This window comes from Aythya marila, assembly GCF_965140915.1.
Source record: "Aythya marila genome assembly, chromosome: 21".
In the NCBI taxonomy this organism is placed as follows: domain Eukaryota; kingdom Metazoa; phylum Chordata; class Aves; order Anseriformes; family Anatidae; genus Aythya; species Aythya marila.
This window is the reverse complement of record NC_139062.1, coordinates 1,690,085-1,759,157: the sequence shown is the minus strand read 5'-3', so window position 1 is coordinate 1,759,157 and position 69,073 is coordinate 1,690,085. Positions and strand designations below refer to the sequence as shown.

At 54.5% G+C, this 69,073-nt stretch overlaps 2 protein-coding genes across 2 annotated transcripts in view; one reads left to right on the top strand and one right to left on the bottom strand.

Moving 5' to 3' along the window:
* The window catches only part of KCNAB2 (potassium voltage-gated channel subfamily A regulatory beta subunit 2), a gene marked incomplete at its 5' end in the record, with an annotated part of 11,197 nt that extends 8,484 nt beyond the window's left edge, over nt 1-2,713 (bottom strand). The window contains one exon of the mRNA XM_082777168.1: nt 2,502-2,713. Within this exon, the coding sequence (XP_082633294.1) occupies nt 2,502-2,713 (212 nt within the window). The remainder of the gene's footprint in view (nt 1-2,501) is intronic.
* Nucleotides 2,714-17,662: 14,949 nt separating this feature from the next.
* NPHP4 (nephrocystin 4) lies at nt 17,663-49,460 on the top strand. Its single transcript, XM_082777209.1, has 29 exons — nt 17,663-17,673; nt 18,995-19,185; nt 20,210-20,362; nt 22,128-22,300; nt 22,599-22,663; nt 24,009-24,164; nt 25,894-26,030; nt 26,654-26,811; nt 26,896-27,016; nt 30,478-30,660; nt 31,525-31,654; nt 34,876-34,922; nt 36,009-36,277; nt 36,420-36,611; nt 37,255-37,442; nt 38,615-38,775; nt 39,392-39,572; nt 41,431-41,559; nt 41,665-41,864; nt 41,940-42,166; nt 42,374-42,563; nt 42,849-42,929; nt 43,034-43,190; nt 43,594-43,679; nt 44,653-44,738; nt 45,165-45,336; nt 46,788-46,967; nt 48,425-48,568; nt 48,829-49,460. Exons 2-29 carry the CDS (start codon nt 19,015-19,017, stop codon nt 48,967-48,969), a joined length of 4,278 nt encoding a protein of 1,425 aa, XP_082633335.1. The 5' UTR covers nt 17,663-17,673; nt 18,995-19,014; the 3' UTR covers nt 48,970-49,460.
* Nucleotides 49,461-69,073: the final 19,613 nt, after the last annotated feature.

Below are 69,073 nucleotides of genomic sequence, written 5' to 3'. Positions count from 1 at the left end.
GCTGCACAGCTCTCCTCTGAACCACAAATCACGGCTGGAAAAGTCAGGCATTTATTTTAAAATAGGAAGAGTGGGGAAAGATGAAACAGCTGAGCCCAGCTGAAAGCACCGAGACCTAACCACAGTCACTGCTCTACTTCTGCAACCAGGCAAAACCGAAATAAACCTGGGGCTGCCGCGAGCCAGAAGGCACAAGAGAAAGAACAAAAAGGGAAGGTGGATGCGGCTCCTCTGAGAGACAACAATTGCTGATGAAACCACAGATCATTGAGCAATAGGAGTTGGCTGAACGCACAGGGGCATGCCGGCAGCAAAAGCACACGGGCAGTGCCCAGCCTGGTCCCAAAACTGTGTCAGCAGCCCCCGTGCACGCACGGTGACAACGAGCAGCGGCCCAGGAAAAGGCACGCGAGGGGCAAGGCAGGGAGAAACTGCAGGGGGAGCACCCCAAGGGGGGAGCACGGTGCCCGGCTCTGCCCCGATGTGGGGCACTGCCCCCGGGACCACCACTCCTCGCCGTGGGCTCACGAGGGGCGAAGCGAGCAGAGCAGGTGCCTGCAGGCACGAGGCACCCCTGCACGACACTGAGAATTTGGCTGGCACAAAGAAGCGGAGAATATTCTTTCGGGAACGCATCCAGGCTGGCAGACGTCTTTCCTGCCTTTGCCACAGTGATTGATAGCGCATTTTAAAAAATCACAAAGGTTCAAACAACAAGCATTAAAATAAATAAAGTGTAGGTGAGCTGCTGCAGCCCGCCCGCGCGCGGCTGCCGGAGCCGAGTCGCGTAGCAACTGCGAGGGCCCGCGGCCCCCCGCGCCCCCCAGTTCCCCCCGGCCCTGCCCGATGCTGGGGGGCACAGGGATGGAGCAGAGCCTCAGGACGGCGATGCCGTTTATTAATTTCAGGCTGGGATTAATCAGGATGCTTTCTTTCTGCGCTGCTGCATTATTGTCCAACATCTGGAAGGCACGGGCTGCTCCCACGCCACGCAGCAGATGCTCCACGTCTCCAAACCCGTTTTATTTTTAGCCTGCTTAGCAGAGGGCAGCGGCGATCGCCACGGGCTGTCAGCACGGTGAACGCCAGGGATGTGGGGCTGCGATGCACACAGGAGCACAGCCATGGCTCGCCCGACCCGTGTCACACCGCACGGGCACCGGGACCGCTCCGGGAGCCCCCCTGAGTGCAGCCCCTTGGCACAGGGGCAATGGGAGTGCCTCCGTTCACGGCTTCCCTGCGCAGAAGTTTATGGATTGGTCGCCAAACCGAGACACGTGCAGCTACCTGGGGAGGCCACGCAGGGGAATTTCAGGGAACGGGCGTCCCCCCGCATGGTGGGTGGCTTTTATGGCACCTGTTTGCAAGGAGCCTTTGAATGGAGGAGAGCGGGGGTGTTTGGAGAGCTCGGTGGCCCCGGTGCAGGTGTAGTGCCACCATCACCGTCACCTCCCAAGGCTCTCGGAGGGACCCTGGCTCTGGCAGCCACCCGAGCAGGTCACTGCCTGGCACAGGGGTGGCCCAGGGAGCTGGAAGCACGTCTGCCTGCTCGGAGAGGAACCGGGCAGGGGGAGAGCGGTGCACAGGATGCGTTGTGTCTGTGGTTTCACCGCTGAGACCTGGCTGTGGCAGTGCCTATGTCCACTCTCTGCACCCCAGGGTGGTGCTGAGCCCACCCTGCCCAGCGCCGAGCTGAGCCCCCCCCCAGCGGGCACTCCAAGCCCCAGGCAGTGCACGCAGCCATGCCATGGAGGGGAACGTGGCTAATTAGGAAGATAACAGAGGGCGACGGCTGATCTCATGCCAGCGGTGCGCCTGCCTGATGTGTTTTGCATCCCAGCACCGTTCGCATCTGGGCTGGAGCGGGCGCACGCTGCAGGGATCAGCTGGGGCTCGGGGGGAGCTCAGCTCCGTGGGGATCCCCTGCCCGAGCGCGTTAACCCAGGCTGTGCTGGCAGGGCACGCCGTGCACACTCCGTGCTTCATTTCCAGACCCGCACACACGGACAGGGTCCGGACACTTCTCACAGCTCAGCACACGCTCCCTGGGGCTGCGAGTGAACTGGCAGCGCTGCAAAGCCCCCGATGCCTTCACAGCCCACGAACAAGCGTGTGCCACCAAGTCTCCAACTTCCCCAGCTCAGCCGCTGCCCGCTCCCACAGGCTCAGCAGGCACCACGGGTCCTCCTAAACCCCAAACTGCATTTTTGGGCTACTTTTTTTCCCTTCCCATTCCACTGCTTTTGCATGAGGTTGGACCAAAACCGTGCTGAGAGGGGAAAGACAGCAAACTGCGAGGGAGGAAACGAAGGCGAGCGATGCACACCCGGCGCAGACCAGACCAGCACTTGTAGCTCCGAGAAACCTGGAGCAGGAAGATGGGAACAATACACCCCCATCCCCGAGCCTCCCTCCCGCACAAATCACAGCGAGGGGGTACCAAACGCACCCGAACCAGCAGTGCACCTCCCCGGGCGAGCAGCGGCGCGTCCTTCTCCTACCTGTATTTCATCCCCGGCTGCTTCACGCTGGATTCGCTGGAGGACGGGGCGTTCTGCACCGAGAGCTGCCCCAGGCTCCGGGCGACCATGGCCACTGCCCGGAATTTGCTGCGCGTGCCGAGGCTGGGGCTGCTGGCATTCTGCCGGTTCAGCCGGTCCTCCGCGCTCCGGCTCTTTATGCTGTGCTCGGAGCACACAAAGGAGACCTGCATGGTGCCCCGCGGTGCGGGCTGGAAGGCTCCTTTCCCTCCCCGGGGCTCAGCCGCTGCTCCCGGGCGCGCTGCGGAGAGTCAGGGGTGAGGATAACGGAGAGGGCTTCCCCCAGGAGCGCGCAGGTCCCGGAGGAGAGGGCAGCCAGCAGATGCCGCGTGCTCGCTCTCAGCGCCGCTGCTCGCCTGTCCAGAGGGTTAAAAGCAAACTTGGGGACGTCGCGGTGCTGTCCTCTGCCTCCAGCCCCCTCCCGGACACGCAGACCCCGGGGTCTCCGCCGAGCGTCGCCGATGCTGCCGGTGGGTCCGTGCCGTGGGGAGCGTCCCTACGCCCCGGCTGCGTGGGGGAGAGGGCTGCGTGCCCCCCGTGGGGCCGGTGTCCTGGGCACCTCGTGGCCAGGGCTCTGCGCTGCGCTGTGGCCCCCCGGCATCGCCCGCCGGGCGCCCCTCGCCTCCCGCGACCCTCCCGCGGCCGCGGAGGCGGCAGGGAGCAGCGGCAGCAGCCTAAATTTAGACGGCAAACTCTGCGAAGCAGGGCCCTCCTCCTAACGTCTGCGAAGCATCACTCAGCCAACATGACGGCTGCGGGGCTGGATCGAGAGACCCGGCTTATATCAGCTCCGGGCCATCAATATTTGATGAGTTTTAGGAAGCAAACAAACCCCGTCAGAGCAGGTGGGGAGGCAGAAACATGACCACTTCCAGCCGCTCCGTGCCGGGAAGGCGCACACCCCCCCTTTATTTCTGAAGGGCTGCTGGAAAGCCTCTTGAATTATCTGCCTGCACCTCGTCCCTCTGAATCTCCGTGGAGGAGTGCTGACCACCGTGCCTTCCCAGCTCCTGGCCAGCACAGAGACCCAGGGGGCTGCCCCCTGCTGCCACCAGGGCCAAAATCCTGGGGTCCCAGTGGGCAGCCCCCACCCCTGCCTCCACCCTGCAGGTGCTGCTCCCCCAGAGCAGCTGCAGGACGTGGGATTTGGGGTGCAACAGGCGGCGACAGGGAAGGGAGCCCCTGGCCGTGAAGGGGTCTGTTTGCATCCTTCAGCCGTGCAGTAACAGAGCAGTGCCTCTGCTCCTAAGCTGATCCAAGTCAGATTTAAAATCCCTCTCAGGAGTGTTTGCACATTAAAAAGAACATTATTACCGGGTAAACGCGCAGCCCGCGGAGATGCCCCCAGCTCTCCTGCTTCCTCCTGGGGCAAAAGCCTCGCTGGGCTTGCAGCTGGTGCTGTGACCCGCGCGACTCTTCCCTGACACTTCCCCACAGAAGAGCTCAATCAATCAAACCGAAACCCAATTCCAGCATCTGCTGCCGAAGGAAGGACACGAGTGGCTGTGCTGCCCGGGGGGGGGGACACGCGGCCGTGCCCCAGCAGGCAGCTCCCACGGCTGGGAAATCGTGGCCAGAGCAGGAGGGGAAGCACCGAGGCAGCCAGCAGACAGCCTGGCAGCGCAGTGCCACGCGCTCATTTCTGGAGCAGGAGGAAAACGGCTTGGGGCTGGGGCCGGGCTTACGGGGGCGTGCAGGGGGATTACATAAATCAGCCTCCGATGCACCGAGACAACTTGTGATCTGCTCGGGCTTTCCTCTGCCTCAAAGCTCCTCGGCGCAGGCGGCGGGGTTGGGTAATCCGCGGGTGGCAGCGTCAGCAGCCCCCGGCCCCGGTGGGGGAATCCTGCTGAGCTCCCCACCAGGACTCCTGCTGCTCTCCTGTGGCTGACCCAGGTGGGCACCTTCCCCGTGGGCACGAGTATCGTGGGCACTTCTGCATCCCCCAGCTGCCGGGGGAGCTCTGTGCCCCCACCAGCCCTGTGCTAATCTGCCCGCAGCACTGAGCCCAGATTAATGCTGCTGCCAGAAGCTTTTGCCCACAGCCACCAGCACAAGGGACGGCCACGGGTCTGCAGGAGCAGCCCCAGCAGCTCCCCCGAGCTGTCCCCTGGGCCGTGGATGGCCCCGAGCGAGGAGGTGCCCGAGGGCCGTGCCTGCTGGTGCACTCCATCAATAAATAACTGCTGCATGAATATTAAATGGGCTGCTGCGACGTGTAAATGCTACCTCCGCTTTTTGTTAAGCGGCCAGGACACCTCCTCGCCTTTGCTGCCCTCTCCTCTGCAGGGGTGTGAAGGCTGGGGGCCGTGCTGGGAAGCTGCAGGTGCTCGGCGCATCCCCCCTCTGGCGACGGTGCCGTAATGAGAGGGACAGGAGCGAGCTGAAACACTGATACCCGCTCACCGCCCCGCGCCCTGGACCTACATGCAAAATTAATGCAGTGCCAGCTGTCCCTGGGCTCGCAGGCAGCTTTCCGGCTCAGCAGGACATTTTCTCAGCTTTATCCTACCCCCCCCCCGCGTCGGTGTTTAATTTTGCAGTCGGTGAGGCTGGGGGAGCACAGGGCACCCGGAGGCACACATTAAATCCTCCTGCAAACACTGCGAAAGGCCAGGGCCGCGCGGTTGTGCAAAATACATTTGCACTTCCGAACTTCCCACCGACACTGAAGGAAGAGCAAAAAATAAGCCGGGAAGCTTCACGAGCACCATCGAGCGAGTGAGGCAGCAAGGTGCAGACTGACTCCAGCCGCCCCTGCACGCACCACACCAGCTCTCCTTCCCTCGAGGGACTGGAGAGGATCGCACTGGCATCGAGAGAGAAACCACTGCCACGTTTGGCTGGGCAGGAAGCACCGGGCGGCACCGCACCGAGCGCTGGCACCGCCGGGATTTCGGTGCCCGTCCGGCACCCCTGCTGCTGCACGACGCTTCGCCCGGGCGGCCGCGGCCCCTTACCTGTACTTCATGCCGGTGGCGCGGGCCGTGCAGCCGTCCAGCGAGAGCCCGTGCGTCCGCAGGAACTCCTCCAGCGTCTTGGCCTGCGCCGCCGCGCGGACGTCCCGCAGCCGCCGCAGCTCCAGCGCGTCCGCCCGCCGCGGCTGCTGCAGCCCCCAGTCCGGGTGGTGCCGGCTGGCCACGCTGCGCAGGCTCTCGCTGTACGTCATGGACAGCATCCTGCTGCCCGAGCGCGGGGGCTGCTGCGGGCCGGCCGGGCGGCGAGGGCTCAGGGGTGCTTCGGAGAGAGCCGGGCAGCCGCCCCGACCTCCCGCAGCACCGCGGCGCCCCGGGGTCCCGGCCTCGTGCCCGGCCTCGTGGGGACCCGCGGCAGGTCTGCCCCTCGTGCAGCCCGGGGAGGGGACAAGGGGTTTAAGCGGAACAGAAGTCTGCAGAGGAAAGGCAACGAGCAAAAGAAATGGCAAACGCGGCGCAGCAGCAGGGAGGGGAATGGAAGGGGGGCTGCCAGGCCTGGTGCATGGTGCTATGGGGCTGCACGGGGTGCTCACGGGGGGCTCAGCACCACCACGCTGCCCTCCTGGCGTGGCATGGGATGGCACAGCATGGGTACAAGCACTGCACGATGCAGAGGGGTCCTGGGGCTCCTGCTGTGATGGTGCTGAGCTGGGTGCCGTGCTGCAGCCTGCCACGTGCCCACCTTGAGGCACGGCTCTGCTTCTGCGGCGGGCACCGACCGGGCTGCGACTGGTTTGCCTTTCCCTAAGGAACACCCAGCAAAGGGACACGGGTGGCTCCTGGAACTGGCTGGGGTGGGACGAGCGCTGCTGCAGCTCCTGGCAGAAGCTGGTGCCTGCACATGGGGCCACGCTCGCTGGCCAGCGAGGACGCACGGCCACACGGGGCTCCCGTGGAGCAGGAGTCCTGCAGAAGGGGTGCCCGTGGTGCTCGCAGCAGGCTGCTGCAGCCCGTGCTGCCAGCCAACGCCTTCCCTGCAGCAGCAGCGCGGCGCCGAGCGCGGCCGGAGGCGCCCAGCTCCCCGCGGCACCACCTGCGACCTCGCTGGTGGCGGCACCGAGGAGGTGGCATTGATTTCCCTGCTGCTCTCTGGAACACGCACTGCACTCAGGGCCTGAGCGAGCTGCGTGTCTGGGGGGTTCCAATGGCACCTGGCTGTGCCCCCTCCCCACTGCTGGCGTTGTTTTTTTTTAATTTTTTCCCTGAGTTTTTTTATGGCAGCACAGCTTGAAACAGCGTGCGCTCTTCCAATGAAGTGTGACCTCAAGAAAAAAAGCAGAAAAAGAGGAAAAAAAGAAAAAGAAGAGCGTTAACTTGCAAGGAATTACTGAAAACCCTGGGGAGCTTGAGCGATAAACAATGTGCTTGAAAATACCGTAGCACTCCTCCTGCTCAGGAAAATCACGCAGCAAGAGTACTGACAGTGCAGGGAAATACGAAAAGAGGATCCCCTCTCCTGAGGCCAGGCAGGGCTATGACAAAACAAACCCTGAACACCTTGCAAACACCAGCACAGAGCCCTTCCCTGCAGCTCAGGGCTTTCACCCCGCGGTGCCGGCAGCTCCCCGGCCCCAAGGGCTCCCCTCGCTCCACAGCAGCCGGGAAAATCAAAGGAGCGCCCAGCGCTGCTGCACACTTCTCGGGCTTCATCTCGCTGCAATTAAATTAAGGCGGCGGATGAAGTCGGTGGGGGTGAGGCGAGCTGCTCCGAGGAGCGAGGTGGTAATTAACTGCGTGCCCTGTTTTGACACCTCTCTGATTTTTGGCTGAGCGACATCACCAGGCGGCAAGGCAGAGCACGAAAGCGCTGGGTGCGTCCGCGGGCAACTTATTAGCAAAAACTTTGTGCTAACGGAGGGGCGAGAAGCAGTGCCCCAGCGGGGGGCTGGAAAAGCTGCCAAAGCCCAGGCAGCGACACGCCAAAGCAGGAGCTGTTCTGCGGAGGATTGCAGGCAGGACCCCCAAGCACCCCCCGTCCCCAGCCCATGGGGACCCCAGCACCCAGAGCTGAATGCGCCGCAGGGCGCTCTGAGGGCGCAGCGAGCGGTGCCAAAAGGCAACAGAACAAACACACCACCACAAACGAAAATACCCCCAACCAAACGAGCCCTGTGTTACCTTGGGCAGGAAATCCCTGCAGCCCCCGGCAGGCCCCGCTGTGTGGCTGGGGGCACACAGACCCCTGCCCAGACAGACGCACCCCTCGCACCCCGGGAGCTGCCTCCTCTGCACCCACGGAGCCACCGGGTGCCACCGGGCCCCCAGCGCGTCCGGCCCCGCGCCGCCCGGCAGCTCGGACTCACCCGGCTTCTGGGGATCCTGCTCATTAAAATGACAAGCTCTGTGTTGTTAGGGTTCCCTTGGACAGCTATAAGACATGCACAGCTGTGTTTTTTTTTTTTTCATTAGGGGAGTGTCGACGCTTAGCATCCAAAGCAATTGGTGAATACAGGTCCCTCCAGAGTCAAGTTTTTTAGCAGCGCTCCATTAGCCCTATTAGGGTATTTTCTTCCTAGCGAACGGGAGCTCAATTATTCATGACTTCTTCTCTAAAAGCCTGTGGATGCGCAGCTGCTTTATGAACACTGGCATCGTTTCCCCCGCCCGCAGCCGCCCCTCGCCGGTGGCTGCAGCGAGGCGCCTGGCAGCGACAGGTTGCGCCCGCCAGGACGCGCGTGGCGGCGGCACCCGGGGTGCCGAGGGGCCCCTCGGCGTGGTGGCAGGGCTGCCAAGGGACGTCGGGTCCAACGCACAAACCCCTCTGGGCAGAGACGCTTCTCCTAAAGGGAGATCTGCTCCAGACCCTGTCACCCTCTCCTCCATCCACACGTTGTGCTGGGGGAGGGATTGGGAGGCCACGGCGCATCGCCCCCCGCGCCACCGCGGGCTGTCCTGGCCCGGCACCGCTGTGTACGGTGTCCCTGGAAGCACTGAAGTGGCTCCCAGCGCCCTGCTGGCACCGTGTGCCGTGGAAAAGTGCCTTTTTAATTTTAGACAGTAAAAGGATGGAGGAAAAAAAACATGTGTTGTCTTATGTATCAGTTAATGACATTTCTCTAAATGGAAGGAGCAGATGAAAGGGCTGGACGGGTTCCTGGAGCAGCCCTTGGGAAAAGCTAACAGGCTCAGGCTGTTCTCCGCACAGCACCAGCACAGCCAGGCTGGTCAAGGGCGAGGAGACGACGGCGCATCCCGGCCCCAAGCTGGCCCCCCCGTTGCCAGGCCCGAGCCCTGCTAGGCGGCGGCGTGCCGGTGCCCTCGGTGCGCGGTGCCGCTCCCCAGCGCCCCGGGCAGCACCCAGCACACGCAGGGATCAGGGACCCGACGGACAGCACGAGTCTGAGTGCAGGAAGCATTGGGGCAGTGCTCTCAGATACACGGCTCGGTTTTGTGTGGGGTGGGAGCTGGGCTCGATGATCCTCGTGGGTCCCTTCCAGCTCGGGATGCTCTGTGACTCCAGGATTTAAGCGATGGCCGGGCCCATCGGCAGGCACACAGGGGAACGTCCCGAGGGGTTCCCGCAGCCCCACATGGATGTGGGGCAGCCACAGGCGAGGGGCTGCCCTGCTGCCGGACATTTCTACTTCCCGGGGGCTTTTTTAGGGAGAAAGAAAGGACTCGGTTACCTGTAGAACTGGAGCTGGCGCTTGGGGCTCCCATACCTCGCGCTTCCGACAGCAAGGAGGAGAGAGAAGAAACATGCCACAAACCACATTAGAAAGGTGGAGGGCCCGGCGGGTCCGCGCGGCCAAACCGGGACCGGTGGCGGCAGGAAGGGGTTGGTGCTGCCCCCCTGTGCTGCACCCACCCTTGGGTGCCCAAAGCACCGGGTACCGGCACGCTACCGGATGGCAACCGGAGGAATCCGCTCTTAAAATGAGGCCCTGGTGCCCCGGGGCTGCCCGTGGTTTGGCAGTCCTGGGAGCGTTTTTCCACCAAACACACAACTGGCTGCGGGATCGCTGGGTCCTGCCGAGCCCCTGGGGCTGCCCGGGTCGCTGCTCACCTGTAGATCATCCCGGGGGAGCCCGTCTGCCTCAGCGAGAGTCGTGCCGGGGAGTCAGTGGTCGATTCCGGATACATGGAGCCAGCCTCGCGTCCCAAGCCCCGCTCTCTGCCTTACCCTCTGCAAAAAAAAAAAAAAAAAAAAAAAAAAAAAAGAGGAAGAAAAGCTGAACCAGAGCGTGCGAATGACGGCGTTTCCTGTCGCTGGAGCCTGCGAGCCGGATGAGCGTGCGGCAGGGGCACGGCGTGGTCCCTGCCACCCCATGAGCCCCGCCGAGACCCCAGCACCACAACCCGCTGCTGGCCGCTGCTCACCCCGTGTCCCCGCATCTCCCCCAGCCCCGTCCCACCCTGCCCTGCCCAGTGCCACCGGCTGCCCTTACTGGGTCGTTTTCCCCCAAATTCAGGGGCTGGTGGCTTCCAAAAGCTGGCACTCGCGGAGAGGCTGGGAGAACACGACCCAGGGCGTGGGGTTCATGGAGCAAGGCTGGGGGCTGCGTGCCTGGGCAGGGAGCAGGGTGCTGTGCGAGCCTGCACTGCTGGCGTGCTGCTGGGTGCTGAGCAGGGCTGCCTGCTGCCTGCACTGCTGCCTGCACTGCTGCCTGCAGGAGGCAATCAGGACACGCCACGGGGCGAGCCAGCTCCAGGGCTGCAGAGCTGCACTGGGGAGGCCCAGCCCTGCGCGGCAGCAGTCTTACACCACAGCAGGAAGCAGTGAAGAAATTCAGGGCCTGAAAAATTAAACATTTTGCTGACAGGGAAAAAAAAAAAAAAAAAAATCAACCCTGAAACAACTCCGCGAGGCTCCCTCTGCAGTGCGTGCGTTATTCCCAAGCACAACAAGAAAAGAAAATGATCCGGGCTTTTCCCGCAGTCTGCTCGCTACTGCATGAGGGGGGTGCAGGAGCTCCGAGAGAAGGGGGGGCGGATTTTGGTCTTTTAAATTTAAACGACCTTTCTGCAGGCCACGAAACCGAACCTTTACCCCGCAGGCAGCGCGCTGCTCTGCGCCCTGGGTTTGGAGCGCGCCACGTCCCCGCTGCTCCCCCCCCAGCAGGTGCAGGGCCTGGCGCACGGCGCGCTCGCCTCCCGGCACGCACCCCGCGCGCATCCCTGCACGGCGCGCACGCAGCCCCTGCACGGTGGCGCAGCCCCTGCAGCCCTCGTGGCCCAATGGCAGCGGCTGCGGCAGCCGGGGCCCGTCCCCACCGAGCCGCTCGCCAGCACGGCGGGAGCGCCGCGGCCGCGCTGCAGCCCTGCGCCAACGGCACCCCTGGCGCAGCAGGAGCTGGGAGCGTGGCTCGCGGCAGCTCGGTGAGGACGGGATGGTTTTTCTCGTGGCAGGAGGCAGCTGCCCTCCTGCTGCTGCTCCCTGCGGCACGGCGGCTCGGGCACCGCGGTGTGGTGTGAGCCCGGAGGGATGCTGCGGAGCGTGGTCCCCAGCGGGCGTGCGGCACCCCGGTGCTGCTCGTGGGGCCTGCAGCACCAGAGCCTTGCCCCAAAGCACCGCGGGCAGCCCACAGGGAAAAGAGCGAGCACCAAAAGCAAAGCTGGAAGCATCGCCAGGGGGTGAGAGTCCTCACAAAGGGGCTCCGGGAAGGGCAAAGCGGGCAGGAGCGGCGGTTCTGCTCCCGGAGAACACAAACCCTGTACACACAGCACCTCCCGCTGTTCGGCAGCGCAGGGCCAGCCGCAGCCAGCCCAGGCACTGGTCCTCCCGCACAGCACCTCCTGCTCGCCCCACCAAAGTCACCGGGAAGCAAGGCGATGAGGCCGAGGGGAGCTGCACCAAGGGGCCCCCGCTCTGACCCACAGCCGGGGCAGCGGCACCGCTTCTGTGTCTGCATGAGCACAGAGCACAGAGAGGCCAAAAACAGACCCAAAACTATTGCACAGCTTAGGAGCGGCTCTTTTCAGGCTTTCTGGATAATTCTGGTGAGCCAACCCCACTGCCTCTCAGCTGGGGCCCCCAGCCCCTCCCTTGGTGCCAGGCGCCCCCCAGCCCTGCTGGAGGAGCTCAGTGGGGCAGCACCACCGATGCCAAAGGCTGCGCTCCCACCACAGCACCGTGGCAGCGCTGAGCTGTGACCGTGCTCATTGGGGAACCGCTGGCAGCCCTAAAATTTGGAAAGGGACATGAGGCCCACGAGGCATCTTCTGCCCAGGTGGTGCACGGTGCCCCGGGGGCCTGCCCCAGCTGCAAAGCAGAGCGGCGTGCCATGAGGGGCATGCACCATGGGGCAACACGGCAGGGCACGGCATGGCACGGCATGGCATGGCACAGCCCAGGGCAGCACCAATCCCCAGGTCAGGCAGCTCTGCCTGCCCACCAGCGCATCCCTCCAGGTGCTCGGAGCCAGAGGCGCTGCCCAAAGCCCCGTCCCTCCGGTGCCAGCACTGTCCCTGCAGGGAGCTCGGGACATCTCCTGCAGGTTCAGCTTCAGCGGGGCAAAACTCAGAACAAATTTCTGCAGGGTGATGTGTGGAAAGAGAAGAAAAAGAGTTTTCTTCTGTGCGGGATGCGCCTGGGGCCTGGGCATGAGGGATGCCCTGAACGCTTTCTGCCACCCAGCTCCCGTCTCCGTCTCCATCCCCATCCCCAGCCCGTGCCAGCAGGATGGGTCAGGAGAGTGCAGCCGCTGAGATGCTGCAAGGATTTAGGGCCAAGGTGGCCCAGGGTTGAGGCTCTGATGGGCCAGCCGGGTGCATGGTTTGAAGGAGGCTTTAAGTCTCGTTCATTAGAGCGTTAATTGCCGAGAGGTAACTGCATGGCTTTACCCTGGCCCTGACCAGGTGTGGTGTGGACATGGGAACGCGCTGACTGAAGTCAAACTGCCCTGCAATGAGCCGTGATGCTGAAACACCAAAGTGAGGGCCTGCGCCTACCTCTTGGCCAAAGGGTCTCCTTCGGGCAGAGCCACCACGTGAAGCCCGAGCACCCCAGCCAGCCCCGAGCATGGCCCCCTGAGCACCCCCAGCTCCAAAGCCGGTGGCAGCCCGGCGCATGGGGCAGGCAGAAACCCGGCACCTCTTCTTCCACCCAGACCTTCCCTGGTGGCAAAGCCAGCACGGGGCATCCCGCGACACCCTGCCTATCCACGGCCCTGATCTTGGTGGGGCACCACCGGGAGCCCCCCAGGCACAGATGCTTGGATTGATGCTTCCCCCTTCCCAGGCCCTTCCCTGCTGCAGCTGCCACTGCTTTGGCTGGGGCACGGCAGTCCCCAGGCTGAGCACCCCGAGCATGGGGTGGAAGGAGGGCTGCGGGACCCCCGCCATGCCCAGGACCCCGCACAGCTCCCAGCCCTTTTGTGGGGGTGCAGTGCAACCACACAGAGCCTCTCCCCACTCAAGGTGCCTGTCCTGGGATTTGTTTTTTTTCTCTTTCTCTTTTTTATTTTTTTTTTCAGGGTTTGGTAAACAGCGTCCTCAGCGAATTCCCCCCCCCCACAACGCGCTACGGAAAAGATGACTTCAGGACGATTAGTCATATTGCCCTACTGTGACTTGCAAATGCTTTGCTAGACCCAGCGCCTGCTGCCATCACCTCCTTCCTCATGCCCTGCACGTCCCCTGGCACTGCCAGGTCCCCGCGCCCCCCTGCAGGGCTGTGTGGGGCAGGACCCCCCCCTGCCCACACAGGACCCTGCAGAGCCCTGCAGGCTCCTTGCAGCATTCGGGTGCGTTTATAACCCGTTCATTTAATTACCAACAAAGCCACCCGGCAGGGGTCTAGCTGCAACACGTGAGGTCCCCTGCAATTTCACCGTGTGCTCTGAAGCACGGGCACCCGGCGCTTGCTGGGCGCCCGGAATCGATGACAAACCCCAAAACCACAATGTGACACCCCCAGGGGGGGCTTCTTTCTTTTCGCATTCCCGGCGGCAAGCAGCAAGGTAACGCCGCCCGGCGCGCACCCGAGCACCCGCAAGCCCCCGGCCGCGCTCCTGCTGCACTGCGCCCCCGGGAGAGGCAGCCCCAGCCCGGCGCAATGGCACAGCGAAGGGCACCGGCACCCCGGAGCCGCGCACCTACCTCCGCTCCGCGGTCTGCAGGCACACAAAGCCAGCCTTCCCCTTCTCCCTTCCTCCCCCCTCCCCCCCTCCCCGAAAGTTTTTCGTCCTCGGCGGCGAAGATGTGCAGTTTGGGAGGAAAAAAGAGAAAAAAAAAAAAAAAAAAAAAAAAAAAAGGAGACGCAAATCAGCTGACGGCAGAGAGCAGCCTGGCAGAGATGGAGGCTCTGCAGATTTTGGAGAGCGGTGCCAGGTGCCGGTCCAGAGCGGCCGCGAGCACTCACGCGCGCTGGAGGCGGGCGCGACGGGGGGTTATTTTTTTTACCCCATTCCCCTCGGTTTCTCCCCCCAAAAAGCAGCCCTGGGAGCAGAGCCTCGTGCCCGCGGAAGCGCGCGGCGGGAGGCGGGGGAGCCCCAGCCAAGCGCGGCTGCAGCAAAGGCGTCCTCACCGCGCTCACATCCTGACTCGGCAAGTTTTGCGCCGCACCGTGCCGACGAGACGAGCCCTGGGCTCCCGTGCCCGCCGGATGCCGCCGGTGCCGGTGCCGGTGCCGGTGCCTCAACCGTGGCGCTGCCGCCGCTGCGGCCCCAGCCCCGCGCCCCCCGGGAGCGCAGGCGTGCGCAGAGCGAGCCCCGGCCGCGGCACAAAGGCAGGCTCGGTGCCGGGGCTGCTTGAGAGGGAGGGGAGCGGGATGTCTCCGCCACAGGATGCTTTTCAGTCCCGCCGGAGGCTTTTCTTAAGGAATAGAAGAAGAGGGAAGCGTCGTGCGGAGCAGGAGAGGGGCTGTGCGAGGCCAGGGTGCTGCTGGCCCCATGGGATGGGGGAGGTGGGGTCCCTTCTGGCCTCCGGAGCTGCGAATATCCAAGGATAACAGCAGAGAATCAGGGGAGCTCTGTGCCAGGCAGCAAGCAGGACTTGCACCAACCGAGGCAGTGGCCAGTTTGTGTCCCACCACTGCTTTGGAGCTGAGAACAGCAGCAGCACACAGAAACCCGGGATGCCATCAGCACCACAGCCGATGGGGAGTGGGACGGCGTGCCTGGCTGTGATGGGCAGGGGTCCCCAGCGATGCCCAGGGGTGCAGAGCTGCATTTCGGGAGTGCTGTGGTGCTGGGTTGCCTTCCAGCTTGTGCCCCACATGGCTCTGGGTGACCCTGGGCAGTCGGGCAGTGGCTGGTACCACACCACTTCATCCCGAGCTGTTGGATACCCTGGGCACCCAGCCTTCCTCCTTGGCACTGATAAATAATTTGTGTGTTTGTCTCTGCAGAGACACCGAGAGCTCCTGGTGTACGTTAAGAGACATAATAACAACCCGTCTGGCAGTGGTTGCCACCTTTTAATTGACTTTTGCTTTTTTGGCATCTTGGAAGGTTCCTCCCCAAAACACGCAGCTTGGAGGCCAAGGAGACACCCGAGGAATTAGAGCAGGCTTGTCCCCAGTGCTGGAACACGGGAGTGACCAGAGCTGATCCTGCTGGAGGCTTGGTTTAACACGAGAAACAGGGGCCAAGTAAACAAAAAGGGTCAGGATTTGAGAAGCAGGCAGGTCACACAGTAGGTTATTTTTGTTTAAATCATGAAAACTGGGTGCTCCCTGGCACCCCCAGCGAGTGCTGACCACCGTGACTTGCGGGGCGTGTGGTGCCGAGTGCCGCAGCACAGCTGCGCTCCCAGCACCCAGGCGGATCTGGGATTGCAGCTCAGGAAAAATGGGGAAAGACATCTGCCTCAGGAGTCCCAAAATAGCCAGGAATTGAGCCTGCATGCAAATTTTGTTCTGACTGTAACCACACTTGCCTGATGAAAAACCAAGCAAGTTTTGCGCGCAGACGCAGGCGCGCTCCTGCCGGTGGCGGGGCCACTTCCCAGTGCACCAGGACTAACAGGACCAACACATGCAGGGGCAGCTCCAGAAGACTGTCCTCTTCTGCAAAACCAGCTCACGAGTGTGCTGGCCAGCACAAAAACACTTGGAAAAAAAAGAAAAAAGAAAAAAAAAAAAAGACAAGCCAGGATTTATTGAGAGTGCCGAGCACTGCAAGCACCCCTTGCCGAGCTGCAGGATTTCGGGCATCAGGGTGCGGGACACGGGGCAGGAACCCAGCCCAGCCCTTCCACGAGAGCTTTGCAGCACCAGCCTGGCAGCTCTGCTTCTCCAGCAAGCTGTGTTCACCTGCACCAGGAGTTGTTCTGCTCCCTGTGCCACGTGCCTGGCCCACGAATCTGCAGACCAAGAGCGAGGAGATGGTGACGGTGCCTGGGGCACCTCGGCCCTGCTCCCTGCCTTATGAGGTTAAAAAAATAAATGTAAAAACCACTGCTCTCCTGTACCTTCTGCGAGCGGCTGCAAGCAGAGGCTTTTCTTGCGAACCAGCAGGAGAAGCATTGCATCCATGTATATGCAATTATTACATAATGCATGTACTCATTGCATACATGAATTTTCTGTATGTTGGCCACCCCGTCTCTCTTGGCACTCACCCATGACAGGGAAATGTGGCTCGCAGCAGCGCAAGGTTTAGAAGCAACCTGCGATTTTGAAAGCCTGGCTTGATGCACTCGCATGCACAGCGCCAGGGGCAGTCCTGATTTCTTGAGGTTGACGTACGCGCTCCTCTCTTCTGCCAAAAGGCTTTTACCAGGACGGGAGCCCCAAAAACCCTGCATGAAGCGTCCCAAAGCATCCAGGTTACACTCAATGGCAAAGACACCCGGCAAACCCCAGGGGCAAGCACAGCAGTGGGGATAAAGGTTCCTCTGTGCACGTCCCCTCACCTACATCATGGGGACACCTGCCTGGGAGCTCAGTCCTGCTGCTGCAGCTGGCCCCTGTGCCACAAAAGAGAGGATGTTCAGGGAGATATTTGGGAAATATTTGGGAAATATTTGTGCTTTTTGTTTGTTTTGCTTGCTTCTTCAGCAGCAGTGACCTGGGCTTCAATGTCTCTGCCCCCCTGCAGCACCAGGGAGCCACAAGGGAACGCGTGGGGGCTGCGGGAGCGCCCTGCCGGGCCCGGGGCCTTCAGGAGGGTTTCGGGGGCAGCTCCGTTGGGTGCGTGCAGCCCCCGGGGGTGCTGGCGCCGGGAACCGGGAACGCGCCCTGCTGGGGGCTGGCACCGACTTCACGGCTGGGTGGTATCGGGGTGAGGGCGGGCACGGCACGGTACGGCACGGCACGGTACGGTACGGAATGGTACGGAACGGTACGGTATGGCACGGTACGGAACGGTAGGGCACAGAATGGCCCGGTACGGCTCCGGCACGGCACGGTACGGTTCAGGCACAGCACGGCACGGCTCGGCTTGGCACGGAAATGTACGGCACGGCATGGCACGGCACGGCACGGCTCGGTTCAGGCACTGTACAGGCATGGCACGGCTCGGTACGGCTCGGTACCGTACGGCACGGCTCGGGCACGGCTCGGCTCGGTTCATCTCGGCGCCCTCGTGGGGGGCAGGCCCCGCCCCGCCGCCGCTGATTGGCTGCGCCGCCTGCTCCTCCGGCCGCATGCAAATCGCGGCCGCCCCGCGCGGCGCCCATTGGCTACAAAAGGCGCGGCCCCGCCCCCGGCCCCTACCGGGCCGCCGGTAGCCGCCGGCCCCGCGCCGCTCCCGGGACCCCCGCGAGCCCCGCGCCCGCCGCCCCCAGCCCCGCAGCCCCCGCGCCCAGACCCCGCCGCCAGCCCCGGTGTCCCCCAGCCCCCCCCAGCCCCCCCCAGCCCCGCGTCCCTCAGCTCCGGTCCCGGTCCCGGCCCGTTCCCCGCTCCCCGCTCCCGTCCCCGCTCACCGGCGCGGGCGCTGCGGCCGGAGCGAGCGGCGCGGAGCGGAGCCGGGACCGAGCGGAGCCGAGCGGCGCCTCCCCCGCGGGGCGGCGCCCATCGCCCCAGTAACCCGACGCCGAGCGGGGCCCGACCACCCCCGGCACGGGGGGAGCCGCCGCCGCCGCCTCCCGCCCGGCCCCGGCCGCTCCGTTCCCCCCCCCCCCTACCCCTACACCACCGCCCGGTGTTGGGATCGCGGCCTCTGCCCGGTACCGGGGGGTCGGGAGGCTCCGGGTTGCGGTGGGGAGGAGGGAGGGGGGCGGCGGCACCCCCCGGCCCCGCGGTGGTGGCGCCCGGGAAGATGGCGGCGGGGCCGGTGGGTGCCCGGGGGGTGCTCGGGGGGTGCCCGGTGGGGCCCTGGGGTGGCGGGGGGAGGGCACGGGCAGAGACCGGCACCGGGAGGGGCTGCGGGGGGCGTGCGGGGTGCAGGGCGTGGGTGTGAGTGTGTGTATAGGGGTGTAAGGACACGGGGTGTGTGTAAGTACATAGTATGGGGGTGTGGGGTGCACGGGGTGGGTGTAAATACGTGGTGTAGGGGTGTAAGTGCACGGCACAGGGGTGTAAGTATGTGGTGTAGGGGTGTAAGTATGTGGTATGGGGGTGTGGGGTGCACGGGGTGGGTGTAAGTATGTGGTATAGGGGTGTAGGTATGTGGTATAGGGATGTGAGTACACGACACGGGTGTAAGTACACCAGGTGTGTGTAAATACATGGTATGGGGGTGTAAGTACATGGTATAGGGGTGTGGGGTACACAGCGTGTGTAAGTGTGTGGTATAGGGGTGTAGGTACGTGATACAGGGGTGTAAGGACACGGCATGGGGGTGTTTGGGGCACAGGGGTGTGTGTAAGTGCATGGCATCTGTGGGGAACACAGGTGTGTAAGTGCACAGCACGGTGTGTAATTACATGGCAGGTATGTGTAAGGACACGGCGTGGTGCCTGCGATAGATGGCACAGGCGTGTAAGTGCATAGCATCGTGCGTGTGGTACAAGGCACAGTGTGTAATAGGTAGCCTAGGTGTGTGTAAGCACACGGCGTAGTGTGTGATACGCAGCACAGGTGTGTGTGATGCACGGTGTGGGGTTTAAGGACATGGTGTTGTGGCAGTGATACGCGCGTGGTAAGTACACGGTGTGGTGTGTAAGTACCTGGCACATGTGTGTATTTGCACACTGAGCTCTATGGTCCCACCTCTGCACTTCCAGTGCCGTGCATGCATGTGCTACGTGTGCTCTGTGTGCTGGGGCATCCAGCCCTGGTGTTTTCCCCTGCTCCTGCTCTGCTCCAACCCTACTTTTCCATCCCCTGCCATGGGGCAGAGCCCCTGGCCTGGGTGCGTGGCAGCGTGGGGCAGGGGGAGCCCTGTGGGGCTGCAGGGCCGCCAGCAGCAGCAGCTCCCCGTACCCTTGGGTGACCTTCGGTGGCTCCTCACAGTCGTGCTTTTTGGCTTCCAAAGGGAAGGCCACCGTGTCCACAATCTGAGGGTGGCGGAGAGCCCAGGAATTTTATAAAACACGCAGGATTGGGAGCGTACATCTGTGCTGCTCTGCCACTTACGAGTGTTTTTCCGTATGCCAGCTTTCGTGTGCCATCTTCTGCGCGTGCGCTCCCCTGAACCAGGCTTTCTTTTCCAGATGAACGTTCTCTGTAGCAGATGCCTAGAGGAAGAGGTGACCTTCTGAGCATCAAGATGAGCGAGTGGGAAAGGATTTTTCTGCAAAACCTCGCTGTTCCTCCCCACTCACAGCGGAGGCGGAATATCCCGAAGGAGTCAACGGCTTTTCAGTGCGTCCTGAAGTACATCGAGGGGACTGTTGTTACGCAGGTAAAGGAGTGCTCTGCTGGTGGCCTTGGGCTGGCTGAAAAAAACAAAAGAGCACACACACCCCAAAGCCTTTGCAGAAAAATGCCACGTTGGTTCAAAATCCTCCTGCGTACCCATTAGAAAAATGGGACGCTGCTGCAAACTTGCGAGGGTGGAAATTCTCCAGATGAGATTCGCAGTAGTGGGGCTTGGGCAGGAGTTGCTGCTGTGCCCCCGGATAGGCAGAGGCAGCCTGGTCTTGCCTGGTTCGTTCTTGATTGCCCGATCCTGTGCTTGCTGAAGAGGCAAGGCCATGCACAAATTCATGTTCCGAGGTTGTTTTTTTTTTTTTATAAAGATTTTAAAGGTAGGAACCAAGCTCAGAACTGAAAAACATTCTCATTTTCAGTACCGCTGCTCACAATATTGAGAATCAGAAATGACAGGCACAAAATGTGTCACTCCAACTTGGCCACGAAAGTCACTTAGTGCTTTACCGTCAGCGTTTGCCTGCTGAGCCTTTGGTTTCTGCTCATCGTGGTGCCAACAGGAGGATTGCACTTGCTGTGTTTTCAGGCCACAGCTCAGAGAGATTGAGATTACAACAAAATTACTGTTTTTGGCAGGGGAGCTAACTGTAAATCTCCCAGTAATGTGAACTGGGGCCGTATCTAAATTCCATGTGTTTTTATGAGTGTTACAATTTTACATGTAGGTTTTTAATGCAGGTAAACATTTTTACATTAAAATCTCTGGGTCACATTTTAGAAATACTTTATCACTTTGAGATGTTTAATACTGTGTCCAGCTTTTGCTTGGCCTTTTTTAATATCTTGCTTTAAAAAAGATGGCCCAGCTGGCTCTAGAACAGCAGTTTCTGCATGCAGGCAGAACGATGGCAGTTTGTGAAGGCACACTTTGGCCCCACACGTGCTTCTTCAGCATCGTTTAGGAAGCAGGAGCTAGCTGTGCTTTTGTGCAGGGTGTTTTGCCTGTGTCTGGGGGCAGGGAGGACACTGCTCCTGTTCTTCTCCGTGTGTTGCAGCAAGCGGCAGGCAGCTCAGTGGCCGTGGAGTTCCAGCTGCGCCTGTCCCTGTTCGATGTCACCTATCACCACTTCTTTGGCAAGACGTGGCGGAGCAGCACCAGGACCCCACGCAGTGCCCCGCAGCAGCGCCCCAGGGTGGTGTTCAACGAGGTAGGGGGCGAGCACCCGTTCCTGGGCGGGCTGGGCTGCAGGAGAGGTGTTCAGCAGGGATTTAACCTGAGCCGTTTGTCTTTGCACCAGGGTGGAGCAGGAGAGCGTGCTGTTTTAAAATAGCATGAGCATTTTAAAATAGCATCTCCCAAGTGTTCACGGGCTCTGGTTCATTGTCTGTCTTATGCTGTGCTTATTTTCCCTGCTGAGCTTTTTCTGCAGCAGTTTATTTTACCACTGTTCTCTACATATGCATTTACTATAGGAAACAGCAACAAGAACCCCTTTTCCTTCTGGTGCTTCGTAATCTTTTGGCTAGGTACATCTCAGATGCTGTCCATTAAGGCGCAGTTATTAATCTTTTATGAACAATTTATTATTTTAGGAAGGTTCTGGCCTCCTGTGAGCTCAGGCTGGGCAGTGCCGTGGTAGCAGCCGGTGGCTCGTGCTGCTGCCTGCTGTGCCGCTGTGCCAGCAGCAGAGTGCAGTGTTTGTTCAGACATGGGAAGGGACTGAGCAGCAGCACCAGCAGCAGCTCTTTTTTCATTACCTGTTATTAAACCTGCACAAAGCCATGCTTTTATCTGTCAGGATTATCAGCAAAACACAGCGTCTCCTGTCCTGCCTGCTACCCTGAGACAAAACCTTGCACAGGCCCTCGGGTGTGCAGCTGGCAGCACTGCTCCTGTTGCTGCTCTGCACAGCCAGGGGGGAGGCTGCAGATCCCAGCAGCACGGACATCGATTGCAGCTGAGATTTCATCTCCTTGGTCAGGACACTGTCTAATTATAACCTTTATTTCCACTTCAATCAATGCATTGCGCCGAGGATGAAGTTTAGCATAGATTAGAGCCGTGCTCCTTGATTTATTTAAATCGGGGATGGCATCTGAGGGACACTGGCATATGCATTTCTTCCTGGGGTGTTTGAATCATCACTCGACCCGTGCTTTTTGAATAGAGATGGAGGAAACTAAGGCACGGAGTGCTGCAAGGAGAGAGAACCAGTGCAGTGTTCCACGTGCTGCACAGCCTGTGCTTTGAGCACCATCCCCGTGACCACAGCGTCACCAGGGGAGCGAGCTCAGCAGCAGGTCTCTGGGCAGGGCAAGTGTGTCCCCACGAGGATGGCAAACACGAGGTTACCTCTGCTGGGAGGAGGATTTGTGCTGCCTTGGTGTAGGGCTCAGCAGAGAAGAAAGCGTTATTGAGCCTGTTAGCTTTTAAGGAGACAACTGTAAACTTATTTTAACAGTGGATTCACTTGAACGGCTTTTTTTCGTTGCAAGTTATGGCATCAGTCTCCTGCAGCCTGGCCACTTGTCAGCTGCTGGTGGTCATTGTTTCAGCATTTTGCAATAAAAGATAATAGAATAACGATTTATTTCTCGGGGATGATGTGATAATGTCTCTCTCTGTTATCCCTACCTGACAGTCTGTGATTACAGCAAATGTTTTCTCTGGGACACCGCGATAATGAGTTTTTAATAGAAAGATTAACCCCGCTGTAAATCCTGTCCCTGGGAGGTGACCTGTGTCCTGTCCCCTTCACCCCTGCCCTGTGCTGTGCTACTGGGGCTCGGGGGCTCCTGCAGCCCATGACACACCCAGCCTGATGCTTTAACTGGACCTGGCACCATGCACATCCTGCAAAACAGGCATCGTCGTCTCCTCCTCCCTGTTCTCTCTGCAGTGCTCGCTGTGTGACATGTCCTTGCCAGCAGCTCTGAGATGCCTTCTCTCCTTCCTCCCTGTCTCTCCTCCAGGCCGTTTACTTCCACACCTCGCTGAACCACCCCAGCATCACGGCTGTGGTGGAGGTGGTGGCGACAGCCCAGACACTGGAGGGGCTCTCCCAGGATCTGTCGTGTGGCTTTGGGCTCATCCCCCTGTTCGACAGCAGGTGGGATCCCACGGACCTGGCCGCCAAGGACAGAGTGTAGGTACTGCCAGCCCCAGGGCGTGCCTGCACAGTGGGGCGTGATTGCTTCTGGGGGGGAGAAAAGGTGGTCCTGGGGCTGCAGAGACTAACCTAGCTTTTAGAAAACAGTGTTTTGTTATTAGAAAATCAATGGTGGGGTTATTAAGTGATGCATATCTTTCTTGTACTGTTTTTATCATGTTAGAGAGTAGGAACTTCGGCTTCTTTTTTTTTTTGAGCAGAAGAGTTGCAGGAAATGTGCTTCAGGATGAGTTTATGGAATGCTTCACGTTTGGTTCATGCTCTTTGGTTTCAGACTCAAGCTGTACCACGGGACACCGCGTGCCTTACTGCACCCACTTTTCCAGGACCCTGTAGAAAGTAAGCAGCAGCGAGATACTAGCATCACTCCTTTCGTTGCAGTTTTTGTTATCCAAATAGGTATCGTGTTTGTTTGCTGGAGGCCAAAGGTGCACGGTCTGTGCCCTCGCAGTGCTAAGCAGAAGCGTGCCTTCTCCTTTCAAGCACTGGAGTTGCACGGTGGGTTTCAGTACCATGGTAAAAAAAAAAATTAAGAACATGAGTCAGATCTGATGAAAAAATAACTGTTTGTTTGAATATATGGTTATTACTTGGGCTCACTTTGAGAAGTGATCCCTATTGCGCAGTGAAAGCAAAGGAAATTTTGTACTGTTTTGGCACGCTTCAGGGGAAATGGGTATAGAGGGGAAATGCTTTTCTAAGCAATGCAGTAGAAAGAAAATGTAAGGCTTGTGGGTTTCTGTTCCAAAAAGATGTGTTGGATTTGGAAGCTGATAGCTGCATTGTCCCAGGTGAGGCTCCCCAATGAAAGTCACCTTGTGCGAGATGCCTCTCTGTGTCTAGCAAAGCGGGGAGGTGTCCTTGTGCTGGAAATACACACGTGCCTGCTGGTGCTGAGGCTGAGATGCACTGACGAGTGACGGGGACAAATTCTGTGCTTACCCTGTACTGATGGTTATTAAAGATGTTTGAAAAATGGTGAATGTTACGCCTGCCCCTGACAGCCCATCGGAAAGCTTTCTGCTGTCGATACATTGCTTTTTGCCTGGAGAAGGCATCTTGGGTCTGGTGCTGTTGGAGAGGAATAATCTGCCTCTGAGTGATGTTCCTTCCCAAGCACTCAGGGTGTCAGCACAGTTGCTAGAAATAGTGTGTGTTCCTTCTAGCCAGAAAGGAAGAGCACCTCTGTTTTTTCCATTTGATGTGAAAATGGTTTAACTTCTTAAATCTGAGAAAATATTCATGTTTCTTAGCTGGAAAGCAGAGAAGTGTCTTAAGGCTCTTCCAAAAACCCTGGGGCTGTGCCATGTTGATGTGCAGTGCTGGTGGACAACATGTGCTTCCCAGCAACTCGGGAGTGAGTGGGTTGTGGCCAGAGGATGTGCTGTGCTGCCTGGGAACATGCACTGCCCATCAGAGCTCATGTTGGTTTGGTTTTCCCCATCTTTTACTCTTGCTGCCACAGACTGCCGTAAATTCCCTGGCACAGGGTCATTTAGGGGAACAGGGAGTCCGTGTTCAGGAATGTGGTGTATTGTCAGCAGGAAAAACATTGACTTGTCAAATTCAGGTTTTGCTTTGTTCATGAAACGTGCCTTTATTGATAATTTTTTCAACTGACAGCAGCACTGTAAAGCTCTCTTCCCGTTGATTTTGTCATTTCATAATGTTTTCTCCTATTTAGAGAACAAGTACATGACGATAATGGAGAACAGCCACCTGCAGTACACCCTGAAGCCCCACCCGCCCCTGGAGACGATATTTCACCTCCTGCCTGAAAACCTTCTGGTGTCTGGGCTGCAGAAAATCCCTGGCTTGCTCCCTGCACACGGAGACACGAGTAAGGGCCCCTTGAGTCCCTCTGCTGCGGGTATCAAACTGCAGCGTGACACAGCGCTGCTCGGGGCTGCTCCTGCAGTCCTGCTCGTGCACCTCTGCCTCCCTGGCTGTGAAATTGGGCCCCTGTGAGTGGCTCCAGTGTGTGCCTGTCGGAGCCAGGCTTCTGCTCCCTGCTGGCCTTCTCCTCTCACCCTGCTCTACTTGCAGGCAGCATTGATTCGTTTTAATTGTACAAACCAAACCTGCTGGCAGCCGGAGCAGGCAGGCATCTGTACCTCGCTGCTGCAGCATCCTGAGTTGTGCAGCAGTGATGTGCAAAAGTTATCGGGGGAAAAAAGTGACAAAGAAAGAAGAAAGGTTTGCAGTGAGCTTGGTTTGTGACTTATCTGATTTCAAAGCCACACTGGATATTTTCTGCTTGAGCCCCAGTGGTGCCTGCTGATGTCCCTTCAGCGTGGTGCTGTGCATGTGCTGGCAGTGCTGGCTGCCTGCTGTGGGTGCCCAGCCCAGGGCTGGTTGTGTTCTGAGTCCCCAGGGTCACCAGCCAAGCCGGGTGGGTTGCAGGTGCCTATGGGAGGCTTTCCCCCTGCTGCAGGCTCAGTTTGTGTATTGGTGAAGGATCCACAGGTCCTACTGCTCTTCTTTGGCTTTACGATCTCTCTTCTATGCTCAGGGTGTTAAAAACAGCCCCCAGAACACCAACGTGACCTGTGGGGCTCATTCTCTCTGCTTTCTACGTGGACAGAAATGTCACGGACTTCTCTGGAACTCCCCTGTGGTGGAGAAGCAATCGTGGCATTTGTATCCAGTCCTGAAATATGTCTGCGTGGCTTCATTCTGCTCTCTTCTCTGTTAATTGCTTTGCTCCTGGGAAAATGCAAGGGATAAATAATGGTTGGTTTAATTAGAGTCATTCAGAAGGAGTCTTAGGAGAAGCCCGTGCAGCTTGTTTAAGATTGTCCTTGTTCGTGGTGGTGCTCTGGGTAGTTAGAGAGCTGGCAGGTCCAGAGGGATGAGCTTCTCCCACACGCAGCCCTCATAAATCTTGCCTTATGGATGCCAGCCTTGCAGTTCGGGTTGATCTGACTGAAATGACGTGATCTGGAAACTCAAAGAACAGAAAGACAGTACCATCAGTTTGGCAGAGGAATTATTCTCCAATTTACTGCATGGAAAACCCTGCTGTTAACCAGTTCTTGGGTTGCTTCAATTAAGGTTAAAGCCGTGCATAGTACAGCGAGGTCTCCGAAGCAGGTGGGTCCCTGGTGCTGCTGAGGGCCCTGCACGAGGCTGAACCTGGGGATGGCTGGAGGAGCCCTTGACCTCAGACTGGCAGCAGGATGAAACCCAGCAGCTCTGGCACCTGCTACACATCCCTGTGTCCCGTGGCAGGGGTCTGTGTGCACGGAGCCGTGTGTAGGTGCAGAGCAGCGATCCCACCTCATGGCTGGCAAAAGAAAACCTCTGGCACTGAAATCCCACCCAGCTCTCCTGGCTTGTGCTTGCACATCAAAATGGGGCTTCACTGGCTAGGGATGCTACCTGTTCTGTTCATTTTTTTTTGTTGAAAAGCCAGGGCTGTGCGGGTTCCTGCTGTGGGGTGCTGGGGGCACACTGCTGTCCTGCGCCTGTCCTGGTGCTGTTTGCTGCTCAGGTTTGGTCTGAGGCCTCCGAGCCAGCACTGCCCCTGGCTCTGCAGCGTTACCCACGGCCGGCCTCTTGTCTTGCAGGTGACTGCTTTCTGAAACCGCGGCTCATGAAGTCGGTCACCTGCTACCTGGACAAGCTCTCCATCAGGCTGTACCCTTCTTTGGAGAAATTCGAGGAGGAGCTGCTGGAGTTACTGAACAGTGACCGCTTGCTTAAGGTAGTGCCAGTATAATTACCCTGGGAGAAAGTACAGCAAATGAGCAATATGCCACTGCTGTGTTTTCAGCTAGAGAGGAAGCATTCGGACAAATTGCACTGGAGTGTTTGTTTTGCTTAGAATGTCCATTTTTTTTCTGCTGTGAAAGCCTTTTTCTTTATCTTGTAGATTCTTTTGGATTAGTAGTACACAGGTGCTTTGTGTAGGTTTTATGTTGAATATCCAGACACTAATCAGCAGAATTTAGCTCAGCTCTGCTACGAAGAAGGCAAAGAAAAGATTTGATGCTCATTCTCATGAGCTTCCTTCTGCATCGCAGTGCTGTGAGCAGGGAGGCCTCCTGCCAAGGCCTGCTTATTTGTCAGGCCTGCGCTGGCTGCTGTAAAGATGGAACATGTTAATACCTAGAACTCACTGTGGGGCAGGTGCATTTCAGTCTGACCATACGTTTTGTGCAGTTTTGGGTGCTGAGTGCCCCTGTGGCATCATGCACCGGGCCATGCAGAGCCCCTCTTGGGGCTGGTTTCCCATGGCGATACGGGAGGTCTGTTCCTTGGGACCCGCTGTGGGCGCAGGGCCGCTGTCGGTCTGTCCCTGACCCCCTTGTCCCCCCGGTGCTGCAGGTGAGCACCCGGCCTGCTGGCAGCATGCTGTGGGTGCAGGAGCGGCGGCTGCGTGTCGGCGTCCACAACGGCCTGCGCTTCGTCCAGGCGCCGCAGGTGGCCGTGCTGCTGCCAACGGCAGATGTGGCCCGCGGTCAGCCCGATGGCCCCACAGCCAGGTAAGAGTTGCCCGTGTTCCCCTCCCTGTGCTGCCCATGGGGCTGCAGCCGAGCCTTCTTCCTCCTCCTCCTCTCTCTCCGCAGTGCCACGGGCCAGGCCTTGCTGCTGAGGAGCCGCCTGCAGCTGAGCGAGATGGTTCCGCACCCAGCCTTCGGGGTCTGCTTCCAGCTGGAGTACGTCGTCTGCGCTGGGGCCAGCAGCAAGGTAGGGCAGGGGGGAGGACGGCTGTGCTGTGGTGTCCCTGTTATGAACACAAAGTCTGCCCCTGCTGATCCTCAGGTGCCGTGGGGGCTGTGGCGGGGCCCCATGGGGTCGGTGCAGGCACCGGGGGGCTCCTCCAGCACGCGGCCCCATCCTGCCAGCTGGGATGTGGGGTGGTGGAAAGGGAGCCTCCGGGCAGCCTGAGCACGGGGCTCAGGAATGATCCTGAGCATCACATCCAGTAAGGGCTTGGGGAGGACAGGAAGGGTGATGGAGGTCCCACCATTGGGTAGAGAATGGCTCAGATAAACTGTATGCTGTGGCATCTCCGATAGAGTTTTTTTTTGAATTTTATAAAGAGACATTCTTATAAATGGCATGAGCAATGTGATTTAGACTGGGAAACAGATTTTTCTGATAGTATTAGAAAATTCTGCTGTCTTTAAAAGTGGTAGTTATGTTATTTTTCACTGCTTTCATCCTGTTGTAGCAATGTTATTCCTTATCTTTTAAAAAGAAAGCACAGTGTTTTCCACAGAAATGGTTAACGCTGCAGAACAGCATTATGTTGTGCCCTTGGGACTTGATTGACCTCAAAAATCAGAGAACCAAGGCTCAAAACACTTGTTATTTCTGTGAGCTATCTCTGGGACATGGGTTGTAGAGTTGCAGGATTTTCTGATTCAGAACTCCTGTTTCTGCAGGGTTTCAGGATTTTGTGCATTTTCCTTCCTTATTGTAACACACTGCTGCCCTGTGATTATTTCTGAAAAATGAAGTGCTTTCTGTGAACCAGAACCATCGCAGGATCTTAGTGCTGGGTGAATTGCTTCTTCGCTTCCCTTTGCTTTTCCCCACTGTCCCTCTTTGCTGTGGCCCGCTCTGCTCACCCATTAAATGCTCTAGGGGGAAACCCAGTCATTTGGCTTTTACCAATTCTTGTTGGCTAGTATCACAGATCTGCAGGTGAGGAACATCAGGGAGAAGAGAAAGCACTCCCAGTAAGGAAATATTTCCAACAGCAGATTTATTCATCTTGGTAAAACTGCTGGAAATATGAGTGCTAGCTAGGCACTGCTTTTCTCTGTGTAATTATTCAGTGCATCCTTGGCCTTCTCGGTTGGAAATGTGAGTAGCTGTGTTTTGTTGGTCTCTCAGCACCTTTTAGGATGAGCCCAGCCTTGGCCAGCTGTACTGGGCTTGCTGAAGGACCAGGGCTCTGCCTTGGTGCAGCTCCTCCTGGCACCGAAATGCCTCCAGGCAGCCCTTCTGCTGCACCCCTGCAGGCCAGCAGCGTTGGAGCCTCATCAGGCTTTCTTACAAGTGTGCCTCTTTCCATTAGTTCTAATGACTGCTGGGGATCTCTGCTGCCATCAAACTTAAATATCCACTTCTGTGTTTGAAACAGTGGAAAACTTTGAGGTAGGGGGGGAAAATTGTTCCTGGTGGCACAGTGTCTTCCAGGATCAAACAATAGCTCCTTTTGTTGCTCGTGAAGGGTATCGAAAGAACTGCCTCGCTCTGTGGGAAGAGAGGCAAATATCTCCCATCAAAATGTCAGAGTGCTTTCTGCAGCACTATGTGTAATGTGTTGCAAATGGGCTTATTAAATCATTTTAATTATATGTTGTTAAATTTTTCCACTGTGTATATGTATATGGAGAAATTTAGCCTGCAGCAGTCCTGGAGTGTTCTGGCAAACCAATTTGGAAAATTTCAGCTTTTTTAATTTAAAAAGAGACTTTTCTTTAGAATTTAGCATTTATGCTGAAAAGAGATTAACCCCTCATGCTCTTTTTCCTCTCAAGTGCTGAGTTTTTTTTTCTGGGAGCTGAAATCTGATGTTTTCAGGATCTTAAAATGATGATAAATCTCTGTACTAACTGCGCTTGCCGAGATCATGCCCGCTAGTGTGAATTTACTGATGATTTGTAGGTTTTTTAGCTATATCATTCAGTGGAGGTGCTGACAGCCAGGCTGTGCCACGCGACTCCACGCAGATGGATGCTGCCCTTCGGTGGCTTAGTGAGCAGCAGCTCAGATGGGACGGGGATGGTCTGGCTGCAGGGACAGGAGGTCGCTGGGCCAGCAGGGAGCTCCTGGTGAGGCATGTCCCTGTCCCTTGGTGAGCAGGGCTGCGGGTGCACCTCCCCAGCGCTCCTCCAGAGCGCTCTCGCAGCCACGTGGCTGAATCGATAGCAATTGATTCGTTATGAGTCCCTAATTGTCCTGCTAAGATGGCAGGGAGAGGGTCGTTGGTAATGCAGTAAATGTCTTGTCTCGTTAGGGCTGTCCAGAACAAAACTGGGGAAAATGGATATTTCGAAAAGTGGCACGTGTGTGTGCCAGGATAAAGGGATTTGTATTGACTGGGGGAGGAGAAGCAGAGAGGAGCTGTGCCATCGGGAATCAGGTGTTGAATTCACCTCGCTTAAAAAGCTGGAACCTGAGGACCTGCAGAGACAGGGATCCAGGTGCTTGGCTGTGCCGTGGGCCCGTGGTGCTCACAGCCATGGGGCTGCTGGCCCTGGGCATGCATCCGCCCCTGCTCCCTCTGCCCTTCTTGTGTGTGCTTAATCCCTGAGCTGATTGCAGTGCCATAATTAGCAGCCGGCAGGGAGCTGCGGGAGGGACTTCAGGTGGAGAGCTGCAAGTTCGGTTTGGTGCCTTTCTGTCCATTTCTCTCGGTTTCAGGGGAGGCTGCTGAGGCGTTGGGGTAAGTGGGAGCCTGTGGCCTCTGCCTTGCATGGGTTTCCTGGCTTTGAGGAGCAAATGGTCAAAAATCCATCATTTAGTGCAGCAATTGATGGGAGAGGGCCACAGCATAATGGGTGCCGTGTCCTTGTTGTGGAGACCTGCTTACCTGCTGCACAGGGCCAAGTTCCCATCTCGTGGAGCGTTGTCCTGGTTGTTATGGCAGTGCTGGTGATAAATTCCTAGTCAAGGCTGCTAGCTCTTGTGTTTATCTTGCTGGGCTGAAAATGTTCATCTGGAGGCAGACAGTGGCCAAGGAAAAGACTTGCTGCAGAAAAGGAGGGGTGGCGTTGTCTTTATTTATCCCAGCCTACATGGGCTAAATATATACAGAGGACGAAAAAGCTCTAGTATTTTTGAAAAGCATTTTATTGTTTTGCTGATCCATAATATAGAGGTATAGTCCTTTGTGTAATTTTGTAAAGGGATAAGGTACAATTACCTCGAGTGTGATTGCCTAGCATTCTGCAAGCGTAGCGTGCAGGGAAGGGAATCGTTTCAGTGATATGCTTGTTAAGCTGGGAAAGAGCAGACAAAAACAAAAGGTACTCAAGGAGGAGGAGGAACGGCGCAATAATTACAGCGAGGAAGCAGGATTCAGACCTGCGTGCAGCTCTGGCCACAGTTCTGCTTAACCTTGAAGGGGTGAAGCTGTTTAGAAAGGTCCTGTTCCTGCCTGTTTTTGACCCGTGTCCCCGTGTGTCCTGCAGGCTGAGGCTGGCAGTGCCCTGGGCCCGGCGGCCGACATGCACGCGGTGCGGTGGGCGCTCTGGAGCCCCTTCCTGGGCACCGATTCCTCCCCGGTGGTGCTGCCCCTGCGTGGTGGTGCCCGCCGTAGCCCTGGCCAGGCCTTGGTCTTCAGGGCCCCTGCTGACAGCGAGAGCTCCGAGGAGGTAAGGGATGCTGCTCCGGGGAGGTAAGGGACGCCGCTGCCTCTTCCTCTGCACCCCAAATGCCCTTCAACACCCCAGTGGCTTTCCCAGATGGGCTGTCCATTACTAGAACCTTTCCAAGTGCCTGGGTGATGGGGAAGCTTTTTGCAAGTCTGAGTGAATAGAGTCATGTGAAAAGGAAGATAACAGCCCTCTGCCCCTTGCCCGTGCACATGAATACTTGTATATGCTGCGCTCGGTGTCAAGCATTTTAGAGGCTGTGAGCACGCGGCGGAGCTGGTCAGCACACTTATTTACTGTGACGCTTCTGGGAGGCCTCTGTGAATTGAACTGTTTTATTCTGGGCGATGTACACGCAAATGAAAAGAGGAAGGCCTTGCTCCAACGTGTTTATGGCTTATCAGTAAAAGCGAGTTACTGCTCAGGTTGAGACCATGCAGGGGAGAGTCACAGAGATGCATCCAGAACTCTGTTAGTGTTAAACTGCCCTGATTGCTCTCTGCCACAGACAGATGGGTGCCTACACAGCTTGCTCTGTTGAAGATTGGGTTATTCATGTATGGGGGAAAGGAGCAGCACCTGTGTCTGTGCTGCAGTGTGCTTTTAAGTAGCTGGTGGCTCTGTGTGCATGCTCTTCACTCAGAGGAATCTGATACCTGGAGTGGCTGCAGGCAGTTTGCAGATGTCGGTGTGCTTCTGCAAGGGCACGGGTGTCCGGGGAGCTCACAAACTGCTGGATGTGCCTGCACCTTGCACTGTGGCTTTTCTGTTAGCAGGGGGAGGGAATGGGGTCTGCTTTCAGAGGTAGGAGTGAGTATGTACACAGCACGCCTTCTCTAAAAGTATTTAACTTCAAATTTTCAGGTGAAGCAAGTTGCCTCTGGTACTGTCCAATTCCATGTTTCCACCGATTCAGAAGAAAATCTTGCAACTTCAACAGATACGTCAAGTAAAGCCAGGAAAGAGTCAGAGAAGCCTCCTACACCATCTCTGAGTGAGTGTTCTCCATGTTGGTGACATTTAAAATATAGAGTGTAGCACTGGTATCTGATCAAGAGAAAAAACAAACTTCACGTGACTCCCAGTGAGCTAGTTTATGAATTACTGTAGTGAATGGAGTTTACATTGGTTGGGTTTCAGTTCTCACTTCTCCTTTTTACCTTCTAAAGTTTACCTGTGATGTTGGAACAGGGCCATGTGCAGGAATTGCACTAATTTGCAGCATGCCACCAAACCGCCCCCATTTTTGTTCTCTCTGACAACATTTGGGCTTCGGCGCTGAACCACCAAAAACTCCTGGAAGGGCCTCGCAGCCTCACCAGCAATGCGTTGCTCCCTGCCAACACTGTTACTTATCTCTTTGAAATCATAATCCCTCCAGATGGTTGAGGACAGAAGAGATGTCAATTATAGGCTGAGTAATAAATAATCTCGTTGAGCTGCAGTTCCTAGAGCGTGACAGCAACACACGTTTAATCAGCACACACCTCTAACGCGAGGGGTTCTGTGCCAGTGTTGAGCTGGGAAAAACCAGGCTCTGTGTGTGTGTGCATATATATAGTACGGGAGTGCCAGATGGTGGGGTTCTCAGCACCGATCTATGTCTCTTGGAGATAGAAAGAAAATTTTCCTTTGCTTTGGGAATGGAGTTTGGTCAGTACCCAGTGCTCTTGGAGACCCGCTCCGGTTCACGCTGCTTTGTTTCTCTCAGCTCTCCCCTTTCCTGATCAGTGGGAAGAAACCCATAGGTCTGTTTTAATCTGTGTTTTCCCCCCCACACACACAACGTAGGACTGGGATCAAAGTAGGTCTGTACAAGTTTTCTTCTTTGTCCATTCTGGAGCAATTTGATGTTCCCCTGTGCACTCTGCTGAGGAGGATGCTCCTCTTCCACGGAAAGCCTCTCAGCTCCCTTGTTTTTAATCTTTTTCAATTTATCTATGGATGTGCAAACCAGATTGCTCTCAACTTAACTGCCTGTTTAAACATCAATATGTGAGTTTATTACCTTATTAATGGGGTGTTGTTACTGCAGTCTATAGGACCGTTTGTGCTTGAGGGACTGCCAGAAAAGTCATCTGTTAGTAAATGTTGTGCTGTACAGACAAGTGCCAGTTTTAACCGTGTGCTTGCCTGCTCAAGCAGCCAGGCTGTGTCAAATGACTTGGGGGTTCCCTCTGAATATTTCATGAGCTCGCAGGGCTCCTCGGTGAGCCTAGCAAGGCTGCAGCTGCCAGACAGGGTGGAGCACTCTGGCTGCGGGTCAGGGATGCAGTTGGAGTGGGAGCTGCGTGGTCGGTCCCGCACTCGGCTCCGGAGCTGCGTCGCCTCCACGAGATGGCAGTGGCACCATGGGTTTGCCGCGGGAAGTCCCTGACCCACATCCAGCTTCAGGCTTGCTGCCTCTGGGGCTGTCTCTGCTAGTTTAACGGGTTTTAAAGCAGAAATCTTCGAGGGTAAAATTAAGAGGTTTAGCTCCTGGTGTTGGAGTTCGCCGGGATACGCTGGATTAGGCTGCCATCGACATTGCTCTGAGGCTGTTCTTTCCCTGATGTTGCTTGAAAGATCTCTCTTGAATGCATTTCAGCTGGTATCAGTCAATTCAGTGAACTGCAGCGTGGTGAAAAGAGAAGCCTGGCAGAATGTGGTCTGACAGTGACCCTCTGTGCCCATGCATGGGGCTGGAGATGCTGGGCTGCCTGGACACATGAGCAGCATGCTTGGGGCATCCTGAACGCACACCCCCTTCTCTGGGGATGGCCCCAGCTCCCCTCTGGCAGTGGCTGCATTTTCAAGGAACCATTCTTGATCCTGGTTTCCCCACCAAAAGGAAATGGCTTTGGAGGCTGGTTATGTGGTCAAGGGGCAGAGATGTTGGATGGAAGCTGGTGGCTGTGTGCTCTGACAAGGACCCTGGGCATGCAGCTGGCACGCAGCCCTTTGTCCTGCAGCATGCCCAGAGGTGCATTTGTAAGGTTTGGCGTGGGAGTTGTGACCCCACGGCCACTGCTCCTTTACTCCCCTCTGCTGGTTGCCTCTGCTCTGCAGGTTAATTCGGCAGCAGCACTGTTTAGGTGCTCGGCAGCTCCTGGGACGGGTAGATTGCTGTGATCAGAGCTGGTGCTTGCTTTTACCCATTTAGGACACTCACAGCAGTTTTTAAGTTCACAGCTACACTTAAGGAGACCTGTGAGGCCACCTCCTTTCTCGTGACAGCCGCTGGGATGAGCGGTGCTGCCAGCAGCCCCCAGCACTGGTCCTGGAGCCGTGCAGTGAGCCCAGCAGCTCCCCAGGAGGCCAGGACACCCATTTTTGACAGGGCCTGGCAGCTTCTATACGTGTTTTTTTCCCCTGGGATGGGATGGAGCAGGAGGTTTGTCCTGTAGCATTTACAGGACAGGGTGCAAGCAGCTTAACAGTGCGTGGGGCTAAGTCTGTGGTCGAACAGATGGGCTGGAAAACCTTCTGCTGTACTGACAGCTCCAGTGCCCCTCGTACTTCTGCGCACAGTTGCTTTAACAACAGCTAAAGTCATTGTAATTGAGGGAAAACATTATTTTTGACAGAAGGGAAACAGGGCAATTTCCGTTGGACAATAGTCAGAATGAAAGAGCTGGAATATATGCGGTCGAGAAAGCAAAATAAAGTCCCAGCATCGCCAGAAAACATCTGTGTTCCTTGTCTGCTGTAAAGGATTTGCTGCTTACTGGAACAGCGAGTTCAGCCGTGCCAGCAAGCGAGCAGACCAGCCAAATATAAACACAGTAAAACTCATACTGTTTCAGGGCATGAATGTACGAACAGATGAAAGTAGTGACAAGAAATAATGGAGGAGCTATGAAAACCTTAAGTATCCTAAAAACTTTCACGTCTCATTAAGCAATCCACTTAGCCAGTGCCACATGGCTTTAAGGGAAACTGCAGCACTGTCTAGAGATGGAGGAGCTGCGTTTTACAGCAGGAAAACTCTCCCTGGCAGATTTAGCCTAATTCCCAGCAAAATAACCGATGAATCTGGAGATGTGCTACATGTTCCCGCCCCAGGTAGCGCTCTCATTGGAAAAATAAGTCAAGCAGGGGGCTGAGAGGCAGCAGGCCACCTTGCTGAGCTGGTTCCATCTCTGAAAAATAGACTGTGGCGAGGGCAGGGCTGGATGCGGGTGCAGCAGGCTCGGGCTGGGGGTGATGGCTTCATCTCCTTGTGCCTCTCCGCAGGTTCGCCCTCCCTGCTGCGCCCGGCGACCTCCCCGCGGGGACCAGGGGTAAGTAAGTGCTGCCCTGGGGGCTGTGACCAGAAGGTGGGACACGTTGTGGGGTGGGGAGCCCAGGGGTACAACCCCCAGGGTGGCTCCTCCGAGCTGTGCAAACCACCTCTGCACAAGGTGCTGGAGCAGGGGAATTTTAAAATACGTACTCCTAGTTTTCTGTTTTCTGTTTTTTTTTTTTTTTTTTTTTTTTTTTTTTTTTTTTTTTCAAATAATTTCTAACTGGTAATGCTAACAAAGCTTGTTACCTTGGCATTTTGTTTTGGGGAGATTTTCTTCCCCTAAAGCCTTGCTGTGTGAGCCCTGCTGGGTGTGTGCCTTGCCTGTGTGGCTGCGTTGCTGAGCTGTGTGGGCACGGGCAGCAACCAGTGGCACTTCCACATCACGTAATGTGGTCCAATTGCTGAGATCACGCTCAAAGTCCCATTAACTGCTCATTTTCAGGGCTGCCAGGGCAAAGAAGCACCAAAAATGCAGCTAAAATCCACTTTCACAGAGGGAACAAAACAATTTCTGCATATCATTTGCTGGGCAGAATTTTCTGAGCTGTTTTCACTCCCCAGTCACACCCCAAATACCTTTTTAAGGGCTGGTCTGGTTTTTGACAAGCCAGATTTGCTGGGCAGTATTGTCCACGGTACGGTCTGACAATGATTTCTTCATGGAGAGCTATCAGGATTTAAGATGAGCTATAAATACTGAAACCTCTGGTTTTTGTATCTCAATGCAGGCATCAGTGCCCACAAATATTTTTGATGAAATGAAATGCTTCATAGGACCGCATTGAACTCTTTGATCTTTCTACTGCATTTTCTTATTCCTCCCTTTGCGAGAGAAAGCAGAGCACAGCAGCTGAAGCAGAAAGCAGAGGTGTGAACCCACAGGCAGCCAAGCTGTGCCGCTTCTCAGCGGAGCGGAGATGCTGCTGAGCCAAATCTCAAAGCAAACAGCATTTGAACTGCACGGGCTGCTTGAAAATAAGTGCCTTCTGGCCCACCTAGCCCGTGGAGACTTCATGCAGCGTCGTGGTGTGTTTTCCCTGGATGGTGCCAGCGTGTTCACAGTATCCTTTTTCTTTTCCAGTTGTCTCTCTCTGAGCTCTCGGCCTCGCCGCGGAGCAGCAGCGCCCCGGTGCCACGGCCCCGCGGGACACCACGGGACACCCGCACACTCAGAGCCCCCGGCACAGCTCGTTCCGAGCCTGCCGTGCCCTGGCACGTGGCTGGGATCACGCACCTGGAGGCTGACCTGCACCCCGGATCCCCGGACCCCTCCGGCAGCGAGCAGCTGCGGGAGCTGCCCTTCACGCCCACCCAGCCACCCATTGCGGCCGTGGGGCTGCCGGCAGGCAGGTGGGGTTCTGGTGGTGCTGGGGGGTGATGCTGTGGTGGGGCTGAGCAGCCTCTCTGGGCACTGCACTGTGCTGAGCGTGCTGAGGGAGAAGCCTGGGTTGGGGCATCATGACCGCAGAACTCAGCCCTGTTTCTCTGCCAGTTCCAGCACCGTGCTCTCCCGTGCCTCCCTGGCGCTCCTGCATGCCTCTGGCTTTCCAGAAATCCTGGACTGCAACAAGGAGCCTGTGGAGATTGCAGAGCCCCTGGACTTCACGAGCTTCAGTCCTCAGCTGGAGGAAGCTGATGCTCTGCAGAGCAATGAAATAATCCTGCAGTTCCTTGCTTTCAGTAGGTAAGATGCCGAGCCTTTGTGGTGTGGTCTGCGGGTGGATTTGAGGTGCCTTTCAGGAGAGAATCCCTTCCCAAAATTGTCCACAAGCTGCTTTCAGGCTTGAGCAGGAGAAGCCCTTGTCAATGTGCTGCTTCTCCCAATGCCTGCCATGGAAGCAAAGCCCTGGAGTGCTTTAAAATGACATTATTGTTCTTTTAAGGCACTCTTCAAACATTCTGATTTTTTTTTGTTGTATACATTAGCCACAGCGTGACACAAAACCAGTTAATGCAGGATTTCTGCTTAAATGCATATTACATTGAGAAGCCGAGTTTGGAAAGGCTTTCTGTGAGGGTGGCTTTATCTTGCCAAGGCGCTGCTCGCAGCTCTTCTATAGATGGCAGCGCGCTGTGCAAAGGTAAAATGCTACTTGTGCTTGGCTCTTCCATCACAGCATATGGTAGAAGACAGCTGGAATTATGAAGCTTTTGGAAAGCAAAGGCAAACCATATGCCTGCTGTCTTCAAAGAAGTCCAAATACTTTTGATAATACTGATCTTCCCTTGTTCTCCTTCTTGGTGGGTGACAAATGCACGAGAAGCTTATGATCAGGAGGAAGCGCTGCGTTAACGGTCCAACCAAACCCACTCTTCTCTTGCTCAAGGGCTCCTCAGGATGGAGTGGAAGGGACGTGGCCCAGGACCTTGTTCCTCACCTTCCAGTTCTACCATTTCCCACCGGTCACCACACCACGTCTGCAGCTGGTTGACATGGACAGCGAGAAGGTAGCCAGGGCAGCCGCACAGCCTCAGCTCTTTGTCCAGATCAACAAAGATGGCACTCCACGCACTGGTGAGGTCTGGTCCTGATGTGTTCTAGCATCCTCACGTGGCCTTTCCTCTTCAGGACTGAACAGGAGGCGTGTGAGAGGGTGGAAGGAGGAGCAGGAGGAAGATTGCGCTGTTGAGGTGAAAGGGTTGCTCGTGTAGTTAAAAGGCAGTGTATTTGGGCACAAGATAGTGGGCACAAGGTAATGAGGGTTTTCATGCACTCCATGCACAGATTCAGAGCTGAGCTGGGCACATGTAAGCTTCCCAGAGGCATGTGATGCTCGTGTCAGGAGATGACGTGCCTGGTTTAAAGGCCTATGCATGATTACAAAGCACTGAATTCTCATCGTTCATTAAGCCTTGCTCAAGGGCTTGAAAGTACATCAGTCCTGAAGTCTTAGTGCTGTTTCACACGGTCCTTCGCAGTGTTCATCAGTAAACTTGTGTGTGCATGGGCTGTGTTACGTTACTGTGCAAGGAATAGCCACCTGGGAGGTTTAAACATTTACTGGTTCAAGTGGCATTTTTGTCAATCAGATTTAGGCTTGCCTCCAGGCCAAGGGAATGGACTGATATCTGCTTTAGTAGCAAACCTCTATTAGTTTATGTGGCACATAATTAAAAATGTTCGAAATGTCAAACCGTGAAGTAAAACATCAATAAGTATTGGTGACATGATTCAGACATCTAGACTGCTGACTCCAGCTGTAGTTAAGTGCATTTAAAAAGATATGCAACACATTAAAACGAAGTGCCTGGCATAATCTAATCTGATTCTCGGAGCAGAATGCTTTCTCTTCTTTCTTTTTGTGTCTCATTAAATTCTGGTCCCAAGGGACACCGAGCAGTTTCAGTTGATAAAGCTCCTTCTCCATCTGGAGTTATTAATGGTAATGAGAGAGGGCTGTACAGACTGAGCATTTCTGTGCAGGGGGTCATTCCGAGGGTGAACCTGGTTACTAATTTGACTGATGGGTTTATTAAGTTGAAAGTGCACTGCACGGGAGAGGAGGGGTCTGAGTGCTGAGGCTGGGTGATGTGGGTCCTGTTTCTGTTGCTCGAGGCATGAGGCTCCCGGATTTCCCTGCTCCCCGTGACAGTGAGCTTGTGAGCAGGCAGGGCTCCCTAGTCCTGGCTCATGCAGACACAGCCCTCCTGGATTTATTTTTTATCACCGTGATCCATTTCTTGCAGGAGCTCCGGGGCTGCAGCTGAAGTACATGGTGGATCCTGCGTTCCTGAAGCCTGGGGAACAGCGCTGGTTTGTGCGCTACCTGGCTGACCACAGCCTTCAGATTGACGTCTGGGATGGAGACTCTTTGCTTCTTGTTGGGTCTGCTGCAGTTAAATTGAAGGTATGGAGCCTTTTTTTCTTTTTTTTTTTTTGTTGAGCCTTAATGACTGCTAACAGTGAAGGAGAATTCCTGCTTAGAATGCAAGATTTTTAAGGAAAAGCCTGACTTTTTCTGTCCTGTGTAGAGATGCTGTTAGATTACCCTGGAGTCTTTAGTAATCAAGTTTTTATCAGCCACTCTGTTTAACTGAGACTGATGTCAATCTGACAAGCCTGTAATCACAGGATTTGTCATCTTATCCTTGAAAGCGATGGCGAAGCATTAACTTTCTTCCCTGGAACTTCTGCAGTATGCTAGGGCTTACTGGATAAAAAAATTAAAGCAGACCTAGGAAATGCAGAAACATCTTTATCCAGATCTTTTAATCTCTCAGATCTGAGTTGCCCTAGTAACTAGTTACCCTAATGCCTAGCTGTTATCCTTCGGGGAGCAGCTGCAATGGAACAGTTCCACCTGTGGCAGCCTGTGGAGGGAAAGCATCCACTGCTGTGAGCAGGAGAGGGGCCCCTTGTGCCAGGGCTTCCAGCAGACCTGGGAGCAAGGCAGCATCTGTCCGTGCTCTGGCTGGGGGCCACGGGGGTGGGTGCTGCCCTGTCCTTGCTTTTTTCTTCCCCAGCCCCTGCTGCGCCAGGGCCGGCCGGCCGTCAGGACCCTCCACGAGCTGGAGGTGGCAACCACGGAGTACGAGCAGGATGCAGTGACAGCAGGCAGGGATGCACTGTGGCATGGAGCAATGCGGCCCGTGGATGTCCGTGTGGCAGTGAGGGGTCACCTCCACCTCTGCCTGGCCAACGTGGGTAAGAGCACTGCCTGGCATCCCTCCGAGCCCTGTCCTGGCTGTGCTGACAGATTGTGATGCCTCGCTGGAGCATGTGGCTCTGTACTGGTTTTGAAGTCCAGCAGTCGGTAGCAGAATTGAGCTAGAAGCCACCGTGGTGGCTTTTGCTTTGGTCTCTGGTGCTGCCGGTGGTAATGTGCAGGGGTCTCTGTGCATGAGCAGGCAGCTCGGGGATGGAGCAGCTGCAGACCTGCAGCTGGGGGATTTCGGGTGGAGGTCACCTCTTGGTGGTCTTTAAGCTGCTTCTGACCCCGTGATCTTAGAACCTCGACGTGGTGCAGCTCTGGCAGTGCGAAGCAGCAGGCATTTGGCTCAAAGTCTGGCTGTGGGCCTCCCTTTGTTTTTTTTTCTCCCAGATTTTGCCTGTGACTGGAGAAGGCAAAATCTGGATGTGCCCTGGTAGAGCTCTGACTTGGTGCTGGAGGCAGCTCGGAGCCACGGAGCCACAGCCCCATCCCTCCGTGTGGGCTCAGGGGATGCTCAGTGGTGCAGGTGCTGTGATGCTCCTGGCTGTCTGACCCAGGGCAAGGCAGCTCTCAGGCCGATGGGATGGAAATGGTGATGCACAGATGGGTGCTAGCAAATAGCACGGAGGAGCAGGCAGCACGTGTGAAGCTGTCCCCGTCAGAAAACCGAGCTTGTAAGGACATTATTCTTCCCAGAATGTACTGGGTACTTTTTTTATATTTAATTCACCGTCCTATAAATGTGCAGTGACTCCAGGTTTTAAACTCTTATCTTCAGAAGAAAGATTAGCTCCATTATAAGATATCTTAAATTGTCATTTTCATACTTTGCCTGCAAAAGGACGATAAGCTCCTGGGAAGGAGAATCTGAGATCCACAACCCGAAGAGAGGTTTAACTCAAACCTGGCAAAAAAAAAGGGAGAACAAAACCACACTGTTCCAGGACAAAAGCTGTCCTTTGATTTCTCTGCTCCCCTCCCCCCTTTTTTTTCCAAATTTATTTTCAAATTCAGAACAATGTTAGTAGGTTTCTGAGAGTTATTTATAAAACTTGGGCTAAGGCAGAGCTGTTTTGTGAATGCAGTGGTGTTGATTGAGCTGTTTGGAGAAGCAGCATTTGGCCAAGGAACAGTGTTTCTCATTGAAGCCTTCAGCTGAGGTGCCTCTCTTGCGCTGAGCATATTTCAGGTGGCAATGTCACTTTGAAATCAGAATCCGTTGCAGAACAGGAATGCAGAATAATTGCAATTGGTGCTCTGAGCCCTGTCACACAGGTCAGTGCTGTGCCTTCTGGCCACCTGCTGGGGCTGCAAAAACTCAGGTACTTCTGCTGAAACTTCACAAAATACAGATTGAAATCGGGGCTGGGTACGGAGGTCAGCGGTAAATCAGTCACGATGTCCCCATTGCTTTCTAGTAGGAAGCGGCTCTGTCACTTACAGAAAGATATATGGAGTGCAATAGCAATAGGATTCCAGAGGGATCATCATAAAATGCAGAGAGCATTGTAAGCAACAAGATATTTGCTTCTGCCTTTTTTGTAAATTGTCTACAGAGATCTGCAGTGGGGATAACATTTTCTAGTGGATTTTATGACAATTTAAGAAATTTATGACGATATAAGGAAAAAGAAGTCTGTGCTGACTGCTTTCTTTCCACATTGGCCTGAGCTTGCTGTGAGCTTTCTTTGGCAATAGCGATGACCTGGGGGGGATGCTCGTGGGGACAGGGCAGGCTTCAACATCGCCTTGTGCAAGGAAAGCCCTGCTGCAGGTGGCTGGGCATGGAGCAAGTCCATGTGGAGGTGTTGCACTCGGGACAGGGCTCACCCTGCTGTCTGTCTGTGGCAGGCCACCCCTGTGAGGAGACCCCAAGGATCCCAAGGCGCCCATCGCCATCGCGTGCCCGCCTGGTGCCCTCTCTGGACAGCGTCGGCAGCCTGCAGGGTGGCAGCTTGCTCTCCCTGCACGCCCGCAGCGGTGAGTCCTGCTGGGGTGGCACAGCCCGTGCTGGGCTGGTGGGTGCAGCACGGGGACACTTCACCCCCCCAGTGCCACACGGTGACCCAAGCGCCCTCCCTGCAGGTCCAAGGGTGTCGCGGGCACGCAGGCTGGCCGAGGTGGATGGCGAGCTGGCGGCCACGCTCTGTCGCCGCCGGCCAGAGGCCAGCCCGGGCTCCCCACGTGCCCCCCACGAGGCTGCAGACGTTCGGCGGCGCAAACTTCGGCGCATGGCACTGGTGCGGCAGCAGGAGGAGGCCAGTGGGAGCACACCCCAGCGCGCGGTGAGGGCAGGGGCTGTGGGGTGCCCTGCAGAGTCCGTGGTGGCTCCGGGCTCACTGTCCCCTTCCTCCCCGCAGGGCCGGCACGAGCAGCGCCTGCAGCACTTGCGGGACCTGCAGGTGATCGATGCCTACCGGGAGCGCACCAAGAGTGAGAGCATCACCCAGATGCTGAGCCAGGCCATCACCGCCACGCACACTGTCTATGCCGTGCTGGGGACGGCTGAGTTCTTCGAGTTTGCTCTGAAGAACCCCTACAGTGTCCAGCACACGGTGACAATCGAGGTTGACCACCCCGAGCTCAGGTAGGGGACAAAAGCCATCCCCCTGCGTGTACTCACTGTACTTGAGCTGGGATCTGTCCCTGCTGGCTGGGGGCCTCTTCTCAAGCTGGGGGCCCTCCCCAGTTTGGTGCAGATTCCTCTCCTGCCACACTTATGGAGCAGAGGGATGAGGGGGTGGTACCCACCCCATCCAGCTCTCACCAACAGCTCTGCCTCTCGCTCCTCCAGTGTCATACTGGACCCGAGGGAGTGGCGGCACTTCAAGGAGCTGACGAAGGCGGCTACACCGCTGGAGGAGGACATGTTCCACCTTCGTGATGACCTTAGGCCCCAGGTCTACCTGCGTCCCAAGGAGACCGTCCACATCCCGTTCAGATACCAGACGTTCTCGGCAGAGCCGGCTGTCGCAGTGGTGCCGGTATGCTGGGGGCTGTGCTGAGCTCAAAACCACTGCGTGTCCAGAGAGCAGAGCGAAGGGAGGCTCCCTCCTCCTCTCTGCAGGGCTAACCATCGTGCCAGCCTGCTGCTTTTACCCCCATTTTGTGCTGTTTCCAGTAGGAAGCAGAGAATTGTATCCTCAATCATTCCCCTCTGCTTTATTTTCTTACCTAGTGCAGGCCTGTTCTGGCCACGTGGTAGAATTGCCAAGGAAATATTGGTTACGTGTAGTGGGGCTTCATCCAAACTGCCCTGTGTCCTGCAGGGGCCGGCGGGGCTGAGCGCCGGGGACGATGCAGCCACCACCTCCTGGCAGCCTGGGGCCCTGCAGACGAAGCACATCCAGGTGGGAAGCAGGGGAAGTTTGGGGTGTGGGGAGCTGCGGAGGTTTGGTGCTGAGCCCTCGGAGGTGTTTCCTTGCCTGCTGCTGAGCTGCTTCTCCCTCGGCAGGTCGCTTTCCGCGTCAGCGGGGGGAAGCCCATCGCGCTGCTGCGGGTGAAGGTGGAACCCCGTCCCCACGTGGTGGATCAGACCTTCAGGTTCTACCACCCCGAGCTCACCTTCCTGAAGAAGACCATCCGGCTGCCGCCCTGGCACACGCTGCCAGGTGACGCCTGTCCTACGGGGGGGACCGGGCTTGGAGCCTTTGTGGGAGGAGAGAATTAACCCAATTAGTGAGCTGTCATTAATATGGAGGGCTGTGTTACCAGGAGGCCTTTCTGGAAGTGCGGGTGGCATCCAAGAGCAGATTTCCACCATCAGAGACAGCTTCTCTGCTTCCTTATGTCTTCAAGGCCTTTTGTGATTTTGTTTTGTGGCCGTGGGCTCCCCTGCTTGGTTTTTATCCATCTGCTTCTGTTGATTTATGCTTTGTTGAACCAGCGCGACCCGGTAGTTCTCTGGTAGCCTAACATAAGGGATTCTAGTTTACAGCTGCGTGATAGAGTAGAGTAAAACATAAACAGAGAAAATGCTAAATATTGTTTCATCTGTGTCTTTCTCCTTCGCAGGAGCTCCGGCAGGGATGCCGGGTGGGGAGCCGGAGATGTATGTTCGCTGCAGTGACCCTAACATAATTTGTGAAACCAAAAATATGGTATGAGTTACACTTAGACATCAGTTTGTCTTCTGTATCCTTCTGCCGTGGTTTGTTGTTTTAATCAGCAGAGAAATGCCTTGCACCCATGGCAGCGTTTCGATTTATCAGTCTATAGTAATGAAATACTGGCAGTGATTAAGCTGGAATTGCCCTTTATTCCCAATTAAAATGAGCTGCATTGTTTTTGCAGCTGAAGCCTAATGTTGTACCTTATCACATCACGCAGCAGCCTGTACTAGCTTGTCCTTTTGAGGAAATACTAAACAATTCAAAACGCTGGTGAAAAGCAGCCTTCTGTCAAGGTGCTAGCTAGACATTTTCCCCTTTACCTGGGAGCATCCACGCCTGCTGGCAGCCACGAGGTGCACTAGCAGCGTGTCTGTGTGTGGGCAGCAAAGCTGCTGTCCAGCACTGGGCCACATTTTCCTCTTCCTTCCTTCATTATTCTTTGGCTCAAGCCCTAGAAGTTCTTGACCCAGAACTCACGCTGTTTCTCCCAAGCGCTGCTTTTGTTTTGCAGTTTCTAGCAAAGGTTTGGAGTTTGCAGGGCTTTCTTCTCTGCTGGTTGAGGTAGAAATGAAAAAATAAATGTGCGCGTATAAATGCAGATGGTAATGGAGGGTAGTTGCTAATTGCTGGTGCAGGGATATGTTTGTGTAGTAATTGGATTATGGCTTGTTAGAAAACTTGGGGAAAATTTGCCAAAATTTGATTACAGGTGCAGACCTGGAATGCAATAGTCATTTGTATCCTCTTTTGTAATTAAAAATACTGGAAGAGCTCAACCAAGCTGGATAATAACTTAATAACATAGGTTTTAACTAGATCCTGAAAGCATCTGCTTTTGTAAGTGGGTTGGTAGTGTTTTTTTTTTTTTTTTCCATTAATGGAAAGGAAACCCTGGAGTCCTCATTAGCTGGTTTGATCTCCAGGTTAACTATTCTAACGATGCTCTGATTTCTGCATGCAGGGTCCCGGGGAACCACAGGACGTCTTCTTAAAAGTAGCTGGAGGACCAAGCCCGCAGATCAAAAAATTCTTTGTTGCTATTTATACGTAAGTATAAACCCAAAAAGGCAGAAGGAAACCCAGAGCACTTGGCGGAGCAGGAGGGGTGTTTGTGCAGAGGTTTTCTTGCCCACTGGTTCCCAAGCCCAACTTGCTCCCCTGACCAGCAGACAGCTGGGCAGGAGGCATCCCAAAATACTTGTTTGCTGTTTATGGTTTTAATCTTTTTCTCTAAACAAGCTGTCTCCCACGGCTAGACCACTTGTGTGCGAGCTAATTCATTCTCTGCATTAAACATTAGCGTTGCACTAGCTTTAGGAACGGGTTAAGACCAAAATTCTTCTGAAGACGCTTGCCCAGAGTTGGGTGCTGGCCTGGGGGTAACGACACTTGTCCTTGCAGAACCCTTTTGTGTTCAGTCCCGTTGTTTTGTTGCCCCCACCTCTGAGCCCTGGTCTGGTGTCGCCGCTGCAGGGACGCCTGGCTGGCCACACCGCTGCGCATCTGGCAGTTCTACCTGCACTCCCTGCAGCGCCTGGATGTCAGCTGCACTGCCGGGCAGCTCGCCCGCCTCGCCCTGCCTCTGCGTGGCACACGGGCACTCCGCAAGGTGAAGGCGTTCTCCTCGCATCCCCACGAGCTGAAGGTAACCCGGCTGCTGCCCTGGGCGCCGTGCCGTGGGGGCAAGGTGTCTTGTTGGGGCTGAGGGGCTGTGAAATCCCGCACGGCTCTGAGGGGCTGTGTGGACTTGGCTGAGAGTCCCGGTGAAATAACCTCTCGGAAATGAGATGCATCCCGTCTGGAAATATGAACAATTTCCTGCCAGAGAGTATTGGTGATAATTACCTTTTGATTAAAGCCGTCATGTGTAGGATCATTGGTACAAAGCCCCAGAGGGCAAATCATCTGCATTAATTGAGACTATCTAAAGAGTAGTAATTTCTTTAGAATTCATTTAGTTATAATTGAAAATGTGAATAATAAAAGGAACAAAAACTCCATTACTGTCCCATAAACAAAAGAAACTATCTCGACTCCTGAAGTCTGAAAAAAGGAATGACCCTGTAGAGCTGGGAGGGAGTTTATTCACCATAAGCATTTCTCTTCTTCTTTCATGATTTAGAAATCTGCTACTAGCATAAGAAGTGTCACTTGCTTTAATATGTCAGTCTTTTTGCTGTCTCAGGCAGGAAGCTCCAGCAATGAGCACAGCCTGTCCTTCCCTCTGAGCAAGCCAGGCAGTTTGCTAATGCATACTGTATGGATAGCTCTCGCAGAAAAGTTTTTTAAGCAGTGGTAGGATTTTTACAAAGACTGGCTATAAAAGGATGAGTATAACCCCAGGACCCTTGGCAGGCTTTCACTTCCTCCTTTTCAAAGGGAGGAATGCATCAGAAACGTCCTGGTACATAACATGCAGGAAAAACAATCCCCGAGGTCGGGGACTGCCTGTGCCCCGTGTCGTGCTGGCACTGCCCGCTGGCCATGCTGACGGCAGCACGTTTGGTCCTGCAGCAACATCCCAAAGCAAGCCGTGAGGGTGAGAGAAGGTCCAGCTGCTGGAACAGTCACTTAACACCCATCTGAACGAGCGAAGTGCAGGTTGGTGTTGGCACAGAGACTGTAACGCAGCCAGTCCCAGTTTATTAGTGTAGGTGGGATTAAACATTTGTGTCAGAGGTGCGCTTTTTAAAAGTGTAATCAGATCTAATTTGTATTCCCAACTGGATGTTAGGGAGGTGCAGATCTGCTCCCAGTTGTTGCTTGCCAAGGGATGACAGCCTGTTTTTCTAAAATGTTCCTGTGATGATCTGCATCCAAGTTTGTCTTAATTTATTCCTCTGCTACCTCTCAGCCAGGGGGTTTCCAAGGATGCTGGAGATAGCTGTGAGCAAAGCAGCCCTGATGCCATCTCCTCTCATCTAGGGCATCCTCTATTTTATTTTTTATGACACAGAGCATTCTGAACCTGAGGTCTGAGGTGCTGGTGGGACCTTCTGATCATTCCTCTTGTGAGTGACAGACAGAGGGCTGCTGCCAGCCCAAACAGATGCTTGGCCACTGAACTCTGCTGCTGCTGGTGTTTGTTTTGTGCAGGTGGATCCCGAAGGAGTGTTTGTTCTGCCCCCAAATGGTGTCCTGGACCTGTATGTCGGTGTGAGGCCTCGGAGGGCTGGCAGCAGGTTCATCTACCTCAACCTGGTGGACGTGGAGTACCACCAGCTGGTGTCCTCCTGGCTGGTCTGCGTCTCCTGCAGGCAGCCTCTCATTTCTAAGGTATGGCAACTATTGCAGTGAGCCCAGCTGGACTGGAGGTCTCCATCCTGCCAGTCATCTGGGGCTGTCTGTACCTTATTACTTTATTTACAACTATTTTTTTGGTACTTGTCAGCCTGGCCTCTGTTTCTTCCTTCTTGTGTAAGAAAGGGCGTATGCCAGGTGCTGGGAAGCAGTCCTGTGCTGTTATTGATCTCTGGATGAGTGCTTGGTCTTCTTGCAGACACTTCCATTATTTTGATCTGTCATGGGCAAGGATCATAAAGCCATTTTTTTCTTTAAGAATTACTGACAGATTAGAGATTAACTGTCTTCTGAGTTACTCCTAAAGCAGTATTGCAGAGTAACTCTGGAGCACTTGTCTTTACCTGCCAGAATTGCAAGAACGTGGTATTTCTGAACCCAGGCAAGAAGCACTGACCTCTGGTAGAGCCAGAGGAGTGACTGTGATGAGGAGGATTTCCTTTTCTGTATGAACTCTACCCATTCTTCCTGTTACTATTTCTATCTCCCCATTTCACTAAGGCACTGGAGCACACGTTTAGCCCTCCAGTGCTTGAATAATCTCACTGAAGACCATCATAAAATATCTGTCAGACTGTTTTGAAGGTAATTCCATGCTGAGGAATGTCAACTCTGAAGTATACCCAGTTGTGAAATTAAAGTTACAGCATGCTGCTTTCTATTAGCACTGTGCTGGCTTAGGACTTTGCTCAAAGATAGAAAATTAGATTTCCTAGTTAATGTGTTCATTTAAAAAATGTTTTCCTGGAACACTCTGTACTGGGGGAAGTTAAGATCAGCATTTAAACTGATGCTGTGCTGCCCCTGATGAGTGCCAGCCCCTCTCCCTGTGCTCTGTCATGTTATCAGTATTAACACTATGGCTATCCCTGTGGAAATAAATTAATTAGTTGGAGAATTAGTTGGCCAGTTGCAGCTGCTCCCCTGGCCCTTTGTCACTCAGTCTCATAATTATTTCGGCACATGTGGTGATGCAAACTGCAACTCGAAGAGGATGCTTTCACTCGGAGCTTGTTCCATTTCCTCCTGATGGTGGAGATCAAATGTTACATGGAGAAGGGGAGAGGATGAGAGGACGCAGGGCAGTGTGTCCCGCCGGGGTCCTCGTGTTGGCAGCTCTGTCCAGGTGCTGCTGCAGATGTCCTTGGAGCAGGGTGATGCTGGCTGTGGCCCTGCTGTGCCCACCTAGGCTGGGCAGCCCCAGCTCTGTCCCTCCATGAACAAAGCAGCCTGGCCTGGGTGCTGGGTAGCTCCTGCGGGAGCCTGGCAAAGTGTTCCAGGACCCCGCGCCTACGTCCTGCTTTGTTTCACGCTCCAAGAACCAAAATCAGGAGAAGTGATTCTTTGTGTTCTGCTCCTGAGATCCTGCTTGGATCTTCTCTTGTGGTTCGTGGCGCTGACCCCTCTGCGTGTCCTGTTGTGTGCTCCTGCAGGCGTTTGAGATAACGCTCCCCGCGGGCGGCGGGAAGGGCTCCAACAAGCGCATCACCTACACCAACCCCTACCCCACGCGGAGGGTGTACTTCCTGGGCACCAGCCGCCCCGACCTGCTGCAGTTCAAGGAGGACTCCTTCGAGGTACCCACCTGCTGCATCCCCTCCTGTGAAACCCCTGGAAAAAGTCCCCTCCTGTGCCGGGGCAGCCGCAGGGCTCGCTGGTGGAGGAGGCAGAGGAAGGGGCACAGCTCTGCAGAAGGGGAGGGGGCCTGCTTGGGCCAGCCCTGAGGGCTGGGGCTGGCTGCGTGGTGTTTGTGTGGTTCTGCTGATGTGGTGGGGACGGGCACATCGAGGAGGCAGTGCTCAGGCTGCCCTCCCTTCTCCCCTGTGCTGTCCTGCAGGTTGCCGGCGGGGAGGTGTACACCATCGGCTTGCGGTTTGCCCCGAGCCAGAGCACAGGTGAGGAGGAGATCCTGATCCACATCAACGACCACGAAGACAAGAACGAGGAAACCTTCTGTGTGAAGGTTGTGTACCAGTGAGGCCGGGCAGGGCGCTACTGCAGCAACTTCCATGGCATCTGCTGCACAGATCCGTCTCATCCGTGCCTCCTCCGGTTCTGGATCCTCACCAGCTGCATTGTCTGCAAATGGGCCGTGTGCTGGACTCCTCAGTGAGCCCAGCCCTGTTCAGGCGAGGATCCCACACTCCTTGGTTCTCACCTCCCCACGGGTGAGCCGTGAGGTCTCACTTGCCTTATGGTGAGCGCCGGTGGTAGTCCTGGCTGCCCTCCTCAAAAGGGGGGGATGAATGTTTTTGCTACTGCGTGTCACAACTGCAGAAGAATGTCTTTATTTTCATTAAGCATTATATATTTCAGGTGTTTGATACTTTTTTTAACTTAAAGTTTGCATATTTGACTGCAGAATATTTTTAAAGTATTTTTTACTGTGCACTGAACTTTGTACAAACGATTTTCTAGAGTTTTAAATACTTTTTTACTCATTCTGGATCAATTAAACTTGCTGCACAGACCTGACAGCGTTGTGGCATTTCCTTCTGCTGGAGGTTGAAACCCTTCCAGTCCCTTTCCAGTAGCTGCTGATGTGAGCACTGGGCTCGCCTTGCACCGCTGGCTGCACCTCGGGGAGGGCTCAGGGTCCCCTGTCTGCCCCCCGCTGCCCCCACAGCGCTGGTGCCAGCCCCTGCAGCACGCCTGGGTCAGGGCTGAGCCTTCAGCAGCAGGGTGAGAGGGGCTGAGGGGCAGCCGAGGGCTCCCTGCTGCGGGAGCACGCTGTACCCAGGCGTGTGAGTCCTGGCAATTATGGGAAAATAACACATGCGCCGGCACAGCTCGGGCTGAGGAATGATGGCTCTCTCCCAATATGTTTTAATCTTGTTTGCTAGGTACTTAAAAGCTCCCACTATTCCTCACTAGTTTATACTGCATTTATTTCTGTTAAGTCATAGTCATTAGTACTCAGAAAACATCCAGCACTACCTAATTTTCTGATCACTCCATTTTCGTTAATGGATTAGAAGGAAATGGCTGAAACGCATCCTGCTGATTGTGAGTCTGGCAGGATTTTAATTTATTGGCCCCTTTTTACAGCACTGACTTGTGTTTGGCCTTGACATATAACTATTGGAAATCCACAGCAAGTTTTACTGAGAAGATTCATTATAGTCACTCTGTGGAAGAAAAAAGAGGCGAGAACAAAGGCAGATGAGCAAGGGAGAAGGGAGAGGTCTCAAGTGGGGGTGGCTGGGGCCTCCAGGCTGCTGCCCTGTGATCTTCCACCATAAACATCTTAGTACCTTGCTCTTTTTGCAGAAATTTCCTCAGCCAGATGTGACGTGGTTGTTGAATACTTCAGTTAGATCACGCTGCTGGGAGCAGAAGGTGCTCGAGCACGAGACTGGAGTGGTACGGGGGCTTGGGCTGGGACCTGCTTGTGTTCCAGCACAGCCATAGAAGACAGCCTGTGAAATCCCAAACAAAAACCCTGCAGGATAGCTGATTGGCTTTTGAGTTCATTTTTGGGTATCTTGTGATTTCTAGCGAAGGATCAGTGATACAGTATTTTGCTATTTACTTTCCTGGCAGTTATCTGGGAGGTTTTCAGTATCTGGCACACCTGCCCCGTCTGCAAATTCTGGATAAGCATGTGTTTGCTGCAGGGCAGGCTCACGCTGCAGCTTAAATCCCTGTTTGATGAAGGCTTTGCCTGTTGCATTTTCACCAGCTGTTCATGGCCAGCTACCAACGTCCTCCCTTCGTGTCCTGGCTGCTGGTGGCTGGCAGGAGCCTCACGGGTGCCCGCTGACCCGGAGAGATTTATGTGCACGTGGCAGCCGTGTGGCCGTCCTTACGGGGTACGAGGCTGATGAATTGGTAGCCCCAATTAAGTCATGTGCTGAGTTACTCTGCCTCCCTAGGACTGATCGGAAATGACAGCTAATATTTTAAACATTATTACACTGTCTACAGTACAGAGAGGCCCCTAAGTTGGGTTATTAAAGTAGATTAGGTGAATAATTTTCATTACGCTTTCATATAATAATATTTCTTAAGGATTATGAATGAGTCGGTGCTTTATCCTTGGCTGCTGCAGACAGGGAAGCTCCGTAGGTGCATTAAGCACCGCGCGTTTATAGCGGCGAGTGAATTATTTGCTGGGAGGAAGGCGAGTGCCGACGCAGGGATTTGAGCTAAACTGGCGGCTCAGCAGTCACACGGTGATGGACTGCGAGCGGGCGCCGTGCTCTGCAGCTCTCGCTGACAGATGTCATTAAGATCCCAGGGGCAGCGTTAAGACCAGAGGTGTGGGCAGGGCTGCACAGCCGTCTGTCTGTCTGTCTGTCTGTCCGTCTGGTTCATGTGCTGTTGGCACACTGCATCTCGCTGCTTTTACGCAGCCTTTTAGCCAGGGTGCTAATTTATCCCGAGCTGATGGGCAGGTATTAATCCGAGCAGGGTGTTTTCCCAGAGGCCGGGCAGCACGCTGGTAGCCGTCCCTCTGACTGTTCAAGGAGCCCACTTGCCTGCAGAGCGAGAAATCATCCCTCAGAAATCATCCCTCGTTAGGGGCAGGCGGGTACGTCGGGAGCCACTGCACAGAGCGGCGTGCCCGCGGTGACGAGCCCGGCCCGCGCTGCCTCCCGTCTAGCCTGGATTAATGCTGATGGCTTTGGTGCAGATGACGGAGTGGTAATGAGATTACTGAATTATTTACACTCCCTTCTATCTTTAGCAGCACGGCTTAAAGGTGAGCGGGGGAAGCAGCGGGGCCGGCGTGGTTCCAGCTCTGCCCCGCAAAGCGAGGGTCTGGGCCCCCTGGGGAAGTAACGGGGTGCACGCGGGGGAGAAGAGGAGCAGGAAGGGAAGGGAAGGGGCTGAGAGGGGCAGGCGGTGACCCCAGGCGTGGTGCCCCCCTGGTGGGGTGCTGTGGTGCAAGTCAGTACGTGCGGTGGTGGTTCCCTCACCCTGACTGCTTCCCTGCAGTAACTGTAAAGGCTTTGGGTTGTCTGGAGGTAATTTGGCACTGTCAGAGCATCCCCTTAATAGTGATGAGATGGAAGCCCTCAGCTGCTTTTTTTCTTTTTTCTTTCTTTTTTTTTTTTTTTCCCCAGCCCAGATCCAGGATGCCTTGCAAAGCTTTGGGGTTTCTTTGGGGTTTCCTGCTGCCCTGCACGCCCAGTGAGGGGATGCAGATGAAAACCAAGCTCCCCTTTCCAGCCCAGGATGCATTTCTTAGGGCAAGTGAAGTCTCATAAATCTTTGCAGGACTTTAATGTACCCTGCTGCTGCTGCCTATCAGTTTGCTCTCACTACATTAGCTTTAATTAAGCAATGCACTTTCTCTGAACTTAAACCTGGGCCCAACTGCCTGGCAGGTTTCATTTCAGGGCACCAAAGTGGGGCAGTCCCAGGGCTGGTGCCGCAGAGACCCTCCCTCGGGCCCTGAGGAGGCCGAGAGCCTCAGCCGAGGCTGCAGGAGGAGGAGGGGGAGTGCTCAGCACCCGCTGCGGGCGCCTGTGCTCTCTGGGGCAATGGCAGGGGAGGAACGATTGTGCTGCTTTTGTTCGTGCTTGCTAATGAAGTTGTCCCCGTTAATGACAATAAACTCATATCACCGTGTGCTTAACATGCAACTTGTTATTCTCTTCCTATTTCATTCATGTCAGGGAGAAAATTGGATTTCAGTAATGACATAATTAATTCACCCTAAAAATCTCGGCTCGCATCTCATCACTGAGACACGCAGGGAAGGAACGATTGGGAAATGCTTCCTCGGTCCTCACTCCTGTGACCGCTGTGCCCTCTCCAGGGCACGCAGGAGCTCACCGGGGGACCCGAGCGTCGCCGCCTTTGTCTCGGCTGCTGGGACCTGGGCAGGCTCAGTTGGGTGAGGAGCATCTCCAGAAAAAGACCCCATGCACCCGTGCCTCGGCGTTTTGGCACTGCAGCATCTATTAAATGGGTATCATGGCATGCTTGGCTCAGCAGGCTGCTGCTGCCCTCCCTGCTCCCAGTCAGGGCGTGTGGTGGGACCAGTGGTGAATCAAAATGCTAATGGGCTGAGGCTTTGCGAGGCCTTTCCCCGTGCCGTGCAGGGGACAAGATGCTCAGAGGAACCTTGTAAAGCGCTGCCTCTTCCTGCTGCTCCCTCGGTGCTTTGCTGCAGCCAGTCCTCGCACAGCGCTGACGCTTCTTGAGGAATGTAAATTGGAGGCTCCGGAGTGGCTCTTTAATTGAGCTAATTTTATAGGGGTCACGCAAAGGTTGCCGAATTGACTAGAGGTGAAAGAAGGAACTCTCTGAATCTCTGCCAGGTGCTTAATCCAGCCTTTGAAGGCTTCGCATGTCTCATTTTGATTCTGCTTATGCTCTCCCTGTGTGGCTGCGTCCTGGCTGGGTGCTTAGAAAACACTGAAGCATCCAGCACAGGACTGGAAGGCACTGGGCAAACCCTTCCCATAAAATACTGAAATGTCTGGGAAACACGGGGAAGAGAGCGGCTTCAGTGGGAGAAAAGAGCTTGCAGGGACAGCCGCTGGTGTGAGGTTTCTTCTTGCTGCGTGGCTGCTTCTGAGGACGGGGGTGGCAGCAGCGCTGCGGTGACGTGCTGGTGATGCATCAACAGCAGCTCGTGGCGGCCCGAACCCTTCAAATGTCTCTGTGGTGTAGGAGCGGGGCTGACAGAAATCCCATTCAGATGATTGTATGCAGGCAATGTCACGTTTAGATCTAATTCCTTTTTTTTTTTTTTTTTATCAGGAGCATCTCTTCAAGTGTGGAAAGGCGCTGTTAATTATTTACATGCGGCTCATGTTTCTGCCTCTCTGCATTTCTTGTGGCCACCAAGATCTGGAAAAAAAGTGCAGAAAAGAAGGAACTATCTGAAGTCCAATAAAAAGCAGAATAAAGAGGACAATCCTACACAACATTCCCCTTCCCTCATCTTTTGCAGGCGGTTTGCCAGTCCTGAGAAAGTTTGATGGAAAACTCATCAAAATTCACTTGCTTACCTAGATGGGACTTAGCTGCACCGCACTGCTGAGATGCTTGAACTTTACTTATCACCCAGAGCAAATAATCCATCAGGGACTATCTTTGGAACCCAAAATGTCGGCCTCTGGCACATCAACAAGAAAAATCTCTGCTTGCACCCAGCTGCATCCTGGTGCTGGGGCTGCGCTCGTTCCCATTCCGGTAGCATTGGGTGTTCCACTGGGCACCTCTCCCTGACCTATGCCACCCACACCATGTTAAAAATAAAAATCTCGCTTGTGCCTAGCGCTCCTGTGAGCTGTAATTAATCACTGTGTGGACTAGCAGCGAGGCAGTGACCTTGGATTGCCTCTCTAAAGTGCAGTGGAGGAATTTCCCTCCCCACATCCTCTAGAGCGTGGATGCGCAGCCCATGCTCGGTGTGTTTTTGTTCAATGTGCCACGTGCGCAATCTGTTCGCAGGAGCAGGGCTGCTGAACGCTGCCTGTGGTGCTCACCGCAGCTCCCTTCACATCCCGGGCTCCGGGGGAAGCTGCAGCAGCACGGCCACAAGGGCAGCACGAACCTGTGCCAGGCTCGTGCTGCTCAGGTGCAAGCAGGGAATGCTCCAGGTGTTGGCAGGAAAAGCACCAAGGAGCTCTGGCTTTTAAGATAAGGAGCCAGGAGTGGCGTGATTACTTCCCATCAGGTTAGAAGATAAAAACAGCATTTTCTCTGCCAAGGCAGCTGAAGGCATCTGGGCTCTCCAATCAAGCTGCCCTAGGGAGCTGCTCTCGGCCTCAGGTGGGTGCGGGTGGCCCCGGGGTGCTGGGGACGTGCTCGGCAGTGGGTCGGGGTTGCTGCTCCTGGAGGCTGCTCACTCCCAGCCCAGCTCATCTGCATTTCACCAAGAAAGTCTCCTGGCATTTCCTGGCCCCGTTTTCACTCTCCAGCCCAATGCAGAGGGTTTTAGTGAAATTGCTCCTGATTGCTCCTGCTCTGGAGCGAGGAGAGAATCAGCTCCGGCATGCCCTGTGCTCAGCACCACAGCTGCTCCTGCAAGGTAACAGTGTGGTTTGGCTGGGTGAGGGGCTCTGCTGTCTGCGATCAATAGGTTTAAATTAAGTTTCAAGCCGTTGGGGTGGAAGTTATGAAAGTCAAGAAATTGCTCAAAAAACCGTGAGTCAGCTGGAGCTCTCTCCCCACTGGCCTCCAGTCTGGGGAGCTGAGGCTGCGGCACCAGATTCCCCCACGCAGCTTTCAAGCGTCCAGCCCTGCTGCTAATTACCTTGTCCAAAAGCTCCCAAGTCATTAAGTGCATCACTTCCAAAAAATCCTTAATTACTGGAGGAGCACACGTAGGGCAGACTGTGTCAGGCAGCCATCCCATAATATTAATTCCCTTGGCGCTACACATCACGCCAAGTTCTAAGATCCTTTGACCATAAGGACACCTAATCGCCCTTTTACTCAGCCCATCTCTGTCCCCTGCTGGGTCACCCTGCAGGCTCTGAGAGGCGCTGAGCTGTTTGCCACGCTGCAGTGGGGAAAGGAGAGTGCTGGGCTTGAAACAGCGGGAGCTGCACGCTTGGTCTTGGGGGAAAAAAAAGGGAAAAAATCAGATATACCATTAAAAACCAAAGCTGAGCAGAAACTTCCCATGAGAAAGCTTTTAGCACCTTCCCAGGAGTGTTACAGGTGATGTTTGCATGAAGAAGGGCCCTGTCCCTGCAGATATCCTGCAGGAGGAGGAGGCTGGGCAGAGGCTGAGCGCCGCCCACAGTGGGGGGCTGCGGATGGGGCGGGTGGGTGGTGGGGGGCATCTGAGCACCCACCAGGCTGGAAACAGGCAGCAAGACCCCCGGCTCTGGGCTGGTTCTGCCCCAGCCCAAACTTTAAAAAAAAAAAGCATTGTTTTCCCCTTTATGGGGCTGAAATGGAGACTGCTTGAGAAAACCCGAATTGAACAAAAGATCACCGTAATATTTGCTGGGAGCTTGCCAGTGTTGTAATAAGACATTACTGGGTATCTTTATTAGTTAAAATGGGTATTTAGCTTCTCTGCCAAATTGAAAGATGATAGACTTGTTTGAAAATGGCACTGCAACATCAAGCAAACGTCCTCCAATCTGCTAACGAGCTTTTGCCGGGTGTAGGACAGCCGCTCACGTTGCCTGCAGCCGCGGGAAGTGTGGGGGATGCCAGGGGGGTCCCTGGGTCCTGTGTGCCAGGCAGGTGGGGAGGGCACGGGGGAGCCTTCCTCTGCCTGTGCCCTCATCCCCCCCTCTGCTGCCAGCACCCCTCCAATGTGCTGCTCCTGGCAGGGAGGTGCATTTGCCAGATTTGTGGCCGGGTTCTTGTTGGGGTGCTCTGTGGGGGGGCAGAGGGGAGAGGCACAAAGCGCAGCGGCACCTGCGTCATTTTGGGTGCTGTTGTGGTGTCACCGGCTGCTGCGCAGCGCGCTTCACGGAGCACTGCAGGCGATGACATCCCGAGACATAATTTCATTATCAATTAATCGATGACACATGGAGGGACAGTGACATGATGAATTTATTGCGATACGGTCTCTGCTCCGGGTGCTGAGTGCAGCCGGCAGGGCTGCCAAAGCCCTGGGATGACCGGTGTGCTGATGGCACGCTGTGCAGAAATGCCACTTCACCAGCTCCATAAACCCCTGCCAATGCCCTGAGAAGCCTGGCGGGGCTGGAAGAGGGATGCAGAGAAGTCTGGGCTGTCCGAGCAGCTCGGTGCATGCACCCGCAGCCCTTGGTGTCTCTTCTGTGGGAGCGATGCTCCTGCCACAGCACACTGGATGGCAGAAGCCGTCCCTGGAAATCAGCAGGTGGGGAGCTGCTGGCATCGGTATTTAAGGGAATAGTGCAAGAACTTTAAGACTCGGAGAGAAATCTGCAAGAGCAACTCTCAAAAATGTGGGATGCCACGGCAGTTGCACAGCCACAGAGCTCCGGAGCCCAGGTGCCCCTCGAGGAGCATCCCTGGGGCTGCTGCAGCTGGGGCCCGGCTGGGCCCCTCCGCCCGCCCTGCCAAAGGAAAGGTGCTGCTCTGAACAGATTTTCCACATCAGGAATCAGAGAAATTAGGTGTTATAATGTGTTGCCCTGGCATTTCCATCTGGAATTGTTGTGATTTTCAAGTCTGAAATGAGTTTTTATTTTCAAATGCATTATTCATTTTCTTTAAAAGGTCAAAATCCAAGTGAAACGCTTTAATTCACCTGAGACGAATTTATTCGGTTTTGTCTTTGGCAGGCAGGCAATAAATCAGCTCCCCTGGCACTGGGGGCGCCGGGCAGCTGGGGTGGCCACAGGGTGCAGCACCCACACAGCGCCCGGCCCCGCTCAGACCTCAGAGAGATTAAGCACGTGAGAAAGTGAGGAAAGCTCCTGGGAGCCTCTGGCTGTTGTTCACAAAGATTATCTCAATGCTTCCCTGTGATCTGCGGGACCGCTGGCCTCCAGCCCTGCTGTGCTTTTGCTCCCCCTGAGCCACGCCGGCACCGAGCCAGCGGTGCCTCGCAGCATTGGCAGCCTTCGCTGAGAAAACTTCGAATGCTTCTCCCCTTGTTAGAGAGACTGTTTCTGGAAAACTGTACAGGTTTACTCCAGGGAGTCCTTGGGCTTCCTGGAGAAGAAATATTTGCTGGCAGTAATTATATATTAGCTTAAAGACAACCAAATTATTCCTGCAGTGACAGAGCATGATGGGCACGGTCAGCACTGCTTCCAGCTCCGAGTCGGGATGCTCAGCAAGGGAGCAGGCAAAGGGGGAAACGACATCAGTTGTGGCCCAATTCACTTCCCTGCACGGAGGGCCTCAGCTAAGCTCCCGAAAAGAAAAACGGTTTAATCCAAAAAGGGCCATGCCAGGATGGCTGCAGAGCTGAAGGGAACTGGGTTTCCCTGCGGGGCACCTGCAGGGCGAAGCGAGCAGAAGCTGAGCTCTCGGGGGAAGCAGCTCCAGGGTCAAGGTGCAGGGAAAGCACCCTTGCGACAGGGAGGCCCTGGACCTTTTCTGCCTGGCTTCTCCGAAGTTTATCTGCAAGAATCATTTATTTTCGTGTTTGAGAAGGGGAAAGAAAGGTGCTTCTGACAGGACATGGACCCTCAGTCCCTGAGGCTGTGGTACCCAGGACCAGTTGATCTGTGGTGTCTGAAGCCGGGGGATGTGATTCATGGCTCTCTTTCTCCAGAAGGAATAAGCTCAGGAATATTTATTAGGTCAATTGCGATTCAGTCTTGTCACCTAGAAGTTTGTGCCCTCTACTTCTCTAAAGTGAGGTGTAAAATGTTCTTCTGCAGAGAAAAATCCCTTTTTGGTTATTAACATTTAACTCAAATATGGGGAAGCAGTCCCAACATCTGAATTCGGAAGGTTTATTCCCCATTTCTCCCACACATCTTCCTGAAAGCATAACAGCAACTTGATAAAAAACTGATTTAATGGTTACAAAACCTGGAGATAAAACTACTCTTAATGGATTTCTTTAAGATCAAGGCTGTCAAATACCGGGCTCAAAATCCTTTATACAACAAGAGCAACTATATTAAGTGCACTCAATCAAAACCAGGCTGAAGGTTCTATAAATGAAACAATGGCTGTAGGAAACGCGTTTTATTAGCATCTCCAGGAGAAAGGAGGACTGGCAGCAGAGATGGAAAGCCCCAGAACTGCCTGCCATGGTACTCCAATCCATCCATCCTAGATGAATTGGAGTACGGCTTTTTCCAGGCACATCCTCACTCCCTGACCAGGTCCTGTTCAGCAGGGGTGTGGGAAGCCTCCAGTTAGCTCCAGTACGAAATGTTGTAGTGGTGGTGCCGAGGTGTGGATGTGGTCCCTGGGTGGGGACAGCCCTCGGTCCGCTGCCCTGAGCTGTCAGCAGCACAGAAACACATCTCATTCTGCCTGGGTTTGGCATTGTGTGACATGAGATGTCACATCTCCCTTCCAGAGGGTCTGTTCCCAGCCCTGTGCACTGGCTGGGGCTGCCCCCGTGTCGTGCCGGGCCAGGCGGCGAGGTCCTGGGCTTGCTCCGTGCACGTGGCACGCATCTTGGTAAGCAGAACAACACATAAATGCAGATTAATTTTAATAATTATTCACAGCTGCATCGTGAGGAATTGGTAGTATTTACAGGCTGATGGCTGCTTTTAAATCATTTCCCTTCTCTCCGTCCCCTCTTGACACTTGATGAAGAACCGATGCTCTGTGTTCATTTACCTACCACCTCATTGTGCAGAGGTGGGAAGCAGAGTCCCTGCTAGTGAAGGCCGACAGCATCCAGTATTTACACGGCTTCAGATACCCTTAAACTTTTAAAGTGATCTGTATCAGTGTAATTAAGTGCACTGCTGCCCAGACTGCTTTCACTGCTGCAGCAGCTCTTGGGTGGACGGTGATGAAGGCTCAGCACAGAGAGGGACCAGAAGTTTTGGCCTCTTGGTGGGGATTTCGGTGAACACATCCAAACGTGGCACCATCACAGCACATCCCTTCCTCAATGCTCCGAGCAGATTTGGTAGGGCTGGGTGAGACATACAAATGAGCAAAGCACTAACAATCACCACTTTAAAAATATGATTAATCTTAATTTAGCCTAGCTAATCATAAACCTGGGAAGGTTCCAGGCCAAATTTCAAGGAGCTCAGAACAACACGTTAGGGAACGGGGCTTCGGCTGCTGCGGGCTGCCAGTCACAGAGTGCAGGGTGATGCTTTGGCCACAGGGTGATGTGCTGCTGGTGTGCCAGGCTTGGGTAAACCCTGGGTTTTATGATAAAGCAACGAAGGATGGCCTGCAGGGAAGCTCTGATGAATTTCTCAGCTCTGCCACTGGCTTCTTAAGTGACCTTAAGCAAATTGCTTGAGCTCTCTGGTTCTAAATGTCCTTCAATCTGTCTTGTCCACTTACTCTCAAGCACTGAGGAGCGTTGGTGCCTTGCTGTGTGCCCAGGGACTGCTCTCCCGGCCGGTCCGCATGCCGGCAGCGGGGCGAGCTGCTCTCACCCAGTCCATCCACAAGAATTGCCACCAGCCAGTGGGAATAAAGGATTAGCAATGGGGAGGCAGCAGGAGCTTCCATCTGTGCTGCCTTGCACCCTTCCCCGGGTGTTATCCCGGAGGGTGCCAGCACTCCCCCAGAGAGCAGGATTGTGCAGCGGGCACGGCAGCAGCAGGGCTCCGTCTGGCACGCATCCGTGGGACTGCCTGAGAACCAGGTTCTGGTGGTTTTGTTTTCCTTTGGATCCCAGATTAATACTTGATTTGCACCTTTCCTTTGGCTTATTACCCCCCTTGCTCACTCGTTAGATGTTCAAGTGAAAATGTACAAGTTTATCTTTTAAGACTTATCCTGGGGATGTTATTTTTTCCTCCTGCAATAAGACCTATTCATTAGCTTTTGTAGATATATTCAGCTGGTGGTGGATGCATAAGGAGAGTGGACTGTGCCAGAAGGTATGGCTTATAAAATGTCACACAGATCTTATCTTGGGGGAAAAATACTTCAATAATTAAATTAAATGAAAAGTCCTGGAATAAAAGCCTTGGAGGCTGCGGCCTTCTGTTTATCTCCAAAATACAAATAGAATGGGAAATGGGGAAGGAAGATGCCAGAAGACTATGCCAGGTCTCAGCTATTTTTACTGTGCATTTCCATATGTCACGGAGTATTTTGTACTCTCAGGCTTTTTATTTTCTCTGTAAAGCAAGGTGTTTCCCTTCCGTAGAAAGCCTAGACCTGCAGTTATACTGAAAAGCACAGCTCTGTGCAAATAGCCCGAGTGGCTGCTAGCAGTACTTGAAGCGCTGCCAGCCGGGAGCAATCCTGCTCCGAGAGCATCTCTGCCCCTTTTCCCCGGCCTCGGGACGATGTGCCCTGCCAGGTCCTGGTGCTGTGTCCCTCGGGAGGATGTCCCCATCCCTCGCTGCCGTGTGCATGGCAGGGCAGGTGCAGGAGGAGCTGGGTTTGGGGCAGAGCGGTGCGTTTCTTGCCCCCATGGCTCCGGCTGGGCACCATGCGTGGGCCACGGCAGGCGCCGTCTCCAGAGGCACCGGGGGCAGCAGCGGCTCCCACGCCTCGCCGCAGTGGTGAGCATCACAGCCTCTCTTTTATGGCTGGAAATCTCTTCGCATCTCCAGTGAGTCACCTTTTCCCATCTGAAACAATGTCATCCAGGCTCTCTGTAACAGCCGTGCCCTACTGTTAAACTTGCTTTGCTGAAGGAAGGCTGTAAAGCAGAATTGATCATAAAAGCAGTCCTCCGCCTTTATTGCTGCTTTATACTCCCTTTGGGACAGAGGCTAAAATTTTCATCTGCTGCCGTGGGATAAGCAATCCCGAGGATTATTTGCTGACAGCTCTTCTGCAGGGCGGTGTTTGCCCCCAAACCTGAGACCTATTTATTGAGAACAGCTGTTGTCAGGGGTCTTGCTGGCTGGAGGGCCAGAGGCCAGGGGTCTCCGTAGGGTGCTGGGCATGGGACCCCTGCAGCTTGGAGGCAGCGGTGGGGTTTGGTTTGGCCGGCCCCAGTGGGCAGCCGTGCTGAACTGTGCCCGCGTGTGCCGTCTGCCCGCTCGCTTCATATTAGCGAACAAATTCAGGAAAATCAAAGGCTCTTCATAGATAATTTGCCTACAGAAAAGAGGGGCTAAATTAATAAAATAAATCATTTGCTGCGACTGGCTCGCCCTGCTCCGCGCAGTGCCTTTCAGTAGCAGGTTTTTAAGCCTAATCGCATCAGATACTCTTTTGGCACCCATTTTCTGAGAAACATCCCACCCCTGCTGGTTCTTAATGCGTCTAATCTCCTGTTGATTATTCCCAGGGTCTCAGCCAAATAAGCACTTCAAATTAAAGCTTTCCCTGCAGCTCGGGCTCGGGTTTCCATGGAGATCAAAGCGGGTGCTGCTTCCTCGCCGCTTCCTCCCAGCCGATGGAGGGAACGGTCCCGGGGTGGTCCTGAGGGGCTGGGGGCACCCCTTGGCTCCTCACCCAGCCCTGCTGCTCCTCGTGTGCGTCCCCCAGGTCACTGCTTGTCCCCAGGGCCACCTCTGCTCTGCTCCCACCACGCTGTGCTCAGCCCATGTCCGTGGCCGTGCCGGGAGCTGAGTCCATGCAAGGGAGCTGAGGCCGGCGTGATGAATGCAGCTCGCTCCCCGGTCAGCTTTGGATGGGTTCCCGGGACCTCTCCTTGTTACCGGTGTCTGCACCTTGTGAAAAATAGCGTCTCCTCTCCTGGCTATATGTTTCCTTGTCATTGCCGGTGCCCGTTATTTCAATGTATCACCAGGCACCCGTATATCACTCGCTTTTTATTTCCTTTGTACACATATGTCTGGAACAGGCTTTCAGTTAAGTTATTCCCACAAGTCCGAGCCGATCCGTGCCGGCTCCAAGGAGCTCTGCAAGCAGGAGGGCTTATCTTCAGGTGGGGACTGGCCCGGCACTTTCTCTCGAGGAGAATCAGGTTTAGTCATATGTAGTGCCTTTATTTAAGCTATGAATCATCTTCACGGACTGAAAATGGGTTTCCTGGGTGTCTGTGCATTGAGCGAAGCCACGTGGCCCACGCCGTGCCCCTGGAGCATGGCACGCGGTGTCGTGTTGTGGCAGCAGCAGTGCCCTTGCGAGTGCACGCGCCCGAGCTAGCAAATAGCTGTAAGATCTAAGAGATGATAGTAATTACAGGGACAAAATAGTTATTAATGTACTAATTTACTTGGGAGCCAGACTTTATGTAATTACACTCCAGAATCAAGATAAGGTTAATGCATTTACCTTCCTGGGTATTTATAGACATTTTAAATCACTCCTCTCGAGCCGTGAGAAGTACCCGCGCGCAGCCTGGACAGGCAGAGCCCAGGCGGACCCACAGTGCCTGCTCGTGGCCCCTTTCAAACACCTGAATGGTGTCACCGAGGATATTCCTCCTGGTGTCACATCGGGGGAAGAGGCAAGCTGCAGAAGGTCAAAGCCGCTCTAAAAATACATATATGTGCGCGTGCATTTTTGGGTTCTTCTCTTCATTATTCGACACGTATGCTGCTGCTTAAAAGGCAGAAGAGGCTGAGATTGAACACAGGTAACCTTTAAGTCCAAGAGAAGGGTTTAATAAGGTTACATTAGGCCTTAAGGACCCCTTGACATGCCGTTGGCTTGGCCTTTTCCATAATTTACAAGGAAATAAATTTGTAAGTTATTGTTGGAAGCCCCATAGTTCACCCTTCACTTCAGATCTTTGCGGTGGGAAAATCAGATAGAAACAGAATTCTGCCAAAGAGAAACCAATGAAGCCCAGAAAATTTGAAATAATTTCCTTAAAAATCGATGTGGAGATTTATTTCTCTATTTAAATGGGGAGGAAAGACGGTTCTGGGCTATACGTCAGGCCTATTTAACCGCATCGTGTAAAACCATTTTTACAACAAACATAAGTTTGAGTTATGTATGTTATTTTTTCTAACTGTTTGCACATGGCTGAATTTCATTATGACAGAAGTGACTAACCGTGTAAGGTTATGCAAATGAAATACTTAATTAAGTAGGAGCCATCTGAAATAAATTCTAGCTCTGCGAAGTGCCCTCTGTTTTTCCTCTGAGTCTGGATGGCTCCTGAGCACCAGCTCCCAGCTGGGAAATGCTCTTCCCGAGAGGATAGCCCCGTGCTCCCACTGGTGATTTTGGAGAGGTGGCATCACCACGGCCACCAGTTGGAGCATCCCCTGGGCTGTCCCCGTCTGTCCCCTCCAGCAAGGTGCTCTGCTGGGCCGCCCACTGCTCTCCTTTCTCCAGACCCCATTAATCACCCTGGAAGGTACCTCATACATTATCAGGCCCAGATGTTTCCCACTGTATGCTACAAATGTTAATTATCTCCTAATTACTTATTAGCAGAGGCTGGGCTGGCACAGAGCACGGGCAAAAAAACAGCCAAGTGCATTCAGAGCCTTGGATGGCCACGCCAGCCAGCAGCTCCTTCTGGCAGGGAGCTCACTGAAGTTTCTTGTTAGTTCCCCTCCCTGCTTCTAAATATTTACCGAGGATTATGGATGGGATAAAAGCACCTTGATGTGCAGCAGCAGCAGGTGGATGGCTGTAGCTCATTAAGGTGGCTGTTTGCAGCTGGCCGGGCGGAGCAGAGCAGGGCTTATAAAAGCCCAAATTAGCATCCCCTCCCTGGCAGCTCTGAGAGCAGTCCTGCAAGGTTGTGGGCACACCAGGCTCTGCAGTCACAGTGAAGGTCAGAAAGGGGCAGCAGGGTCTGGCTGAGCCCTGGTGGCCCCCAGGGTGGAGGTGTCCCGTGGGGATGCAGGGTGCAGCAGCACGGAGCCAGCAGAGACCTGGCTTGTGCCATTAACTCTAAGCCTGATGTGTTCGGGCTGCTGGTGGTGACTGATAGATACTTTATTGGGGGATTTGTCATTATCTGTGAAGATTAAAACCTGACAGGCTCAAATGATACTAGAAGCTGAGGGTCTGAAGGTTTACTTGGATGGAGTCTGTTTTGTGTGTGGCAAATGGTAACGTATTTCTTCTTGGCACCGTGGTTTTATTGATCTCTGTGTAATACACAGGGCTTTGTGCATTTAATTCCATCAAGTGAAGAAGATGGATTGGCATGTGGTCACCTTTAGGCTAGCAGCACGTTGCTTTATCCAAATAAGCATCAGCTGTGTCGCTGCCTTGCCTGGGTGTTCGCTAACTGCTCCGCCTGTCACTGGCAGGCAAGGGGCCCTGAAAGCAATGCGGGGACAGCACAAATAGTTGTTTCAGAGCAGCAATGATTTCTCCCTACTGCAATTAGATACAGAGAGACACACAGCTTTATTCTCAGTACAATACTAGTAAGAACTGGCAACTGGGAAGGTACCTTTAGCATGGGGCTGGGCGCACTGGGGCTTGGAGCAGCCCCGTGGGTGCTCGCCTCTTGGCAGGATGCTGCGTGTGCAGGGAAATCCTCTGTGGCTCCTGCTGTCCACCCTTGGCACATGGGCTCCAGCCCACGTCCTCAGCCTCCTGTGCACAGCAGCACCCTTGCTCTTCTCCTTGCTCCTTTTCCAAGGTTGTGGCTTCCTTGGGGATGAGCACAGCAAGCCCTCAGTTTCCCCATCTCCACGCCTGCTCTGCGCAATCCCTTTGTGCCCCCAATTTTGCCCTTCAGCAGTAGTTGGCAGCCCCGCGCTGACTTGCAGTGGTGCGTGAAGAGCAGCGGGAGGCTGGGAGCAGCAGTGGCCTGCAGGAGAGCTGTCACCACACCAGCAGTCAGGGAAAGGAACAGGTGAAGGATCAGTGCCTGGCTGCCTCTACGTGTGCGCCCTTGTGGGAAAGGAGCGGGCAGCAGGAGGCACGGCCGTAGCCAAGCCCTGTAAGTCCCCAGGGTCTGCGAGCTGCAACATCACCTGCACTTCATCCTTGTAGGAGAGCTCTGGAATCTTCCCGTGCTCCCTCTGTTCACATCAAACCGCCTGCAGCTGCAGGATGATCCGCTGGGGAGGCAGCTTGTTGGCGCTCCAGCTGCGAGAGGCTGGGGCTGATAATCTGCCAGCCTCCGAACTTGTTTACAGCCGTGTAAGTCAGGATTAACTCCGTGAGAGATGTGCCGTGATAAAAAAATCAATGTAAGAAAGTGAAAAGGAACTCAGGGCCACGTGTCTGCTGGCAGGAGCTCGGGTGCAAGGGGGCCCAGGCTGTGCTAACGCCGGCAGCGGGTCTGGATCCTGCGAGCGCTCCACGGCATTAACTCCGAACACACGCAGAAGTGTTGCAGGCTTGGGTAATCTTGTCCAGGGGTTTTCTGCTGGTTTGCTTGATAATTTCACAAATAACCATTTTCCATGAAATATTGGTTCTCTTTCAGCATGAAGAGACTGTTTTATTTCAATCTGTAGAAGAGAATGATGAAATCCATTACATCCGATACTCTGAAAACATCCACAGCACAGCTTTGGTGAGCTCATATTTTTTTCCTTGAGACTGATAACTTGGGGGCTTCAGGCTTTTGTAGAATATTTAATCTTCTAAAGTGCCACATAATTTAGATAAAAAGAGGCTTTGTAAATTTCTGCCTTTTTTTTTTCTTTCTTTCTTTTTTTTTTTTTCTTTAGTGCTTTTAAGATCCAGCTTCAGTGAGCAGCTGCTGAATCGGTTGTGGTGTGGGGAGGTAGGGACAGAGCCCCCCCAGCAGGGTTCTGGATGCATGTGCCAGAATGCCTCACCTGGAGCAGGGTGAGGAGCTCTCCAAAGTGCCCCAGCTCTGACCCAAAATGCAGATTGGGGAAAAAAACAGGAGAAGAGACCCTCAGAGTGGTCGTTCCCCAGGTAGGTTTTGTGCCTGTGGCTGGATTTCAGTGTCCCCTGGGGTGAAAACACGGCATTTGGGAACTCCCTGAATAGCAGTGCTTGGTCCATCACTGCTTTGCTTGATCTTCTGTTCTAAACAGCTGAGGGTGATGTGCACAATGCTGCCCGCCTTTGCTTCTCCAGATCAATTAATGTGTAGCTGGCAATTGCAGACCCATTTCACTTCTGATGCTTGTTTTTGAGTCATCTTGTTAAGAGAAGATACCGATTCTAATTGCTCATGGTAATTGTGATGATGCCTGTCCCAGTAGCACTGACCTAATTTTCATCCAGGCCGGGATGCCAAGAAGGTATTTTTTTTTCTCATGTGCTTACAACGAGACAATGTTCTGAAATAACACCGCTGTGAGGATGGTTCCCTCCCCTCCCCTGCCTGCTCCCACATCAGGCGGCTGCAGAGGGGTTCAAAGCCTCCAGCTGGATGGATGAAAACCAAACCAACCCCAAAACAACAGCAAAAGAAGAAATGGAAGGCTTAGGAAGGGAGCTGGGAGAGTTAATTGGGGTGGGGACTATTCTTGCTTAGCTGTTAATTTGAATGTGGCTCCGCACAGATGGGAGTGGAGCAGCCAAGCTGCCATGAAGCTCCCTTTGAAGCTCACTTAGCATTTTTTTGCGTGCTAAGAAAAATATAATCCTGCTGGCAGTTAATGGAATATTTGTTAAATATATTACTCTTTTCCTGATGCGTGGAATTTGGCGTTCTTCCTCTTTTCTCCCCCTTCTCCCCTTTACAACGTTGCCTCGTTTTCTTTGCCCTCTGGAGGTCCTTGTGTTTAATTGCTCTGATGAATGCTGCCGTGTGCTGTGCCCGCACGGGGCACTGCACCAGCACCGCGAGGCTGCTCAGCACCCTGCCCGGGCAGCCCCAAGGCTCAAAGCCCAGGCACCCCAGTTTGAAGCACTCCTGCTCTCCAGCTCAGAGCAATGTGGGTGCTGCTGACCCCCCCCTCGCCGTGCGGGTACCCCCAGTGCTCCCACTACACCGCGGGGAGCCCCGGCGATTCCTGCTGCCTGCCAGACAGAGGGCGTGTGTGCCAGCACTGACATGTGGGAAGAAGCCACTGCTGACCTACTTTATTCCTAACAAAATTGGTCTGGAAGCCTAAATATTCTCCCTGGAGTCTGTCACATTAGATCTTCCTCGTTATTTTGGGTTCTGAGCTAGCCCACACCCCCCAACACACACAGGATCCTTTTCACTGTAAGGCTGACCCTACGTGGACTGTGGAGGGCTCATTTGCAAAACAAGCACCATTCAGGGAGCAAAGCAGGCAGCTCTTTTAATTTACTTTTCTTGCTATTCCACAGGATTCCCAAGAGTGAAATTGGAAGGGCTTAAATTGTGGAAATGGCTTGTTTGGTGAAGTTACAGCCCTAAATTGAAGCCATCTGTGATGCCGTGCAGTTTCTGCCATCCAGTACATTCCCAAGCTGTCCGCTGTGCTAAATCATCTCCCCATGGCAGACGTGCTCGTATTGCTGCTCTCCCTGTCCGTAGCTGGTGTTAAGCAGGCGAAGGGCAGTGCAGCAGCAGGGATGGTAGGTGCGAGTAGGTTGGGGATGTCTTGGGTACTTGAAGGTGGCTGGTTTGGTTGAGATGGTGCAAATATTAAAAGGGGGAGGGGAACAGCACTTCTGTGGAAGTTCAGAGGCTTTTATCAAATGGCAGTGTTGACTGACAGCTTGGGTGGTGACTTTGAAAAGCAAAAAATTCCCATTGCCTTTCACACTGCGCTCTGTACCAAGCTCACTGCTGCTAACGGAGCCCTTCCCACCAGGAAAATGCACCGCTTGGAATCCCCAAGCCCAAACAATCTTCCGGGAAAATTTTGAAATAGATGAATCAAGGAGTAATTTTCTGTTTTTGAAGCAATTACTGAGTTTTGTGAGTGAGCCTCTATTCGAGGTGATAGGAAACTGTTGGCTGCGTGGCGGTGGCTCTGTCCCTCCCTGCCTCAGGACAGCAGCGGACGCACCTCGGGGTGCTTGGGACAGGAGCTGAAGCAGCTGGAGGGGGGCTTTGGTTCTGCAGAAGCTGTAGAAACAGATGGAAGAAAACTTAATCCTGGAAAAACTTAAATGTAGGCTGTACATTAGCAGTAGTTATAGTTCAGGGACTTCTACATCAAACAGCGCCTTTACAAATTGCTTTGCTACTCCTACAGACAAGTTTTTCCTTTCCCTTTTATGTGCTCATAGGAAGGGAATTTACCAGCTGTTGGCAACCCACATCAGATCATCATTTTGAACGAGTTATTCAGGATATCATTAGAGATCCTCAACATATGGACGAGAGGAAAAAAATAGCTTTAAGACATTGTCTTAAAAGGATGCTAACGCAGGTGTGCTTATCCCGGGTCACTTTGGGAAAACACGAGAGTGGCTCCGCACTGGTACCCAGCCGGTTCCTGTTGCTGCCCCAAAGCCATCGTCTGAGTGGAGGAATGCAAGGAGAAGCAGAGACGCAGCTCTCAGCGTGCACAGCTCCCTAAAAAGGGTTGGAAATGCTGAAAACCCACAGCCTGCCCTGTTTCCGTGGCAACAGGAGGATGCATCCAAAAGGACAAAGTTTGAAACACTCCCACAGATGAGCTGGGATTTTGTTTTTGTAACTCAATTATATATTATTGTATCTTGTGGCTATAATTTTAATAGATTTCTAAACTTCTTACAAATGTTTTACAGGTTTATTTTTACCTCTCTCTGGTGGGGAAAAAAAAAAAAAAAAAAAAAAAAACAAATTAGAGGAAGTAAAAAAAAAAAAA

Bases quoted from the DNA above. Each gene is read 5' to 3' on its own strand.
- NPHP4 (XM_082777209.1), top strand. From the start codon at position 19,015: ATGCCTAGAGGAAGAGGTGACCTTCTGAGCATCAAGATGAGCGAGTGG. The intron at 26,031-26,653 runs GTAGTGCCAGTA...CCGGTGCTGCAG, and splicing joins ACAGTGACCGCTTGCTTAAG to GTGAGCACCCGGCCTGCTGG. The intron at 41,560-41,664 runs GTGAGTCCTGCT...CCCTCCCTGCAG, and splicing joins CTCCCTGCACGCCCGCAGCG to GTCCAAGGGTGTCGCGGGCA.